At 36.5% G+C, this 72,089-nt stretch overlaps 2 protein-coding genes across 3 annotated transcripts; one reads left to right on the top strand and one right to left on the bottom strand.

Moving 5' to 3' along the window:
* Window positions 1–239: 239 nt before the first annotated feature.
* Window positions 240–20,978, top strand: LOC129259945 (methyltransferase-like protein 27). Its single transcript, XM_064114598.1, has 5 exons — window positions 240–338; window positions 12,882–13,010; window positions 15,002–15,140; window positions 18,186–18,281; window positions 19,241–20,978. The coding sequence occupies exons 1-5, from the start codon at window positions 240–242 to the stop codon at window positions 19,456–19,458; spliced, it is 681 nt and encodes a 226-aa protein (XP_063970668.1). The 3' UTR covers window positions 19,459–20,978.
* A 3,143-nt stretch (window positions 20,979–24,121) lies between these two features.
* Window positions 24,122–56,810, bottom strand: LOC129260586 (sodium- and chloride-dependent glycine transporter 1-like). 2 transcript variants are annotated; one of them, XM_064114541.1, is made up of 15 exons: window positions 55,618–56,810; window positions 50,196–50,274; window positions 49,527–49,722; window positions 46,885–47,016; window positions 39,252–39,471; window positions 36,308–36,443; window positions 35,682–35,816; window positions 35,065–35,168; window positions 34,603–34,727; window positions 34,138–34,250; window positions 33,872–34,003; window positions 32,773–32,872; window positions 32,014–32,141; window positions 31,019–31,192; window positions 24,122–30,421 (listed from the first exon to the last, which is right to left on the bottom strand). In XM_064114541.1, the coding sequence occupies exons 1-15, from the start codon at window positions 56,091–56,093 to the stop codon at window positions 30,284–30,286; spliced, it is 2,388 nt and encodes a 795-aa protein (XP_063970611.1). In that variant the 5' UTR covers window positions 56,094–56,810; the 3' UTR covers window positions 24,122–30,283. The 2 variants fall into 2 exon arrangements, with proteins under 2 accessions (XP_063970611.1, XP_063970612.1); XM_064114542.1 differs by lacking the exon at window positions 55,618–56,810 and adding an exon at window positions 52,248–53,341.
* Between the last annotated feature and the right edge of the window lie 15,279 nt (window positions 56,811–72,089).

The raw sequence follows: 72,089 nt of genomic DNA, 5'->3' as shown, positions 1-72,089 counted from the left end.
TTTTAACACCTATAGGTGTTATTGCAACACCATTGGTTGTTACATTTACACTATTTGGTGTTATGGTAAATCTCGAGGGTGTAATTTTAACACCTCAGGATGTGGTCCTCTATTAACACCAACTGGTGTCAGTTTTAACACCACAGTTTTTACAGTGTAGTAGTAGTAGTAGTAGACGGTTAACAGCATATAATTATTTATCATTAATAGAAATAAAAATAATTTCGAAGAGAAACATCATGACTACCTGGAGTGAGAGAGCTAAAGGTTTGCGAGACACCAAAGATGTGGATGAACTGGAAAAGAAGTACGACGAACTATGCGAGTATTACGATGAGGTAAAACAGAATTACGATTAGTTTTTTTTATTTGACGTTTTATTAGGGTAGCCTTTTCTGTTATAAAAATTACTTGACCAAAGCCCCGTTTTAACAGACAGTGCCCTGATAGAGGGCGGGTAGAAAAAGGGGGATGGAATTCCTCAATGAGGTGATAAAACCACAGGTGGTAGCCTCCTTGCTCCGTCTTAAAGGTAAATTGTGACATTGGTTTATTTCAAAACTTTCGTTTAGATTTCACTCTTCGCTTTTCAAAATACTCATAAACAAGTTCTGAGTCCATAAAATGTATTGCATTGGCCAAAAGAACTGTTTTTATTCTCAAAAAAATATATAAAGAAGAGAAATTTTGCCAAGTGAGCTTTCTTTTGATGCAGATTTTGAAATTGATATAAAAAATGAAGAGCGCCACCTTGAGACCAAATGACATCAATACCTGCTCATGAATATTCATATCCATCGCCTCTGCGCTTGTCTCACGTGCCGATCTGTATACCGGCTATACAGTACAGTATCGGATTGAACGGCGGAGTCTGTTTGCGACTTTTTCATTCATATCCTGTAGGAGCGTGTGCATTCGCGCAGTCCCTCGACGGCAAATTAAATAACTTGGAAACAACCAAGGAACTTTTTTAAATGACCATCATAATAATTGTGATGTTATGCACGTTGTTTTTCAAATCGCGGAGAATAGGTCCTACGTACATCTTGATATCTGGGCAGAGTACCAGGTACCGAGAGACGGCTTCCTTCCCTTTCCTTGCTTTTCATCTTTGCTTCGTTTCTCTAGCTGTATTTTTTTTTCTTTACTTGTCCAGGGTATGAAGGGAGGGAGAATTATGGTTGCTTGTGAAAGGGCTATTCTTATTTTTTTTCCCGTTTTTTATTTCTATTTTATAATTATATTTACATACGCATTTTTGTTTCGATTCCGATTCACTGAATCGTTATCAATTTCTTCAGGTTCTGTATTTTGATTTGTTCATTATTATAACGTGTTGTAACATTTTTTTTTAAAGGAAAAGGAAATCATTTTGTATTGAACTAGCTTTGCCGCCATTCTTCATTATTTTGCTTTGTGCGTTATATAGGCCTATAAGATGCTCTTTCTCTTCCAGTGATTATTTGTCAATATACTGCCTCAATGTATTTATCACAAAAAAATGACAAATACCGCGTGGCCTATGCCTTTTTTTTTTAAACAATATATTCTGGGGCGGATCCAGCTTTCACTAATAACGGGGCCGGGGTGAACAATATTTTCATCCACATTTTTCCCGATCGATCGGCAGCTCAAAGCTAGTTTTTGTTGGAATCTATAGTCGTAACAGTACTAAACCCTATAAAAAATGCGAGCGTGAGGTATTATTTTCGGACTGTGTATTGTGTCCTGAAAATTGATCTGAGCAATATGATCATTAAACAATTAAGATGCACACTGACGGATAAGGTGCTCAAAAATTTGAATAAGTAAAGGCCTATTTAGTTCCCTTGTTCGTTTTACTATAAGCCCTTCAACAATGTTTCCGTGTTTTGTATTACATTGATCAGTTAATATTTCTTTATGTCTCATACTATTTCGATATGAATTATACCTTGTCATTGTACTTGTTACTATGATTTTATATACTAATAACTCTGAACTTGTGAACCTGTTTAACCATGACTGAATGAATAAATCAATAAATGAATTGGTATAGGTGAATATATGTTCCATCGAACAGGCAATGCGAACACAAAGCGCGGGCTAAATTGTTTTTATACTTGTGTAGTGACATGATTGGCTCCCACCCCTCCCCAAGTCTGAATTCCCCTCACCTTTTTTTATTCATTCTTCCTCTTATATTCCCCCCCCCCCTCTGCTTTCGTTCATATTACTTTGCGCCGCCAATATCGGGGGGGGGGGGCGTAACGTCGGCCTCCTGGATCCGCCTATGATACCGGTGCGTAGGTCTGTATGTTATAACCATGTAACATCGATCCCCCTCCAAGTTTCTCTTTGCATTTTTCTTTTCAACTTGTTATGGTAGTATACTGAACAAGAACAAGTATGACGTCTCCTAGGTGCCTCTCCCTCCACCCACTCCTCCTCGGTCCGCTGCATGTGCTCGGATAATAAAATTACGTACTTATCATGGTGATATATATATAATAAAATTGCAAATTTTATTGCAAAAACTGCATTACTCGTGAATTTGTGTTTCGCATTTCTGATGTCTTATTAAATATATATATATATATTCGAGGACATACAGCTAGGCGGAACTTTTTGGGGGAAGGGGTCTTCCATCTCTGTGTGATTCCGAAGTTCCGATGATGGTTCAGAGAATGTACTTCATGCAAAATCACGTTTTGGCATGACCTCTCAGCGCTGGGCATATCGACGGACAAAAAAATGCAAAAATGTGATGGATCGAAATGGTAAAAAATATATATATTTTAAAGAAAACCATCGTTATAAAATGCAGTCATACCAACATATTTTTGTTAATACCAGTTTGAACTTAGATAAAAATTATAACCCGAGGCTATATTAGCAGCAGGGGCGGCGGAACCGGGGGGCGGCAGGGGCACTTAACCCCCTACATAAAAAAATCCCAGTAGGAAAAAATGCCTTTTTTAAATGGAGAGTGCACTTATTTCAAAATGATGTACATGAATGTCCCTTTTCAAAATAAAATACCCTTTTTGAAGTCAAACGATACATTTTAGGTTGGAAATCACAAAATTTTTGGCTCGCGCTTCGCGCCCACATCATTTATTTTTTAGGAAGGCACTCACTTTGTTTTGGTTACAACTTGTGCTTATAATGTTCAATTTTCAGGTTTAAATGTCACAAATCTTCAGCTCGCGCTTTCCGCTCGCATCAAAGGTACACATTATGTTCTTGGTTTCAAACTGCTTAGAATATCCAGTTTTCAGGTTGAAATATTACAAATTTTCGGCTCGCCGCGCTTCGCATCAATTATTATTTATTAAGACACACAATTAAGTACTTGGGTTAAAAAAGTGCTTAGAATGTCCAGTTTTCTGGTTGGAATATCGCGCTCGCGTCCATTTTTCAATTAGATGCACATCTTTTTCATAACAAAATTGCTCGGAATGTTTGATTTTCATGTCTTATTAGTCATGTTAGTACAAGCAATGTCTAGAATTTATAGCTCGCGATTTGCGCTCTTAACACCTCGCAAGAATGCTCTTTTAACAATAATTTGCGCGATTTGACCAAAAAGCGGCGAGTTTCACAACTTCAGATTTGAAAATGTTCAAACTGTTTGCTTGCTACGCTCGCTCCCGGAAAAATAAAGCCTAAATAGATATTTTATCAATCAGAAAAGACTTTAAAAAGGTTTTGCTCAATTTAATTACTACAAAACGCACAACTACTTAACACAGATGATAATCTCATGGTGAAAATATAAGTTTGCATAAAAAATGCAATCTTTTGCATATAAGTGCCTTTTTTCGCTTTGTCCCCCCCCCCCCCCCCCCCCAAAAAAAAAAAGAAAAAAAAAAAAAAAATTGAAAATACGTTCCGTCGCCTATGATTCCGTCACCTATGGCACTCGCTGGTATTTGAATATATCATCATTTACACCCTCTCAAAGAAAGCAGACTTACTTTTGCCCTTTATTTTGCCCACAATGGAACTTACAGGAAAGCATATCAAACAGGATGCAAATGGAGGTCTATTCAGCCGGACGTTATTATACGCTTTGGAGTTTGGATTCTTGTTTGCCTAGAAAACGTAAAGTATTTCAAGAGTTTTTATATTTTCATTACATCTTTGTCCTTATTTCTCTATATCCGTAGCTCTACCATGTGCGTATTCGGGGGCGCCAAAATAGGGAGAAAAGGGAAGGAAAGAAAAGGGGTTGACGAATTGCTGTTTGACATGGGGGGGGGGGGGGTGGATGCGCCGAATTGATGTTCAACCTAGAGTATGTATATAGCGGGTGCCGAATTTATGTTTTGCTTAGGGGCGCCGAATTGATGTTCGACCTAGGATGTGCCAAATTGATCTTCATCCTAGGGGGGGGGGCGAATTAATGTTTTACCTCGGGGCGCCGTATAGATGTTCGACATAGGGGCACCGAAGGGCACCGAAATGATGTTTAACCTTGGGGATGGGGCGCCGAATAATTTTTTTCTATATACGGTTGTCGAGTTGCTGTTTGACATATAGGGGCGCCGAATTGATGTTCAACCTAGGGGGTGCCGAATGGATATTCACCACACGCCAATTTGATATTTGTCTCGGTGCATCAAATTCAGGTTCAATTTACCTAGGGAGGGGAGGGGGTGCCAAACTCATGTTTGCTCCCATCAATTACCAATCATGTTCATGATTACCAAAAGTGCCTAGAAAGTCCTAATTTTAGATCAGAATATAAAAACAAATTCATCCTACTCTTCGCATTAATTGTTTAGTAAGGTGGCGATCCTGTTCATGGTAAGATAAGTGCTTAGAATGTCTGACTTTGTATCAAAATATATATATTTTTATTCAGCTCGCGCTTCGCGCTCGCATAAACTGTTTTGTTACTGATCATCCTTTTCATGATAACCGAAAATGCTTACTCAAATGTCCAAATTTTAGGTAAGAATATGAAAAAAATTTCATCTCGCTCTTTGCGGACGCATCAATGTTTAGTTAGATGACAATCCTGTTCATGATTACCAAAAGTGCTTAGAATGTCCACATTTTAGGTCAAAATATCAATCACTTTTTAAGCTCGCGCTTCGCACTCGCACAAATTTACGAGGTCAGAATATCAAAAAATTTGAACTCGCGCTTAGCGCTCGCATTAATTATTTAGCTATATACCCATCCTGTTCATGGTTATAAAAAGTGCTTATGATGTCCAGTGTTGGATTGGGAATTCAAAAATTGTCAGTTCGCACTTCGTGATCGCATAAAATGTTGATAGATACTCATCCTGTTCTTGATTGCCAAAAGTGCTCATAGATTTTTTTCCCCTCAAATTTTAGGTCAGAATATAAAAAAAATTCAGCTCACGTTTCGCGCTCGTATCAATAATAATTGTTTAAATAATTCATATACATATCATGTTCACGGTTGCAAAAAGCGTAGAATGTTTGATCGGAAAACAGATGAAAATATCCCCCTCCCCTATTGGCGAAAGCTGGATCTAGCCCCGGTTAAGAAATTACAGCTCCCGCACATAATTTTAGTATGGTCTACCACTCTGATGAAAAGTTGAACTAAATTGAAACCCCAAAACGCTTAAAAATTCTATGCTTTCTGGTCGCATTTATTCTTTTCAAGAAGTGGATACAACTTTGATCTTTTTTTACATGGACACACTATGGACACATTAAAAAAAATGGTCTTCGATTGCCTTTTTCACGTGGTTGTGGAATAAGACAATTCAAAATGCATTTAGGCACTTTGATTGCCTGAGTGGTCGGGTCGGGGTGCAATTTTCCGAAAAGTTCACAGGGGCGCAAAAATAGTGACCCCCTCGTGGTGCAAAATCCTGGATATGCGCATGTCCGTCGGGCATCGTTTCCACTTTTGTACCTCTTTATCTATACCGGTGTGATACTATATAAGTCCATGGATCAGTTTACTTCCATTTCGTCTGATGCCAAATCGTCAAATTGCCAACTCGCCTACTATCATTAAAGTCTACCATAATTATGTTCATCCACTATCGTCTAGTAACCAGTTGGTCCAATAGCCATTCAGTCCATATACCATTTGGTCTAATTGGACAACGTGCTATTGTGCAAAATGAATGAAAATGAATTGGATACTGGACCAAATAGTTGTTCGACGAAATATTGATGGACGGAATGGATATGGACTAAATTAAATCAGACCATGTGGTGAGTGCAAGTTGGCACTTGGCAGTCGACGACTTGGCAATTTACCAATGGACCTACTAGGCCACTAAATTGAACTTGTCCGAGTGTGCCATAACACCTAAACTGCAGGCTTTCTCATATCCGATACCCCCCCCCCCCATCCCCGCCGCCCCAAGAAAGGGAAGGGGGGCATGGAGGAGAGAGAAGAAATAAAGAAAGAAGTAGATTGTTGAAAGGGAATCAAAATAATATGAATCAAAGGGAATGTAAACGCAATATCATACTCTGTTTGAATCGCTTCTCTTTCATGGAATTTATATTTTGAATAGATCGTTTCATATCAGTCTTTCACATTATTTTACTTTCAACCCTGTATTTCATCAGCTTTACTATCAAAAGCCTGCGTAGCGAATTACAAAACGTCCCATCCTTGTTTCACCACCCATGACATTACGTAATTATCATTTTATTATTATCATGTAATGAAATTCATACTGTGTTTACACGCTGCATCTGCTGTCAGTTTGACTACCTTGTAAATATTTATTTACAAGGTAAAGCTTATTTCCAAGGTAATATTTATTTACAAGGTAAAGCCTATTTCCCCACTGGAAAATAGCTTTAGAGCTTTCGTGGGTCATCCTGTGTAAGCCTGTTGTTTTTAATGCTACTGTATATATATTATGGTGACTTGCGAAATAAAATCAATCAATCAATATTTTTTGACGATATCCAGTTGAAATCAGTGGCGTTCAAAATAATGGGGAAGGATTGGGGCTATATGGATTCCCAAATTTGTCACGGCCAATACAAAAAGAAAGCGAGAAGGGGAACTAATATCTGAATATTATGTCAAAATCTATCACCGATAAAAAATGATTTGTGCCCGACACATATATCTGGCCCCTTAATTCATATATTTTACGTTTATTATTTACGCCAATAGTTCAAGCAAGGTTCCTAACATCTTTCTGTATTTTTCGATGTTTACACAATTCCTAGCCTTGGGTTGGGGGTTGTGTGTATTCCTTATGTTCGCATTTTTTAATGTTATTTTTCTATTTATTTCAATATTATCCTCTCCAACTTTATTATGGTATGACTATTCAAGGAATTATAATTACTCGTTTGCTTGCATGCTCCATGACCGCTTTGCCTTCACTCCGGGGGGGGGGGGGGGCACTTACATTGACGAGTGGATACCATGCGCGACCCCAAAAACACAAAAATATTAAAAAAAGGGTATCTATGTTGCTATGAAAGCTACGTGTTTAGGGTAATATTTTCGGGGATGATGAAACAAAATTAAAATGTTTTATAAAGGATGTCCTTTTTGCCCCAACACTACGTGTTTAGAGTCCGACTTGCGCGAGTTGTGGAAGGTGCATGGGGCCGTACTAAACCAAAATAATGATGTGTAAAGGTAAAACCAACGACCGACGGACCCGACATAACAATAAAATATCGCTGTACTTGTTTAGGGGTTCATTTCGGGAATACTTGCCAAGAGTATCGTTTTGTTTCCAATACTTGTTAAGGGTCGGTTTGAGACGCCAATACTTGTTAAGGGGTGCAGTTTGAGAATATGGAAAATACGTGTTTGGGTGCTTTTCGAGACCCCATGGTCGCGCATGGTATCCACTCGTCAATGGAAGTGCCCCCCCCCCCCGGCCTTCACTTCTCTCAGTGCGTATTCAGAACTATTACTGTATTCTCATTGATCCCCCTGGAGTTGTAAAAAACCCATAAAGGCAAAATATTATATTTTCATCGGCAGCACATGTGCATTAATTACATCATCATAAATTAAGTACATCAGGGTCCATGATCAGAAAAAGCGTATACCCATTAAACCTCGCCAGATGGGGCTTGTCCCAAAATAAAAATTTTATTTTTGTCTCGTTTCGAAATTTCATTTTTATTTTGGCTGCTATATGCTTCAAGCACATATTTGCTTACTGTATATAGTTTGCCTATGCATTTTACTCATTATATATATATATTTTTATATATTGTATTTCTCCAGTCACTACATATACGATTGTCACTTGTATTATGATCATGTCTCAAGCATTGTAAATTTGTTTTGTATATTATTCCAATAAATGCAAAAAAATCCTGCAAAAAAAGCCACATCACCACATAGTTGAACCATTCCAACTATTTATACGATCAATACGATCGCCTCGACTGATCTGATACGATTAATTATTCCGCGATTATAATTAAGGCCCTTGGAACCGGGGGTGCAAAGCACCCCCAAGATTTTACAATGGGGTGCGGCGTGCATTATTTTCCATGTAGGCAGCTCCCCCTGGAATTCTGGTATAGGTGTCGAATTGGATAAATGTAGGAAAATTACCAACATTTTGTATTGGAACCTTTTTTAATGTTTTTCTTTTGCTTTGTCAAATTTTCCTCAGCACCGCCACCAAAAAAAAAAATCGTGACAGTGTGAACTTGGCACTTTTTTTTCAATCATAAAAAATGATTATATTATTTTCCCGCATGAGTTTTGAAATATTGACACGTACGCCAGAATCTCTTTGGTCCTAATATGAAGCATAAATTTCCACGTCTATAAAACAACAGTTATCATTCGTTTTTCCTATAGTTATAGCAGGGAAATGGGAGTTACAATTCCATTGATAAATAAGTCTAAAATGTTATGCCAATCAAGATGCAAGTCCCGGATGCGAGTAATGTCTTTGTCCTGCTCATGTCGCAGTCATTCACATTTTTTCAACGGTTGAACTGCTCGTGCACACTCTGTATGCGTATAGGCCTTTCCCGGAGGCCTTTCTTCCTCTCATTTGTTATAAAATTTCATCTTTTTATCAATTCTTTCTACTTGTTTACTGTCTATGAAGGGGTAGCAAGTTGATCTCCCATGGGGTGCCCCTATCTATTGCTGCATCATTTGTATCCATTTCTCTTTGACCATCCATTTCTTGGGAAAATACATCAATTGGATGATCCATTTATATATGCCTATCCATCCATTCTTTCAGTCATCCATCCACCGGTCGTGCTGATGGTTTGATTATAGCATGGACCTAATAGGTCCATGATTGTATATAAAGCGCCCTACTATATCATTATAGGCTACCCCCACCCCCTCCCCATACTACATAAAAACTCGGCGACCCATGTACACATTTCAAAGCAGACGTAATGTACATGCACAATTCCCTTGTACATGTTGCACCTTGCTGCTTCTCCAGGTTTGCTTAGTCTTCTTTCACATACGTTGTTGCACTTTGCCCCACGGCGTGCCTTGTAAAGTAAGACTCTACATGCTGGTCGGCCCTGGAAATCACAACTCTGAAGCACGTGCACCGCGCAATACTCAACTTCTCATTTTTCCATATCTCGATGCAAGCTTTCTTGTGTGGATGCAAAAATAAGAGTTTTCCCAGAAATCTTGTCCCTGACGTCATGTCTGCCCCCCCCTCATTTTTTGACTCATGACGCCTTTACTCTGCTTGTTCGACCTTGAGCCGTTGGTCCCCTGGTTGCTTGCTCACAGGCATTCGTGCTTTCTTAGCAGTCAGGTAAAAACCTCGGCACAGAAATACAGAAATTAGCAACTTGATGCGTACGTTGGTCACATTCATGCTATCACGGTCTACACAATGTAGACTACACGTACGTACTTCGCATCAACAGGTTTCTCAGCTCACCTTTTGACCTCGCGAGTTCAATCTAAACAAACGAAGAGTAGTCAAGTGTTGCATTGGGATTGTATCTTCGTTATGTTTTACTACAGGCCTATATTTAACCCCGCATTGGGGTTGCATCTTCGTTATGTTTTACTATAGGCCTATATTTAACCCCGCATTGGGGTTGCATATTCGTTATGTTTTACTATAGGCATATATGATTGCATCTTCGTTATGTTTTACTATAGGCCTATATTTAACCCCGTATTAAATATCGTAGAACCTGCTCTGAAAGTAATCGTTTTTCTCTTCGCCCTTTCCCTTCATGCTTGGCTGTAGACAGAATGGTGGTGGCCGTCTGTTTAGAGTTTTAAATATTTTTGGTCTAACTTTTTTTTCCAATTTCTCCTCTGTACTTTGCGAGTGGATCTAAATAATCTGAAACTGACTGAAACATTCAGGAAAGATAAAAAAACACCAAAATATCAAATTAGGGTATGTTGTATCCATATCCCTTTATGATGGCTCTCCTGATTCTCTTTCACCAATCCACTTCTTTCTTTCTTCTCTCTCCTCCCTCCCCCTTTCCTCTGGGGAGGGCCAAGGAGTCCAGTGAGCTGCGCTATATAGCGCCTCGCTGTAGTTCCCGTATATGTATCACGCCAAGCTATACATGAAGGGAAAGGTGCATAAAAGAGCTACAATCCACATGAATAAAGATCAAACTCGGAACTCGGCCCTTGCCCATCTCTGGGATTCTCGTATCTCTTTTAGTCTTGGAGTACTTTCAGATTCATGACATAAGAGTCCGAAAGTAAGCCGTATTGGGCAATCCTTTGCTTCGTCATTCACGTCAGATAATCAACGTGTCTGAATCCTTTTTCATGCGTACGATACATTTATGGATATAGCTCAATATAGTATTCTTATCCTGTGTGTGCTATCGCAAATAGTGGATTATATCTGAAACTAATGCAGAGCGCAAGCATGTCGCTAGCCGCCTAGCATCGGCTCATTGAGCTTGCACGCACCGTTCGATGTTTGCTTTCTACTCAGCTACACACACAGAGTACTGCACTTTGTTGATACGGGGATTTCTTGATACTGCGCATGCGCCATGACGTATTTCATCAATATGCATGAGTCGTAATGAATATGCATGATTCGAACGGTGTTCTAATATCAATTTATTTTTTAACCCGAGAGGGCGTCAATAAGAAAGTTCAAACTTTTATCGTTTAACCGACATTTGTTATAATATATGTTTCACCCCTCAATATCATGAGAATATAAAAGTTATGCAAGTTTCTTTTCCGTGATAAAATAGAGCAATAATATAGGTATTTAATGAATGTAATAATTTCAAAATTGATTCATTGCCCTTGTCTGAGATCAACCAATCATACACTATACCTTTAACAGACACTCACTTAAAATCCTACCCTGGTAAAGTTTCCATGGTAATGACTGCCCCCCCCCCTCAAAAAAAAAGAGGCAGACAGAACAGAGAACTAAAGGAAGGAAAATGGGAAAAGTAAATGAAAGTAGAAATGGGGAAAAGGAAATTGGAAAAACGAAAAAAGTGAAGGAAAAGAAAGCAAGGGGAGAGGGAAAATGAAAGGGGGATAGAGAAAAAGAGAAGGAAAAGGAAGGAATGGAAGATGGGAAAGATAAGAAAGGAAAAAGAGAAAATGGGAATAAAGACATGAAAGGGGGAGAGAAAAGAAAGGAAGATAAGAGCGAGAATAGAAGAAATGGCAAAGAAGAGGGAGAGAGAATTAAAGAAGAGAGGATGAAACAAAGGGAAAGAAAAGGAGAAAGGAATAGAAAAGGGGAGTGAAAAGGAAGGGAAGAAAAGAGAGAAAAGGAAAGGTGGGGGGAAAGGGAAGAAAAACGATAAGGAAGGGAAGAGGAAAAGAGAAAAAAGAATGAAGGGAAAGGGAGATATGAAATAAAAAAAGGGGAGAGAATTAAGGGAAAGGAAAAAGGAGAGAAAAGAGGGGTAAAAAGATAAAGAGGAATGAGAGAAGAGAGAAAAGGAAGAGGAAAGAGATAAAAGAAGAAACATGCTTAAGAGAGGAAAAGAAAAAGAGAAGGGAAATGGAGAAGGGGGGGGGAGTGGAATAGAAAAGGAGAAAGGAATGGGAGGGGAGAGAGTTTTTCAGACAGACTGCACCCCGTTCGCGTCTTAACAGAACATGCGTCCGGGCGTTAGCGGGGTAGAGTTGTTTTTCTACCTTGCTTCCACCCTGGTCTGAGCAGGCCGAAATTTGGAAAAAAATCCTTCCCTACACAGTCCTGCTTTTCTCCCAGCGGGGGCTGCTTTTATCGGGTAGGGCAGTCAGATAAGTGTCTGTTAAGACGGGGTACAAGGCGCCATGCATGATGAGTAAAAACACAAATTGGCTAAGCGGAAATAAACAATTCTTGGGCATTCCTTAGATATCGAGCACATATCATTTGTTTTTCTTTATTATTCTCCCTTATCATTCTAGGGTGGGCGACTCTTCCATTTTGCTGCACTGGGGTAACAGGGGGGGGGGGGACGTTCCATTTTAAATATCTATCAAATTAAACCAAATAGCAATTTTAGGTCTGCATGGATTTTCTGCATACGGTGTAAATTATTTTCTCTAGAATTCTCCAATTAGGGGCAAACCATATAATTTGAATCAAAGTGATAAAAAATATAGATAAAAAAATATAAATTGAAAATATCCCCAAATTCGGGGATATTTTTAATATATACTGCTTGCGTATTTCATGCCGGGGGTCCATTGTTATTATGGAGACCTTACCTTTAACCATTGCCGGAAATATGAATTCAATTTATTGGAACGTCATTGACATCTGTAATATTCTATTCAAAACAAAAATACAAAACAATATTATGATTAATCATACAAAACTTGAGGAACATTGATTGAGGAAAAGAATGAACCTTTGATTTCAAAGGCTACATGAGATTTACCACTTCAAGGACAATATTCTTGCATCTCCGCTTTCCCGGCTGTAATTACTTTTCTTTTGATTTTGTTTCTTTTTTCAGGGAAATCATGAGCCACAGTACTTAAGCAACGCTCCTTATGAAACAGCCAGGGCGGTCATCCAGCTCGAACCAAATCGAAATGTCAAGATACTCGATGTCGGGTGCGGTACAGGACTTGTTGGTGAAGAGGTTACTATTTTATATACAGACCTTGTCATAGTACATTAGCATTCAAAGAATCTGTCGGAGAAAGTTAGTTTCTTGGACCGCCTCTTAAAAGTTTGTTCTTCACCTCACAAGGCCAAAGCTGGCTAAATAAATGAAAAGTTTCAGTGGGAAAAGTGTTTTTGGCGGTTCTACTTGTTAATTCGGTGGAGCTCAGGGCACCGAGAATGATTTCTTAACATGCAGGGGGTGATGGTTTAAATTTTACACACAAAAAAGGTTTCGCTACAAAATGTAGGTGATTTTGGTTAGATTTCTGCTATTTAACATACCTACCAGATTTCCATGGGTACTCATGCCTATGGTAAATAATACACGCAGCACCCTTAGGTAAATTATTGGGGGTGCTGAAGCACTCTAAACATCCCCGCTTCCCAGGGCTATATTGTTGCTGTTTCTACATTGTTTTCACTATTAGGTGAATTTAAACGTCTTAGGCCCATGGTTGTTGATCTTGCCTTCTTTCGGACATGTTTACGGTAAAAGCTGACAAGAAAGGTTCTAAATAATAATAATAATGATAATAGGAATAGAGTATTTCTTAAGCGCCAAATCCACATTGATTATGTGCTCAAGGCGCTGCGAAAAGGAAATAAGAGAAAAATTGCACGGTACAGGAATTGACAAAGATAAAAGAATGACAGTCATGACAATGAAAAAAAACTACTGGAAGGCAATTTTAAACAAATGGGTTTTTAGAGTAATTTTGAAATTATCGATATTTGAAATACTACGAATGGAATATGGCAACTGATTCCACAAGGATGGTCCCGCATGTGCAAATGACCGATCCCCCATGATTTCTTGGATTTAGGAACTGTAAGCAATTTTGAATCGGAAGATCTTAAACGTCGAGGAGGATTGTATGGCATCAACAAATTAACATTATATTCTGGGGCAGATCCATGGATGCAGTGAAAAACTAACAATAATAACTTAAATTCAATACGGTACTCGATGGGTAACCAATGCAGTGAGGACAGAACTGGAGTCAAGAAATTGTAAAGCCTTGTTAAGACTAATAAAGATTTTGGGACTCAATCCCAAATTAATGAACTTATTTCTCTTTTGACGTGGGCATACATTATGTTTCAGGTAGGCCTACATCATGTATCTTTCGGTTACACTTCGTAATTCCGAAGATTCGTTATTCATGAAATATCCAAAAGAAATTGTGAGTGGGTGATGTCATCAGTCCCCTAATTTAATTTATTCGCATACCGATCAGGATGTGCATGTAACTGTTTTGTGAAATTAAGCGAAACTTAAAATGTCATAACTTTCTTATTTTAAAACTGATTTTGATGAAATTTTCAGTGTTATGCTTTTGGGGGTTTTTTCTCATTTTTTTGGAATAAAGATTCGTGGGGATTATGTGAGCGAATTTCTTTTCCACTGAATGAATACACTGCATTGGATTCATTCTTTCTTTTGTATTTTGCATGTCCGGAATCTATAATGTACAAACCGTATCTGTTTTGGTTCTTAGTTGATTTCATATAAATTTGCGAAAAAACCGGTCAATTCTTACAAACTGTTATTTTTCTTTCTTTCTCTCTCTCGTCTCTCTCCTTTTCTTTCTTTCTTTCTTTCTTTCTTTTCTTTCTTTCTTTTTTCTTTCTTACTTTTCTTTCTTTCTTTATTTATTTCTTTTTTTTTCTTTCTTTCTTTCTTTTTTTCTTTTTTTTCTTTTTTTCTTTCTTTCTTTCTTTCTTTTCTTTCTTTCTTTCTTTCTTTTTTTCTTTCTTTCTTTCTCTCTTTCTTTCTCTCTACATTCATTAAATGTATTTCAAATGTCATTGTCATTATTGATTTTTCATTTCTTTATCAGATTAATTGATCTTATTTTATTTACTTATCAATTTCATTGATTGATTGATTCATTCATTTTTTTTTCCTTTCCCTGTACAATGCCATTTATGATTTAGGATGATGTGCTTCCTTTTGTTCCATAGCTGTTCAGGGAAGGATACCAAAATATCCATGGAGTGGATATGTCTGCTGGTATGCTGAAAATGTGCAAGAAGAAGAATGTCTACTCGAAACTGGTTCGGGCCAGGTTTGGTCCAAGCGAACCTCTTGAGTACGTTAATGGTAAGCATGTTAATAATAATGTAGGTTTTCCCGCTCAATTTCATATAGTATAGTTTATCAATGTGCATTTAACTTCACGCGTTATCTTCTTCCGGGATATATTGGTAATTCACGATTTCATTTCGATTCCTTGCAACATTTTTATTCAGATTGCAACCATAATTATTTTTGTCTCGCCTGCTACTATAGGCTCCGCTTTTCCGACGGCGACGGCGGCGTCGTCAACATTTAAATCTTAACCAAGGTTAAGTTTTGGAAATGTCATCATAATTTAGAAAGTATATAGACCTAGTTAATGAAACTTGGACATAAGGATACTCAAGTATCACCGTATTTACCGAGCTTCCTGCCTGAGTTTCAGGTCACAGGACTAAAGTCAAAGGTCATTTAGGGTCAATGAACTTAGACCATGTTGGGGGAATCAATATCGAAATCTTAACCAAGGTTAAGTTTTTGAAATGTTGTCATAACTTCAAAAGTATATTGACATATAAAACTTCATAAAACTTAGACATAAGGGTAATAGTGTACCACTGAAGATACTGAGTTAGAGGTGATTAAGGTCAAAGGTCACTTAGGGTTAACGAACTTTGGCCATGTTGGGGTTATTTGAGGGATTATCATCATAACTTTTAAATTTTATGGATCTAGTTAATGAATCTTGGACATAAGAGCAGCAATGTATCCCTGAATACACTAGCGTACCTAAGAGGGGCAGGGGGGCAGACTGCCCCCCTGACGAGTTACAAGCAAAAAAAAGCGAAAAAATAGGGAAAGAAAAAGAAAAGAGGAAAAAGGAAAGAGAGAAAAAAGGGGGAAGGGGAAAATAAGAAAGAGTTTAAGAGAAAGGGGAAAACAAAAACTGGACTGCAGACTGTCGGAAAAAAAATATAAACTGTCGGGGCTGTTCCAACTGATTCGGTTTTTTAGTTCCACCATCTTTGTCGGTAAATGTCAATTAAACTGTACACTTTTATCGGTAAATTATGATTTTTACGCAATGCAACTTTTAGAGCTCTCTAGTACCGATAGTGAGGACGGACTGAATGGGCTGACCAGGGACAGGAAAAAGGTAGAGAACAACTTTTAGGTAATGTAATTATAACAATAAAAATTTCGCTCGCGCTACGCGCTCGCATCAATTTTTAGTTGGATACCTAAGATAAATGTCTAGTTTTCAGGTTGAAATATCAAACATTTTCAGCTCGCACTTAAAAACCAATTGTTGACGGTTACAAAAAGTGCTTATAATATCCAGTTCTTAGGCCGGAATATCAAAAATTTCAGCTCGCGCTTCGTGCTCACATATAACTGTTTAGGTATATCCATCCTGTTCATAGTTAAATGAAGTGTTTAGAATGTCCGGTTTTCAGGTCGGAATATAAAAATAAAAGATGTCCAAAATATATCATTAGAAACCAATTTGTTCACGGTTACAAAAATTGCTTAGAATATCAAGTTCTTAGGTCGGAATATCAAAAATTTCAGCTCGAACTTCGCACTCGCATAAAATTCCATCCTGTTCATAATTAAATAAAGTGCTCAGAATGTCAAGTTTTCAGGTCGAAATATCAAAAAATTTCAGCTCGCGCTCACACCAATTAATTGTTTTTGAACTACCATCTTGATCATAGTTGTGCTTAGTGGTGCTTAGAATGTCCACTTTTCAGAGGGGAATATCTCAAATTTTCAGCTCGCTCTTCGCGCTCGCATCAATTTATTATTCAGTTAGAAACCAATTTGTTCATGGTTACTAAAAGTGCTTAGGATATCAAGTTCTTAAGTCGGAATATCAAAAGTTTTAGCTCGCGCTTCGCACCCGCACGACTATTTAGATCCCATCCTGTAAAACTGCTTAGAATGTCTAGTGTCCAGATAGGAATATCAAAATTTTGAGCTCGCGCTTCGCGCTCGCATTTACTATATGTTTACATTATTATTTTAAACTGAATTCAATGTCAGAAACCTCTTTTATAACGTCTTCAAATGAGCAGAATTGGGAACATAATGTAAACACCTTTAAAGGTGAACAAAAGAAGTATTTTAATATAAACATTGCAATTACCACTTGATTAGAAATATATCGATCACGATCCATTACATTTCATTTCTGGAATGATATAAAAAAAGAATTAATTTCGACAATAAAGTGCAATCGCCCGAGAGCAAATATCAGTAGTAGCAAGATCCAACTGTTTTATTGGGTACCCCCTGGGTAACCTTTCCCACCTTCAGTGCCACTGCCAGACCTACACATCCAAACGTGTATGGGAGGGGGGGGGGGCTAGGCTGCAAAATGCAGGGCAACGAGGACTGCGAGGTGCCCAAATATCCTCGTGTATTGGTAATTTTATGACCGAATGTATAATTTTTGCACGTTTCACATCATGTAAAAAGGCTAGATAATAATTGAAAAAATGTTCGCTCGCTTCGCTCGCTCGAAAATTAAAAACTGTGAAGTTTATTTTTGGGCAATTATTATCAGCTCCCCCTTGAAAAAAATGTGCCTATATATACGTCCATGCCTACTACCCCCCACCTTGCTCATCTTTGTCGCTTCCCCCCCCCCCCCCTGACGAAATATGCCAGGTACGCCACTGCCTAAATACCCTGTGTGCGTTTCAGGAACATGGCCAAGATCAAAGGCTATTTAAAGGTCAATAAACTCTGGCCGTGTTGGGAGTATGTGTTGAATTGGCATCATAACTAAGGAAGTTTATGGATCTAGCTCATGACACATCGACATAAGGGTAATCAAGTATGAATGATTTTGCACATTGTCTTATAGGTCACATGATCATGGTCAAAGGTCATTTTGGGTCAATGGACATAATATTTTGTAATCATATTAGTGTTTTCTTCTGTGAATAATCATTCATCAGCTGTTTTCAAAGGAAGCACTGCTGCTATATCGAATAGCGTATAATGCAGGCGAGACTGCCAGAGGCGTTCCACTTGTTTGTATTATTCTCAGTCGTTGCGTTATCTTTCTCCTCCTGACCACACATGGATCCACAATGTTTAATTCATATATTTCTCCATCAGGTTATTTTGATGTAGTCATGTCATGTGGAACGTTCGTGCCCGGTGCTCATTTGAACCAGACATGTCTCCCAGAGTTATTTCGCCTCCTAAAACCCGGTAAGCAGGTTGATACATTCATGTATTGAGGGCCTGAACGAAATGCCATTCTTACAACACATATACCAAATAAAAAATAATAGTGCTTTCAACAGCTTTATATTATCAGTTAAAATTAAAAATGTATCATAAATTATATCAGATAGAAGTTAGAGGCGCTGGAGGGTGGGGCCTATTCTACGAATTCAACGTTTGCATTTCACCCATTCCCCTCCCCGCCACCATGAGCACCTGACAAGACTTTAGCTAGAATATTCGAAGATTTCCCAATGTCCAGTAAGTTTAAAATGATTGGCATGTCTATTAGTACAATTATTTTAAGTTGATAAATTATTATTATTTGGTTTCAATTATTTTATGCTATATTTTGCTGATATAAACTGGTTACCTAAAAGTAGGTGAAAAGTGTAAATGTGTATAGGTTTAAATAAATAGATCAGTAAGACTGAACTAGCTAACCACAAACCATTCCAACAAAATGAGATGAAACATCGCATCCTTGGCGCTGAAAGAGTTATGTGTCTGATTCTGACGATAAATATTAATTAAATCCTAGTATATGGGTCTTAGTAAAAACTTGTTTGGCAACACGGGATATGTAAATATTTCATTGTTTTGTCTATTATTCAAATAAAATCAAATGGATCTTCGAACGTGCTCGACGATCACGGAAGTGCTCAAGATGACCCAACTATAATCAAATCTTTTCTAGATGTTTTTTACTTACTCATCCAGGATAATGAATTCAGTGAGGTAATACGTATATTGCATACATTAAACACTGAAAAATAATTTTCAGGCTATATAATCCCGAGTGCCCCGGTAAATATGGAAATAGATCAATAGATATTCGGATGTATCATTGATTATCAGAAATAACGATAGATACAGTAAATGTTTTATTACACGAAGTTGTGTCTTTACTCTCCTCATATCCTTTGTGTATATAAATGTATTAGGTGGATACATGGTGATTGCGACTCGACAGAAAGCTTTTGAAGAAGAGCTTGGAGGCCTGGAACTTAAAAGTACCTTACCACATCTTGTCGAAGAGGGAGTTCTGGCGAAACTGTCGCATGATGTAATAAGATACACAACAGAAATTAACATTGATATTCCTGGCGTCATATTGTCATACATTTTACTACCAGCAGAGAAAGAGCAAAATACCAAATGAGAGGTGGTAAAGGGGAGGATTTATTGACTATTCTTTCTACAATAATGATAAATAGATAATACATGAATAGTTTATATGATTGATAGTAGTGCTGAATAATAATTTATATTATGAAAAACTTTAATTTGGTAAGCCTAACTACTACTATGCATGTATCCCTCAAACAATTCTACCACTACACATTTTAGATTCTCCTGTATCACATAATATTATTGACAGAATATCCTTTCATTATACAGAAACTTTCGGTAAAAAACAATGTTGTACGAATGTCAAAACAACTACAGAGAGAGTCAGAAAATTATGCACAGATGTTACTACTTCTTTCACAATTTGTTTAATTTTTCACACAGCCATGCCGCCACTTAATTGGCGCAACTTATATTTGACTTCCTTCCGTATATAGGTTGTCTCGCCGTCAGTCATACATGCAAAGATCCATATGAAAACAGCACCAGAAAATAATGAAAGAAATAATCTACCCGCATATACAAGTCAATACTAACTTCATACATTATGACTTCGAGCTGATTTGAAATTTTTATGGGATTCGTGTATAATTAGCAACTCGTAGTCTGTATCAGACCTTTAATTTTCTCTGTATGATGTGGCAATATGAGACTAACCAGAGAATTATTATGTTATCATCTTTTAATATTCAACGGACTTTATACGCAGTCATTGGAATTAACATTTTTGGGAAATAGTACGTAACTTTCTATTGTTATATTAATGTTAGTACGAATTTTTATTTTCTTTCAATTTTTCTGACAGTTTCAACAATATCTGACAAATAAAGAGAGAAACAAGTTGGAAGTTGTTCAAAGGGGGTCCAATGCACAATTAAAAACAATCCTTAAATATAGATATCAAGACTCCTAGATTCACATTTAATATTACATTTTTCATTCAATAAAAGTCACGTACTAATGTTTAAGGCAATAGGCCTATAATTTTAGTAAAAACATATATTATTTTCAAGTAAATGAAATTCAGTGTTCAAGTTCGACTTTCATTTTATTTGAATTTGCCTCTCTACATAATATGATAAATACTGTCTGTAATACTGTAGTAACATAAGAAGTGAAATGCAACTCAAACTATATTTGTCGATCAGCGGGGTTTTTCATGAAAAGAATTCGGTTCACCGACTCATTTGTTCTAAGCCAATCAGATGCAAGAACTTCAGTAGCTTATAACAGTTGTCCATGCTGTCAGTGAAAACCAATAGTTGCTTTATAAAATGTTTCCATGATATGCCGTGGACATATAACACAATCTGATTTAAAATGACACATGTCGATGGCTTAGTCAAAAGATGCATGCAATAAAACCCTATCATGTTAAAGACCCAAATCGGATCCAAAGTTGAATTTGACAAAATACCAACCGAAAGCTAATACAAACAACTAAACAAAGTACAGTGCAAGTTTTGTGCACTTATTTTGTTTAAGAAAAGCTTTCATTTTGGGGCTTCGAAAATAATATTTCTTGTGCTTTTTACCCACTTCAAATCCGTGAAAAGCGTTGTGATTCCATAAGTATGTACACAGAAGGACTTGGTGATTTTCTGTTTTTCAGATTACGCATTTTACTCTGTTCACGTATATAAGCATATATATAATTATAAACATAAATAAATTTATATTTGTCTGCAAGGCTTGGATTGATGATTCTACAGCTTCAGTTTAGTTTAGTTTGCTCCAACGATGTTGTAGGACTAAGCCTGTTCATCGATCAAAGTAGAATGTCTATTGCTGCTCTCATTCAGACAAAATAGACCAGTTCGTAGTTACTTCATGGACAATTTTGGTCAAATGACCTTTCATTTCTTTCATTATGATAGGCAGATTTCAAAGCAAAATATTACGTAAGCATGCCTTACATAGCAGGATGAAGAAATTGAATAGACCAGGTGACTAGAATAGCACTTCAATGAACACTTTATGAAGGTATTTGTTGCATTCCTACTTTGAATGCATATCATAGCATGTTGCACAATGTACTTGGCAAACTGTAAAATACCAGTCGTTCGTGGACGCATTGTTGTTGTTTTTGGATGTAAATGAAAAACACAATTCAAAAGAATATATGAATAATCAAGACATCAAAGTTGGTGCTTATCTCAGATTTTAAACCACCATGTCATTTTAGTACAAATGACCTTCCTCTGACCATGCGCAGAATCTTTTGATCATGCGCAGAAAGGAACTACGAACTGGCTTATTAGATGCACTACTTATGTTGGCAGGGAGGGGTGGCGCTAGGGGTATCGTAGACAGCAAAAAAATCAATGAAAAATTCACGAGAATCGAAAATCACTCAAAATCATAGGCAATCTTCTCCCAATGCTTATCCAGTCTATTCTTAAATGCAATCACTGAACAAGCAGTAACTACATCTTCTGGGAGACTGTTCCACACATCTATCGCTCGGTTAGCCAAGAAAAACTTACGCACATCAAGACATGAATGTCTTTTCTCTAGCTTTAAGGAATGCCGTTTTACACTGGTGTAAATCCGTGTTGATGGGTGGGGGGGATGACTGAAATATTTTGGCATTTTTTTTGCAATCATGTTTTTAGATATACAAGGAATTGTCATTGATATGTCCACAGTGGCGTACCGTGGGTCACGGCATTGGGGGGGGGGTGGAACCAGCAAAATTTTTGAATCACTGAGTGAGCGCGCTCAGTTGCCAGTTATTCTGACCTAATAGAGACATTTTAAGGACAATGTCATTAAACAGATATGTATCTCACTCATCAAATAATGCGAGCGCGAAGCGCGAGCTGAAATTTGTTTATATTCACACCTAAACACACATGAAACACTTTTTGTAGTCATTACAATCATGATTATCATACGCATCTAACTAATCAAATATTGCGAGCGCGAAGCGCGAGCTGAAAATTTAGATAATTCAGACCTGAAGTGGGGCATTCTAAGGTTTATTTGTAGGAATTAACTAGGACCATACGTATTTCATTAACCAAATGATGCGAGCGCGAAGCGCGAGCTGAAAATTTTTGATAATCAGATCAGAAGAAGGGACATTTTAAGGACTGATTTTAGGAATTCATGTTGAGCAGACATATCTCACCAATCCACTAATGCGAACGTAATCACGGACAGGAAATGTTTCATATATAGGAAGACCTTAACATGGGGCAATCACTTATTGAGTCATGAAAATGAAGCATATGTCATTACATAAAACAATGATAACTCAAGTGCTAGGAAATATATTTGGTTTATATTGACTTGAAAACGGGATGTTTTAGTACAACAGGATTATATATCTCGTTAAACAGACAATGCGAGCACCAGGAACAATGAAGACGTAGGCCCTGGGCAAATTATGTTTCATAAAGTTATGATAAAAATGTTTCTTAAGTAATGTAACATAACATAGTTATAATATATTCTAACATTATAATGAATAATATTACTTCTTTCCCACTACGTTTCTCTTCCTTTCTCCCCCCTTTCTCCTTTTCCCCGGTTTTTTTTTGTCAGCCGATTGGGGGGGGGGGGCACGTGCCCCCCATGCCCCCCCGTAGTTACGCCACTGTATGTCCATATGGCAAATACTCCTCCAATATTATTATCTTTTTTTACCCCATGATGGTTTAATGGTTTTATTAGAGATTACATTAAAAAAAATTTGACATTCCATCTTAATTCCTTTCCAAAGACCCCAACATTGATGAATTGGAAGAAACGGGGGTTTCTCTTCAATGTTATAATAAGGACATAAGTATTTCGTTTGGAAATGGTGAACTGGCTCTTTATTTGCATTTTATGATTCAATAATATTGTTTTATTTGGGTTAAGCGGTATTTCAGGAACAATTTTCACCAATAAAACAATTATCTCTTGTGATTTTTTTCTTCATTTCTTTCGTAAAAAGTGGGGGGGGGGGGGGGTGTTTGTACCGGCCATCCCCCCCTCCTCGAAAAGTGGGGGGGGATATATCCCCCCATCCCCCCCCCGGGATTTACGCCAGTGCCGTTTTACCACCATTTCTCAGACAGAAAAGCTCAAAACTTGTATCATAGTAACCATGCAGATATTTGTACACGTCAAGTCGTCAATCATGTCACCTCTTTTACGTCTGTGACTGAGTGATGGCAGTTTCAGGAGGCGAAGACGTTCAGAGTATGATACGAGGTTAGTATACATACTAACCTCGTACTAGTGTGAGTGGATAGGTGCTTAATACCTGGGATCAATTTAGTAGCTCTACGTTGGACACTCTCTAACCGCCTCTACTCACCAAGCTTATATGGTGACCACGCATATTTTTTCTATGTAAAAACCACCACCACCATCATCATCGTCGTCGTTTTCGTCATCATCTCTATCACTACCCTCATCACCATCATCGTCGTCATTGTCTTCATCATCATATCATTATCACCATCATCATTATCACCACAATCACCATCATCATCGTCATTATCATCGCCTTCATTATCATCCTCATCACCAACATTATTATCACCATCATTAACACCACCACCACCATCATCATCTTCATCATCATCATCACTACCATCACAACCACCACCACCATGGCCGCGTATCTTCAAAATACTTCAAAAAAATCATCAAAATACTTGATCCACCAAATGATATACAAATCTAGATTTACTACAACATTTTTGTCTGAAGGACTTTTTATTGTTCAAAGTGGCTTGACTTTCTTAACTACTACGCTCATAATATTAAAGACAATCAGAATTTAAAAAAAAAATCAACAAAATATTATAGAACATCAAAATATCAAAGCTATACATGTGCCTAAAGCACATGTATAAGTTGTCACTTGGAAAATAAAATGCGTTTGCCTCAACTGGGTAGAGAAACTCCCAAACATGTATTTCGAGGATGTCTATTACCTGGTGGAAAAAAAAAGAAAAAAAAAAGATTGATTTTGTTCACCACAAAAAAACGTCACAAAATACATACAAGATAATCAACTTGTATATGGACGGCAACGTCGCTTATAAAGCGTTTGAATATGAAAAGTCCGTCATGTATAAGTACTATTATATTCTACGATCACTACCCCTTACAGTTTTCATTGTGTTAATAAGAAATAATAAGTAATAAAGATGTTTTTGATACAAAAGGCCGCTCTCTATGGACTATTATAATTAAGGTAAAAAGGGTACAATTACGAGCAACACTTGTCAAAATTAACTTACAACTCTGCATCCGACTATACTTCTCCTGACAATCATATCATTTTGAATAAATCGATACTATCCATTCTATTTCAAATGATGGCGCTCTTAAATTTATACAATATTATTGAAATAGTACTTGTCACTATCCCTGGTTTTCAAGAAGTTTGATGCTCTTTTAGATAGTCATATAATTTTGATCAGATTGGGAAACAATTTTAAAGACTGTTCAATGTAAAAATGTGATGGTAAAAATGAAGGTGGATATAAATGTGAATTGATGTTTACAAGAGGCTTCGTCCTTCATATGCCTTTAATAGATTACAAATCATACATATTCATGACAAAAAAAATGAAACATGGAAACATAATATAAATCAGAACATGGGGGTGGGTTACATATGAAATTGGTAAGAGCAATAAACATAAAAGAGAAGATCGGAATTTGGAAGAACACACATCAAATATATCTTGCCAACCAGTTCAAACATGGAATCAATCTAAATAAAAATCAACCTTTGGTTTCCGTTTACATTAAATATATTACTGAAATAAGCGAAGTAAGTATTTGAAAATAGAATTGAGGGAATGACATTTTGTTTATGGCTCATGTGCATGATTCAGTGACAGTGATGAAGCCTAAGTGTGAACTTGGCTATATCGACACAGAATCTAGACAAGGATCTTGTTATCATTCACAAGATCTCAGCAGCATTGGCATTGATGTGACCATATTTTTATTTCTTATCATCTATGGTCAGCTCAATGAACGTAGAGGCCCTCTACTTTCGTTGGGTCAAATAAAATGTGAAATATTATTCAAGATTGATAGTCTGAAGCATGTCGAGTAAGCTGTGGTAAATAAATTCTATTATCAAATTTTTATCCAAACATTGTTAAAATTTAGTAAATTCGAGCCTAAGTACTACCATAGGTTAAAACAACAACGAAACTTGCTAAATTCATGGAAATTCTTAACAACTATATAATGGTGAAAAAAATAAAATAAAATAAAAAGAAAAGTATTATAGTTGATATTCTGCCTCCATTGCTCAAAACAAAATCTAATACACAGATCTAAAGATGATTTCTTATACAGCGTACGTCTTCTTGCTTATCCCCATCTGTAGCACAAACTTGTAGAAATATTTACAGAAAAACAAACAATATATGTAAAATATAATCATAATAATAATGGGCGTTTGCTCTACATCTTCCAGGAAGAATGTTTCAAAGGAATCTAAAATTAAGTAGTTGTTGATTATAAAGCAACAATTAAAAATTACTTCATGTGATCTTCAGGGAATTCGATTCTTTTCATGAATTTCTTCCATATACAATAGAGATCATCATCCATTGAATTATCATCAAAATATACACAAAATATTCTGTTATAAATATATTTAACAAAAAATCTGCATGTTCCCAAAGAAGGGTCATGAATTGTGATCAAGATGGGTCTCACCGTATACAATGGAATAGTTTAAACATAATATGAAAAATATAATGCACGTTGATGCATAACAATGATACCATACATTGTGAACAGCCAGGATGAGTAAATAATTCTATTAAATAAGCATAATGGGAATGGATGAACATATCAAAATACTTTGGATGCCCCGTTTTCATTATCAGGTTTGATATCTTTGAGTTACAATAACGATTTATACAAAGGATTACTTTTTTATGGGTGCATGAAGTTAACTAGACAAAATCAAATCATATCTGTGATCACATTTTCAGAGTATTAAGTTCTGATAACACCATTAAGACACTAGACACCTGCTTCCATTTACCGCTGGACAGGAGACTAACCAATTATAATGCCCTAATCAAAGCACTAATCTCTTTCTTTGGCATTCCATCTTATCATATCATCTTGAAAGACAGTGACATGAAGTACATCAAGTCCACTTCTAAATGGTCACATGTTGTCATGCCGTTATGTAGACATGTTGACTTTCAAAATTAATCAAGTCGACATGACACTGTTGTCAAGTCAACTTGAAATAACAAAGTATACCATCTAAGTCATATTAGGAGTCATCATTATGAAATAGCCATGCTTCTTACGGATTCTAAGTTATTTCAGATCATTCATTCTCTATTTGAATAACATAGTATAAATCCTATATCCTTGCACATCATTCAGCTTATCTAATTTCAAAGAATAAAAACTATTATAAAGTCTAGTCATTGCCATGCTTGGCCATTGCAACTAGGGATTTCCAGTAAATAATAAAAGAAGTCAAGAAAGCATACACGACTTTTTCACTACATAAATTCACATTGATGGCATCTCTTCATCTAAAAGCGCATATTCAATATCAAACAAAGAACACTACTACTATCTTTTGACAAGTGATCACGACAGGCACGATTATTAGATATATCACATAATTTAAAGACTTAAACAAGTACTCTTTCTTACTTTTCATTTGCATAGAAACAAATGGAAATTGTTCAGACTACTGTTATTGAGAAAGGAGGAAAAATAAGAATCACACTCACAATGACATGTTTTAGGGATGAAACAGAGTAAGGTGATAAAAGAAGTAATATCAGAACCTCTCCACGAATTTTCATGTATGTCATGGATTAACAAAGTGACATGTCGACTGTGAATATGCTTTTTATGATGCATTTTGCTTCTGCCATAAATAGCAAAGTACTGATTTGAAAACTCAGATAAGAATATGTGTGGGGTGTATGTTTGAGACAGGAAGCAGTCTACATTCACCCATTACATACTTTGAATAAAACTTGTTTAAAATCATCCTCCTTAATTCCCTTTTTTATTCTTGAAAATATGACATAAATGAAAATTTGACTTAAAAATTGATAGTACTACCCTGAATAAAAATTGAATTCATATTTAGCAGCCTAAATCACCCTGTTTATCATTAATATTCCATTTTATATAATAATAACCTTGTGATAATAAATCATAGTATATAATCTGTATACGATAGGGCTTACTGAATGACAATATATCATGACATGAGAAGTATAATAACATGATCACTAGTCATATCATCAATAGAAGTGATAGAAATATCAGTTGCCCAAAAATAAAAGATCTCATTTAAAAAAGAAATTGCTTCAGAGATTTGCGACTGTGTACGCAAAAAGATTTCTTCAAAATCACATAGTGATCATAATTTAAGAGTAATCTTTTCCCGTGAAATCTCCTCTTGGTTTTCTTCCCTTTGTTCTTCCTGTGAATGAATACAAGACCATAATCTTGAGATCCGGGAGTGAGAGATATTAATTGAGCAATATTTTTCACTATAAACTAGAAGTGATATAAGAATGTGATATTGTAATAAATCATCTCGAGGTAGAAGCGAAAGCTCTATTACTTTAGTAAGCCATGTATAATTTCATAATTATGAACAATTACTGGAAGTTCATATTTATAAAATGTTTTCATGATTACTCTTCTTTGGTGTATCAATCTCCAATTTTAAAGAAAACAAGTAATGTCATTTTTTAACTTATGTATCATTACTGTGGCACTTATCAATATATAACAATAAGTTCAGCAAAATCGGATTTCTAAAATAGAAGTTTCTGATTGCACAAGTTATTAGGTATCACAAAAGGCACCTACCAAAACAACTATTTACCTCATCATTACACACATTTTAAAATGCATTTCTTAGGACATTAAGGTTCAAAATCTCCTTTGCTCATTGTAGAGTAATGCCACCCATACATATGGTGGATATTTGTTGGCAAAAAGTTCCCCCACTCATTACTACTAAAATTACTACTGCTTTAGTAAAATTAATAACAGTAAAAAAAAGTTTGCATAGAAACCGATGTTTCCACCTAATATATTTTTTAAAGATAACCGAGTTGTAAATACGGTAGGCCTACATTGATTACAAAATGAGGAAGCCAGACAAAATCAAAATAACAACATAGTAAACTAATAAGTTTGTACATAACCTGATAAAATATACATATGGACAATAAATATAAAGCAATAATAACTTCTTGTTTACAATAGGGTACTAAATTTAAACCATGGTTTTACATAAGTGGTATAAAGTATGGAAAGCCATATGTGAAAACCTGTCTTGCTGTTATATTGGTTGTTATTTACTAGAATTTTAGTCTCCTGCTTCAATGACTTATATATATAGTTGAACCAAGGATTCAAACCATGGTTGAACTAGTCTCTGAATGTATAAGTAGTATGATAAGACATGAGTGGACTCAAATCAAACTTTAATGAGCCTTTGGTCAGAGTTTAGCACTTTATCTCTCTCCTTCTACCTCCATTCTCCATAGAAGATCTCAATCATGATTAATCCATTAATAAACATGTGTAGAATCAGTTTAAAATCCCTGGAAGAATTACTCTTTGTAATGGAAGAAGGGAAGAATAAAATAAAATATTTTTGTATCATGGCTCTATGATTATACTGTATAACTGTCATATCCAAACATGAATAATTCAAATGAAAAACAAATCAAAACACTATCCAAAAAATAGCCTGAACTCAAGTGTGGTAATATAGAATACATGTATAACACCATAAAATTCTATACTATTTCAAACGGAAGATGTCTATTAAAACTGTCACAAATTGCCATGTAAAGGTCGAAATAAATGTTGAGAGCTCTCTCTCTATTCAATTATAGGAATCGTTCATTGCATTTCAACTCCTTCGTGAGAATGTTACAGTAAAGTGGAGTGAGTAAAGACTAAAGAGCTTGTTTGACACAAGTCAGATATCTTCAATGTTGAAAGAACTCAAAAGCATGTATTTCCCCTTCTCATTTTTTTTTCATTCATCTCTTATTAAAAGTTAAAACCTTTGAACCCATGATTGTTACATCGTTTATTATTTGTACCCTCCCCAAACATCCTTGTCATCAAGAGTATAAATCATCGTATCATTGTACCTGAGAACGTTGATTCCTTACCACTTCTCCAAGAGTACTTCAATTATTCCCAGTTAGAAGTCTTTTCCCAAACGCAACACAATAACATTAATTTCACCTTTTTATCACATAGCCTTTGAGCTGATCTGCTGCAAAGCTAACTCCATCTTCTACTAATAAGAAACTATTCTTTGGCATGCAATATGGAGTAAATCATTCCGTGATATTTTGCAAATCAGGAATGCAAAGCTCCCATTCTATCCTTCAAAATTCCTCAAAAAGCAGATTCATACTCCGCATCTATATCTTAAAAATGAGAGATCAGTATGGTCCCTTTCTATTCTACTAACCGAGAGATTAGCATTCCCAGTTGATTATTTACAAATCGAGAGATAATAGCCTCCCTTGTATAATTACCAATCAAAGAGATTAAATACTCTTTTGTATAATTACATATGGCGAGATTAAAATCTGATATAGTTACAAATCAAGATATTAACATTCTCTTTCATGTACAAACAGGCAAGAAGAATTATTCCCATCTTGATATATCATGATTTAAATCGGGACAAGTCATATTCCCTCTTAAAATCACTGCCACAAAAGACAAAAAAAGAAAAAATCCAAAGAGCATAACTTCAGCTTCTAAATTCTAACACACAAACAACATTCCTGTCTTTTAATCTTCTTCTAGGTATCGGCAAGGAGAAAGATACTACTCCTTCCATTGTCTTCTTACGCATACATCCCGTTGGTTTTGAGGGAGTCTAGCTCAACATCTTTCTCATATGCCAGTGGTAGATGGGTCTTGGCTTGAAACCGTTTCTCTTTGTTTTCCCAATCACGTGTTGGCTTGAGAAGAAACAGGAAACGCTGCAAAAAGATGGGAAAATTGAAAAAAATACCAACCAAAATATATTAAACAACTACAACTAATAATATGATACATTTAGATATGCGTTATTTAGAGATCTATATCATAGTAATAAGAACTGATGTTACATTTTTAAGAAGTGACAAATGTAAATAAATCCAACTCATATTTAATTTCCTATACCATAGAAAATGATAAATTTATTTAAAGAGGTATATATAATTGATCATGCAAACTTTCCGACTTGGAAAATGCTAACAGAATTCTATTTTACTTTATGACTATTTTGTAATTTCTAAAGTGAACAAAAAGTGTCTTGTATATCATCTTTTATTATATGAAATAATAAACAATATGCATGCCCCATTCTTACTGATAATATTACAAGTTTAGCATTACTTCTGACTATGTTATCATTAATATCATCACTACTACAATAATTACATTATCATTTGTACAAAAAAAAATTACTGCATGAAAATCATGATGATTATTTTGTCACATCAATTAAGGATAAGTAGATTAACAGAATTATTACTCTACAATTTCATCCATTACTGTGTTTTTTTTTAATAATAAGAATGGCCATTTCTTACCTGAGCATAATTATCTCCTTCTGAAGCAAAGCATAGCTTGATGACCATCACAAGCGGGATGGTCAGTAGAGGTACTACGGCCATTAGCCAGCCAAGCACCTCACTCCACTTAGGGTAGACATAGTCCCCAAAGTAAACAGGAACGTAGTTGATCATTCCAAACACTGTTATGAACTATGGAAGGTAGAATGAGAAGGGATACTAAGTTATTATACAAGAAAGATAAAACAATATTTATCATTTCACCATCCAACAGTGGTTTTCAGGATGGTATCTGCACCATCATGTAATCTTTAACAAGACGTGACTAAGGTGAGCACATAATATGCCCGCCTGTTACGCGGAAAAATTGAGTTATTGGTCAAGCAAGAAAAGTGGAAGGTGGCGACTTGACCTTTGACCTCAAAATCAAAGGCATTCCTCGGATCCATGCTAGTATCATACAGATTATATAAGCTTAGCTTAAGTTAAACTGAAGTTTTCGCGTTTACAAGGACTTCAGAAGGGTAAGATGAAAGCATGTCACTGTGACCTTGACCCTTGACCTCAAAATCAATAAGCTTCCTGGGATTCATTGTAGTATCACACACACCAAATTATGAGCCTAGGTTAAGTTAAACTGAAGATATCACGTTTACAAGGAAAAGATAACGGACGGACGGACAGACAGATGGACACCGAGCGTGATACCATAATACGTCCCGTCTAGGACAGGCGTATAAAAAAAGTTTTTAGGGACTTTTTAGAAATTCCTTTTTTAATTGCCGACTTTATCAACAATATCATATGTGCACCAAAAGAGGATCTAATAAAAGTTTTGGGAGCAATTTCTGGCACTACATTAAAAGAATTAATCTTCTTTTGATGGTGATAACTTCTTCAAATATTACATCAATCATTTATGAAGCACACACATGTTTACAATCTGTCCATATTGCATAAAGTTGAATCTTTCATGTTTTCTTTTTTTCACTAGCTCTGAAAGGAATAATTACCAGTATAATGGCAGGAGTAATGACGAGCCAACAACTTGAATACCAGTAAAGGAGTGGTGTCAGAACAGGTTGCATCCACGTGTACTCGGCAACCATACGTCTGATATCACCCATGAAACGACGTACACCTGGAAAAACATCCAAACATTGCAGAGAAAATCATGTTTCTTACCAATAAAAAGGTTGACATGAAGATGATAAAGTAAAATTTGAAAACATTGGTTACAAGGTGAAATTGATCAGGAGTGATCATAAACAAAAGTAAACAAAAGTTAGGTGGTGAGTAGCCCGAAAAAAGGGACTTATAGAAGTTGTGTGTTAGCAAAACCTACATCATGAAGTAGGCAAAGGTTGTTTCCAATATTTTAAAAACATTTTATCACAATCGAAAACTGTGAATAAACAATAGTTTTAACAGTTCTTAATTTTTTATTGCTTCATTTGATGATATTTGGTAATGAGCAAGCTAAATGGGTTTTATTGGATTGCCGGGTCACTTATACACCAGCTCATTTTATATAAAAGAAGAATTTGACTAATGGGTGCTAATCAGTTAAAAGTGTCTCGCTTATTTGGATTACTTTTCAGAACAGTCTGCTCGCCGTTAAATTTTCACTAGCTTTTTAAGGTAATTTTAATTAATAATACCAGTTTGTCAACTGTGACTAGCTTGTTTTAATTAAGAGAACCACTATTTTTTTTAAAACACTTACACCTTAATTTATGCAATGATCAAGAATTTTTATAACAATAACCTACCATAGAAATAAACAACAGCCAAACACTCAAAGCAGCCCACCAACATGAGGGATATCCAACAGCTGTACCAGTTTATCAACTCAAACATATAAATTCCACCCTAGATACAAAGAGAGAGAGAGAGAGAGAGATTATATCGTAAGTATATGAAAATGTCATTGTAATCATGGCCATTTTATTTTATGTTGGAAATAAAAATAGACAAATTTGAATGAGAGAACAGTGTAGTTACATTTGTTAATGACAGTATCATTCAAGGAGTTGAATAAAATCATAATATCAAACATGGTATATGATTCATAATTCTATTGAAGAAATAAAGTATTTCCTCATGTTATGGTTTGCACAAATTTCAGGTTGACTAGACATTTTTAATTATGAAATCCTTTCAGAGGACAAACAGGGACATTTATGTTGGTATTGTCACATGCAAAATGGATTAAATGCATCCTCTTAAAATGAACAATTTTCACTTATTTTCAGCATGCTTCCTCTAATATGTTCAGACAAGGTGTTCTATATATCAAGTAACAACCCTGATGTGTTTTTGCCTGCCCCCCCCCCGGAAAAATCCAAGCAACTGACCACTGAGTTATGGCTGTTTCATAAAGACTTACCACCAAGATAATTGCCATGGTAACAGGGATTAGCAGCCAATCAAATTCAAGAATGTTTCCATGGTTTTTATAATAATAGTAAGTTATGAAGCCATATGATATTGGAGGGAAAATCTGAAATAGAAGCTGCTCAAGATTGAAAAATAATTTGTTGGCTTCCCTGGGTTTTGTTTTTCTGGATAATGAAAAGAGGCATGTGTCATGCTAATGACTGTTACTAATGACTTATTCTATTGACCAGCCATGGTTTGAGATAAGGATGATTTATCAAATAACAAAGATCCATATCAATATCTTATAAAACAAATAATACACATCCTTTTGCTAGGGCATTAGAATAACAACCCACAAATGTTACCTTTGAAACCATCCAAACTGCCCTTGACTATGCCTGAGGCATGTTGGAAGTGTTCCACAGGTACCTTGGGGTATATTTCTTACTAATGCCCCGGATGATGTGTAATATTTGTGTTATACCATACCTGAGAAGCCATGGGAAGTCCAAGGAGAAAGAAGAACACACAGACTGCAAGGGCAACTAAGGTGCCATGTTTTCTCAAATGATTCGGGAAGTAATCAACCAGTCCACTCACAACAGTCTCCACCATCCCGAACTGTTGACAAACAAAACAAAACAATATAAATAACACTCAGGTAAAACAAAAATTATTATCATGTGTTTTATAGTATATTACCTATGTTCCCATACATGACTTAAATACACAAAACTGTGGTATAGTATGATTACCTGTGTATCAAGTCCGACAAGGAAGAACATGAAGAAGAAGAGAATAGCCCAGAGAGGGGCAACGGGCATCTGGGAAATTGCTTCCGGATAAGTCTCAAAAACAAGACCTGGACCTGAAAAGCAAATGGTCACAATCAAAATCAAGTGATTAATATTCTCATTTATATTACTTTGTATCATGTTTCAATGAAAATGAAATAAAGAATTTACCTAAACTGTATTGCATTGTTTAATCAAGTTTCCCCTAAATTGGCATCTAAATAAATTTGCTATTCTATAGAGAGAAGTTTAAACAATCCATATTTAATAATCTGCATTTTTGTCATGTCTAATTGAATTTAGGTGTTACAAGCTGATGCAAAAAAAAAGTTGTGATAACTTGTAAACATGAAGATGGGGCACATCATTGAATCATACACAATATATTGATCAATGCACATAAGATGAAATCAGGAGAACACTAACCTCTGACTGCGACGTTATCAATTGAGATGCCAGTCTTATAGGACATGAATCCTAGCGTTGAGAAGACTACGAATCCCGCGTAGAAACTACTCAAACAGTTGATTAAGGGGATACATATCGCGTCACTGTAGCAGAAAGTTGGATGATATAAGCATTTATTTGAACCCAATAAATGTTAGTTTGTAAACCATGTCATATACTGTTGATACCAACTGACTGTAAGAACAGATCAAATGACAATGAAATCTTTCTGATTATACTTAAGATTACTTACATTTTGAAGTAGTTTTGTCAGTAACACATTTAAAATTAATATATTCAACAGTGCATATGAAAAGGCAATTAGATATTGACTATTTAATAGATTGTTTTCAGATTCAATTCATTTATTTCACATCCCTTAAAACAAAATAAAATATACATTAAGAATAAAATAGATGGGTGAGATTATAATAAACTTACACAAGACAATTGTTGTTGAACTTGTTGTAGCTGGAGAAAGTAAGAACTCCACCCCAAGCAGGTCCAAGAGAGTAGAAGATCTGTGTTGCTGCTGCACCCCACACCTTCAAAACACAAGAGAAGAGTGAGATGGAAATATAAAACACCTCTATAAACCATATAGTGCCCTACATTACTGTGTATATAGTTTCAATCTCTTTATTTCTCTCATCACTAATATTTTCTAAAAATTTTACATTTTCAAAAACACAACCGAACCCCTAAAACCACATCAATTCACCACCTCTCCCAAAGCATTTATGAGCCAAGATTGAAGTCATACTGTTATTGCAAAAACAAGATATTTCAATGCATATAGAAATCTTTGATCCCCCCTCAGTAACTGATCAGATCATTAGTCATTCCTATATTTATAGGACTTACTTATTGCTTTCATCTAGAAAGTATACAGAATGTAGTCAAGGTATCAAAAAATTGTGAAAAAATATTTTAATACCATAATCAATAGTTGATACGATATATTCACACAGAGAAAGGAAAGACATCAATAAAACCAACTGAGAACTTCTAAAACAAATATCTACATGTAAAGAATTGTGCAAAATGGATGGACTTACTTGAGTTTCCTTGAGTTTCTCCCAGCGAGGTGATAGGTAGTAGTTGATACCAATTTCTGCTCCTGGTAGAGTCACGCCTCGGATGAGAAGGATCGTAAGAATCACATAGGGAAAGGTTGCAGTAAAGTATACCACCTGTTATTAAAGCGGACATTGGAAAAAGGGGAAAAAATGAATGTATCATTCTATATCTATTCAGTAATTTCATATGCAATATATTTTTCAGTTTAAGTATGATTTTTTGTGTGAAATAGTTTCATACATAGCCCAGTCTCCAAAATAGAATTTTGTATTTCAGTTTTGAAATTTAAATCAAAGTCTGTTCATATATCTATTTATCTCTTCATGTATTTTCTAGAACTAGTAAATCTTGTACAGACAGAAAAAATACAAATATGAAGTGCGATAATACATTGAAAAGGTGAATATAAATATACCATACAACATAACTTTCATATCTAAACTGAAATCATGTCTCTTCTAACAGTATCACTTCTTGACATTACAACACTCATCCAAACTCTCTTATTATTTCTTTCTTTTTTCCTTGTGCACCTTGGAATAGAATATTTCTAGATAGATGCCACAAATGATATTATCGTTATTATTATGGGTTGAATCCGTACCTTGCCAGAGCTCTTCACACTTTTGCAGATGCAGCAGAAGATGACGATCCAGGAGAAGAGAAGGCATACAACAAGCTCCCATTTCATAGCACCCATGTCATCTAGATTGTGACCGTCAACACCTAATACATAGTTGCTGAAAGTAAAGCAAAGCAAAATATTTAATTATTATATACCCATATTTAGCATTTACTTTAACTGGATCAGCAGCTGGCCCAGGATAGGCCTAATGCTTTTATTTTCCTTCTATGTTTGAAAACTTTGAGTGCCTGGCTACAATTACTTACTTACTGCCCGTTATGCCTCCTGGCATGTAGGGCAGCGACAAAAGCTCTCCACTCCCGTCTGTCGGAGGTTAGACATTTCACCCACCATTGGTCCTCCGTCTGGCTACAATACAGACCCAAAACTAATCAGATCATATCACTCCTCTTTTTTATGATACTTTTAGGTTAAGAAACCAAGTAAGAATAAGCAATTTTCAGCAGGTATACATTATGACTGCAGTGACCTTTAGGTCCTGACTTTTTACCTCAATAAGTGTTGTTCTAAAACTAATCAGATCACTGATCCTCCTATATACAAGTTGGAGTTGATCCATTAGATACTTTTTAAGTTATCACAAGGATAACAAGAAAGAGCATCGCTATAGGGCAAGCACATAATACGCCCTCCTGTAATGCGGAAATTGGAGTTATTGGTCAAGCAAGAAAAGTGACAGGTGGCAACTTGACCTTTGACCTTTTGACCTAAAAATCAATAGGCTTCCTCCGATCCATGCTAGTATCATACAAACCAAATTATATGAGCCTAGGTTAAGTTATACTAAAGTATTCGCGTTTACAAGGACTTCAGAAAGGTAAGATGAAAACATGTCACCATGACCTTGACCTTTGACCTTTTGACCTCAAAATAAATAGGCTTCCTGGGATCCATGCTACATGTAGTATCATTCTCACCAAATTATATGAGCCTAGGTTAAGTTTTACTAAAGTATTCGCGTTTTAAGGACTGCAGAAAGATAAGATGAAAACACATCACTGTGACCTTGACCTTTGACTTCAAAATCAATAGGCTTCCTGGGATCCATGCTAGTATCATACACACCAAATTATATGAACCTAGGTTAAGTAAAACTGAAGTTATCGCGTTAACAAGGAAAAGTTAACGGACAAACAGACAGACGGACAGACACCGAGCGCGACACCATAAAAATGTGTATCATAAAAATGGGATGACCTCAAATCATAATGCTTCTTAGTCTAAACTAGTTTCCACTAAACTAGTTCCCAGTAAACTAGTTTTAGGAAGGTAGTGAGAACGGTGTCCTTATACAATCGGGAGCAAAGCATAGGCATGATAAATATGAACTAAAATTACATGTTTAAGGTACCGGTAATAAAATATCCCCACCCCAGAGTGAATCAATCCTCAACCTTGCGCCCCCAGGGTGAATCAAATGTCACGCTTGCACCATTGTTAACCAACCTGACAGCCGAGTTTGTACTCAATAAATCAGTTGCCTAAGCTTCATCAAGTCCATTTCATGTGAAAAATGGTGAAAAATTATTTTGATCTCTATCAGATTTTATCTTTCCTCATGTGGGAATTTCAGTTGATACATGTATATAGTTTACAACCATGCAAGAAATTCATGCATAGGATATAAAATACAGTGGCCGCTTTCAATCTTTCTATCTACAATACATGTCATTAAAATATTTGCATTTTAATTAAATTTACTGCACCAGCGGAATTCACATAAACATGCTGGATAAGAATCACCTAAAAATGAACAAATTATTTCTATCATCCTCTCTTTCTGCATATATTTTTTTGGTCTCCTTTTCTCTCCTCTCAAGCTCTCCCCATGTAATCTTTGTAATCTTCATCTTGTAAATCCTAGGCACCCCTGCATTGATTCATGTGCATCTTTTAGTCTGCAGGCACAGACCCTGATTGAAACTTTGATGAGCAAGTGTGTCTCCACACAAAGACTAGCACAAACAAAACTTGCTGTTTCAATAATCAGCAAGAGGGCCTTCAGTACACAAGGCATGAGTAGGATGCACATTCAGACACTTAACTCGAGTGAAGGGTTTGCACAGCAGACAAGGCATCTTGCCTTTACTGGTCTTCCTTGATCTCACTTTATCTGTTTTCCCATATCCCTTCCTCACATCTCACCTCACATCTCCTGTTTCTCCAATATCTCTACCTTCTTCTTCTGTGTCTCTTTGTCTCTACTATCTCTGCCTATGTCTCTCATCTTCTGTCCCTCTCATCTTTATCTGTCTCTCTCTATCTCATCTTATTCTATCTCTCTCATCTTTGCCTGTCTATCTGTATGTCTCCTCTCTCTTCTTCTTCTCTCTCTTATCTCTCTTCTTCTTTGTTTGTCTATCTCATCTCTGTTTATCTGCCTCTTTTCTCTCTGTCGATTCTCTTTCTATCTCTCTCATTTCTGCCTATATGTTGGTGTTTTTTTTTCAAAATCATAAAAAAACACAATATCATAAACAATAACTTACAAACCAATAATAGTATGATTGATATAGTTGGACAGCCCATTTCAGAGCTGTTTAGCATAACAGCTCTGTTCTTCCATGGGGTCCAATATAATGTCTCTCTCCTTTCTCTCGTCTTCTGTCTCTATCGTGTCACTCCAAACTCTTTCTCTCTCTCTTCTTGTTCTTAATCTCTTGTCTATGTTCGTCTTTCTCTTTCTCCTCTTCTTTTTTCCTCTCATTTGTCTGTCTATCAGTCTCTCCCATTTTCTTTTCTCTTCTAATTCTCTCTATCATATCTGCTTGTCTATCTGTCTCCCTCATCTCTCTCTCTTCTTCTTCTGAATCTCTCGTTTTTTTCGCCCTTCCCTTCCCTAAATGTATATCTAACTGAAAAAATAAGAAGATATATTACTGCTCCTCTTTCATTTACGTACTAGTAAAACTCCTGGGACGGGCGCTTGGTATCATTCAAACCCATATCCATGGCAACGGATGAGTTTTCCTGACATGCGTCCGTGTTCCACGTGTTGTTGCATGATTTCCATGGCACCTCAGATGTGAACGAACGCACGAAGAATAGTGCAGTCCACGCCATGATGATGTTGTAGTAGATGGCCACCATGCCTGAGATCATCACCATAGCCCATCCGATACCTGCAAAATTATGAGAAATTCAGAGTAATCATATCCTCCGATATCGCTTACGAAAAATGGTGTCTAACATAGGCGGATCCAGGGGGCGAGGGGCCCACCCCTCCCCTTGGCGGAGCAAAAATAAAAGAAAAAAGGGGGAAAGAAAAAGAAAAAGAAGGGGAAACAGAAAACGAGGGAGACGAGTGAATAAAATAAGATGAGGGGAAGACCTGGAAAATAAAAAAATCTTTCAAGTCATTATATAAACATTTAGCTCGCGCTTCGCGCTCGCATTGCCTTTTGGTGATTTACATATTTGAAAAAGGGAATTGCATTTTTTATCCGATGAACAAGAAGCACTGGCCAAAAACTGGAGAAGTAGTTTGATCTACAAACGTGTTTTCTACGATTTGGGCCATAATATGCGGCTACAATGGCAACATAATTTTTAACAAATGCGAGAAACATGTCTTGCCCATCTTTGCCTCAAGACCAATGTGTGTGCCAAATTTCATGAGAATTAGTTAAAAACTGAGGAAGTAGTTAAACCGCAAGATTTTTCTCTTATTTTTGTATTAATTAAAATACCGTTACCATCACAACACAATTTCCGAAACATGTCTTGCCAACTTTACCCCATTGAAGACCCATGTGAGTTCCAAATTACATGAGAATTGGTTGAAAACTGACGAAGTAGTTCGAACGGCAAAATTTGCAACGGACTATCCGCCCGACCGACCGCCTTATACCTTACGTTGATTCCTATACATACATAGGCTACCCCCTTCAAACTTAATTTGGCGGGGGTATAAATACGTAAAGAGAAGAACAAATTTTTGGGGCCATATTTTTATGTGTCACAGATTATGTTCTGTATATTTTGGATGAAAAAGGCGCATAATACTACCTTCTACAACTTCCCCTATACATAGAAATAACTACTTCAAATCTATCGTCACCGCAAAATGTCATATAAATATTTGATAAAATCAATTTTCCCAGACAAATGAGCCAATTTATACAAGGCGTTGCAAAGATTGTGAGAATATTCATTGAAATAGATAAATGAAAGTTTAATTTCCTTCTTGCTTCGAATCGCGAGGTGAAATTGATTTCATGAATTTTAATGGACAGGATTGATATCAGTGGGCATTACCGATAAGAGAAAAAGACGGCGTAACAAGGATCGACAGAAATTGAGAGTGACAGTCATATCGGGAGGGGGTATTAAAACAATGAAAGATAAAAGTTGTCAAATTTTGGGGAGTGTTTCATCAGCAATATTGTCATCCAACCAGTTGTCAGATGTGACAACTTTTCTTGGTTATGATTTACCGAGAAGCATTCGTAAGTGTCGGATATAAATAATACGTCCTTTCATCAAACGCTTCCCTGATCGTAATGTGTTTTATCTACTTGTATATTTACTTTTTTTTAACAAGTATTTTGTCAAAACTTAAAAATGAGTTCTTACGAAAAATTCATGACTGATAGACAGTCCTAGACCGATCTAACACCGGTCAATGCTTTGCGGCAACTTGTCTAACAAAATTACGGAAGATAAAAGATAAAAGAACACGAAGATTTGACTTAGGATTAGAACTGGGGTGATGTTATAGGTTTGTGGTAAGTTTTTTTTAATTTATGGTTAGCTTTTAGATTGGAGGGATATCGCCGGAGCAAATGTCATGGAACGCCAGATATAACCTTTTTTTGTGTGTAAAAACAATGAAGAACGGAGAGGCTGCTTAATACGTGATTTTATTTTGGCTCCGAACTTACAATAGGTTTTGAATTATTATTATTATCGAGATAAATCGCTATTTAGTCTCAATCTTTCAAATTTGCACGGGCTATTTATAAATGAATGATCTTTGAAGAAAATCAACCTTATTGTTGACGATTTGTTTAATATTTCTGTCACAATATTATTGGCATCAATACAGCAACACTTTCAGAAACATCAGTTATGAGGGAAAAGTTGGGGCATTCCGTTTGGCCCTTTAATACTCGAGTCGTTTGGTATGTCAAGTGTATGCCTAACATTAGGATCACCTTTACTCACAGCAGTGGCGTAACTACGGGGGGGCATGGGGGGCACGTGCCCCCCCAATCGGCTGGCAAAAAAAAAAAAAAAAAAAAAAAAAAAACGGGAGAAAAGGGAGAAAAAGAGGGAGAAGAAAGAAACGTTGTGGGAAAGAAGAATTTATTGTACATTATAATGTTATATTATATTATATGTTGTGTTATATTACATAAGAATTGTTTTTTTTTTCATAACTTTATGAAACATAATGTGCTCAGGGCCTATTTATTCATTATTCCTGGTACTAGCATTGTCTGTTTAACGAGATATACATGTACAATCATGTTGTACCAAAACGTCCTGTTTTCAAGTCAATATGCACCAAATATATATCATCGCACTTCGAGTTATTATTGTTTTATGTAGTGACATATGCTTCTTTTCATGACTACTTAAAGTGATAGCCCCATTTTAAGGTCTGTATATAAAAAAAATCCTTGTTCGTGTTCGTGCTTACGTTCGAATTAGTGGATTGATGAGATTTGTCTGCTCTTCATGAATTCCTGAAATCGGTCCTTAAAATGTCTCTTTTTCTAATGTAAATATCAAAAATGTTCAGCTCGCGCTTCTCGCTCGCATCATTTGTTTAGTGAAATACGTATGGTCATAGTAGATTCCTACAAACAAGCCTTAGAATGCCCCTCTTCAGATCTGAATTTCCTATATTTTCAGCTCGCACTTTGCGCTACTGAGATGCGTATGATAATCATGATTACTATGACTACAAAAAGCTCTTCATGTGTTTGAATGTGATTCTATCAAAATCAGCAATCGCTTGGCACTCGCATTGGATGACTATGGTGAGATATGTATACTCTTAATGGATTCAAAAAAAGAAATAGTCCTTAAAATGTCCCTGTTTGGGGTCAATATATACAAAATTTTCAGCTCGCGCTTCGCGCTCGCATCATTTTGTACGTGAAGTACGTATGGTCTTCGTAAATTCCTACAAACAAGTCTTAGAATGCTTCTCTTGAGGTCTGAATATCCTAAATTTTTAGCTCGCGCTTCGCGCTCGCAATATTTGATTAGTGAGATGCGTATTTTAATCATGATTACAATGACTACAAAAGGTGTTTCATGTTTTCTAACAAAATCAGCAAGCGCTTGGCACTCAAATTAGATGAGTATGGTGAGATATGTATTCTCTTATTTGATTTCTAAAAAATAGTCCTTAAACTGTCTCTGTTTGGGGTCAATAAATACAAAAATTTCAGCTCGCGCTTCGCGCTCGCATTGTTTGTTTAGCGAGACAGATACGTATTTTTTTTTTAAATTTAATAGCATATTTTGACCCTTTTTAGGTATGAATTTCAAAAATTTTCAGCTCGCGCTTCGCGCTCGCATCATTTGATCAGTGAGATACATTACATATCCGTTTAATGGCACAGTCCTTAAAATGTCTCTATATAAGGTCAATAGGCCTATACCTGGTAATTGAGCGCGCTTTGCGCGCTCACTGAGCGACTCAAAATTTTTGCTGGTGCCCCCCCAATGCCGTGACCCACGGTACGCCACTGACTCACAGTGTGAATGAACTTAGCATTGTCGTGTATTACGGTCCAAGTTATAGGATCAGCTTAGTGAAACAGACCCTGGGGTCATTTCATAAGGCTGTTCGTAAGTCACGAATAACTTAGTCTAGTTCTAGACTATTTCAATTGAATTCTATTCTCCCTCATATCGTACTATGACGGAGAATAGATCTAGAACTTAACTACGAATAACTTAACGAATGACTGGTGATTGTTTCCTGTGCTATGATGTACCAGTCGTACGTACAGTCGCTCCTAACTTACCAACAGCTTTATGAAACACCCGTTGAATAAAATTACTATTATGATAACTTTGTAATTCAAAGGTAACTACCATGGGAACGATGATCAACAACCAATCAAAATCAAGGATTCCATGCAAGTTACCATTGCATGGGAAAGTTACCGTAATGGTAACTTTTATGCAACGAGGCTAAGGTGTGATCGGTGTGAATTAATTGACAATCTCGTGTTAAACGGCCAACTTTAGGATCAGCGTTATGAAACAGACCTCCGAGTGATGTGACATGATAGCAATGTCAAAGGTTAGGGCTTAAAGGGATGGTCCGGGCTGAAAGTATTTATAGCTTAATAAATAGAGTAGAATTTACTGAGCAAAATGCCGAAAATTTCATCAAAATCGGATAACAAATAACAAAGTTATTGAATTTTAAAGTTTAGCAATATTTTGTGAAAACAGTCGTCATGAATATTCGATAGGTGAGCTGATGATGTCACATCTCCACTTTCCGTTTTCTTATGTTATTACATAAAATCATAATTTCTTCATTATTTCATACTTGTGTGAATAATAAATTATGTCTCCCTTATAATGAAATAAGTTGCAGCAATAAATATCTAATGCACTAAATCAGTTGTCAATCCAATTTTTCTAGTTCTTGGAGGAAAAAATGCGAAAAAAATTAATTTCATATAATAAAATACAAAAGAACTAGTGGGGATGTGACATCATCAGCCCACCTAATGAATATTCATGACGACTGTTTTCACAAAATATTGCTAAACTTTAAAATTCAAAAACTTTGTTATTTGTTATCCGATTTTGATGAAATTTTCGGCATTTTGCTCAGTGAATTCTACTATATTTATTAAGCTATAAATACTTTCAGCCCGGACCATCCCTTTAACTTTAGGATCGATGTTATGAAAAAGACCACTGAAGCGATAGCCTCGGCATTGTCGATTTTTGATCAATTTATGTACCACCGCGACCTGATTCAACATCGAGTATGTTCAGAGAGGAGGAAGTTATAAATTTATTCATAACATCTCACATTTCCGTTGGATTAATGTCCACGGACCTATTTCAATAATCAAAATATACGTCTCGTGTAAATGGGTGTCTCTGTAGCTCAGTAAGGGAGAGAATTATTTTCAGACGCAGACCGAAAGCAAAACTGAAAGGTCGATCAACCCTAAACTACATCCGAGGTTCTGTTGTATTGATGACATTTACCTTGTAATAGGTATGATGATTGGGCCTATATAGTGATGATTATGATGATAATATGATTTGCCTAGCTGACTGTGTATGAGTTCAATAAAGTCATTACCGTTATATAAGCATTATTATTATCATTATGCTCATCGTCATCTTCACCATAATCATCAAATCTATCTTATGAAAAAATTAGGACGGCAATAATAATTTGCAAAATAAAAAAGTATAAACACTAATTACAAAACACCGCACGGTGGCTTCAACATACACATTTTCAATCTAGTGTGATTGGGTGTGTGTGTGTGTGTGTGTATGTGTGACTGTGGGTGTGTGTGTGTGGGTGTATTGGTATGTCTTCTAGTGTGATTGGGTGTGTGTGTGACCGTGGGTGTGTGTGTGTGGGTGTATTGGTATGTCTAACTGAAAGGTCACTAGCTTATCAAATGCTTCAAAATTGCATGTCCACGCTTCATTAATAGGATCGATAATATAATAAGTACCGCATCACACCATCTCTACTCATGAGTAGATGCCAGCCTGGAGAACACTTGACTTATCGATCACTTTCTCTCTAAACATGGTCGATTAACGAGATCTAATGTTCCTATTGGAGTATGTACTTGATCTACAAGACCGAATCCATTTGGCCGACGGAACCATGGTTATTACCAGCTAATAACGTGTTAACCGAATATAACAAGAAAAGAATTTCGAGAAACTTCCGAGTTCTGATCCAATACAAAATATAATAAAAAATGAAATATATATGAGCTCACTTTCTTTTCAAACGAGTTCTCATGTTTTAGTGCTGAAGGAACAATGAATGAAACATACAAGATAATCAGTAAATTCACCTTAAGACACCCCACTATGACACATCGTTATATCGAAATAATTCACACTTGAGTAACAATAACAACTGATTGTAAAAATCGCAAATATTATTTGTTGAAGGTTGAAACGACAAAACAAACATGCACACAATCATCCCCGATTTATAATCATTGTAGATATAGAAAAGCATGCTCAGCAAATATAAGGTACAAAGAAAATAACAATTAATAAGTTTCATCCTCTTTAAAATTCACTTATATCTCTGCTTCAGACATGTTGATCACATATAACAAAGTACAATGTTTACCACACAATGTTTGCGGTCTGCGTTTACAAAAAACATGCACTATATATATCCCAATCTTGCCCCAATCAATGTCTGTAGGCGGAATTTGTTTCACAAGGAATATATAACTTGGTGTGTCAGAAACTGTTCTAATACAAATACTAAAGTTATTTGTCAAAAATGTTAGCATTAATTCCAGAAATAAATCAGTCTCACATGTCAAAACAATTATAGCTCATCATATCGAATTAGGATTTGTTATATCGAAGATTCTATGCTCCGAAGATTCATTGGTGACAATGTTTGAAAGTCCGAAATTTTGTTATTCTGAAAATGAAGGTTCGATATTCTGAAGGTTCATTAATAAAAAAACGAAATAACATTCGCTATTCAGAAGGGTTCGATAGTCCAAACAGTACTGTTAGGTTCGCATAGTTCTTTTGACACAAACGAATTTTGTGCCATTTTAGGACTATCGAACCTTTGGAATAAGACGCCTTATTTAATTTTCGCATTAACGAGTCTTCGAGACTCAAACATTGGAATGTAGTCATTCATATTCACATTAACGATCCCGTTTCCATTTTCATACTAACGAACATCTTGCTAAAGGGCTTTAGGCCTGCACGGTTTGCATTTTTCGGAATAAAAAATTTTCGGATTTGATGAACGTTCCGGAAACGAATCTTCTGAACAACAAACGTGTACGTCAAAAAACCCAAAGGAAATTTGGGGTATCTCATTCGGCATAAAAACAAACATACCTCATTAGTTTGACAAAAATAACTTTATACTTAATACTTATATAGCTTTTAGATGAAACATGCTCGCATTTGATAACCAATAATACATTTGCACAGACATTTTGCTATTGTTGATTTTAAGTTTCTTCAATAGTGGACCCTGGTTTAACTTTCTTAATCCCCTTAGGATGGCTAATTTATAGAATGTCCAGTACGAGATCCAGGGAACCGTTTCATAAAGCTGTTGCAAGTTAAGAGCGACTTTAAGAACGACTGGTGATCCTTTCTTGTGGTAAATGATAATTCACTATTAAATGTTCATTGGTGATTATTTAGCGCGTAAGAAAGAATCACCAGCCGTTCTTAAAGTCACTCTTAACTTACAAACAGCTTTTATCAAACATCCACCAGGATTGTATTTGGAACCTAGGTCACTTCTCGTATAGGGATGGTTACATGCCATGATATTTCACATTGCATGGACTCACCTGCGAAAAGGGGACATGCTTTCCAGATGGTGATTGGTCCTTCGCCTCCATATTGACCGAAGGCTAGCTCCAGGAACATAAGAGGCATACCAGCCAGAAACAGCATTAAAAAATAGGGGATCAGGAATACACCTAGACAGAATAAGAAAACATATCAAGATAAGGTACGGTGTGGAATATCACCAATTAATCATTTTTTTTTCAATCAAATCACCCATAAATCTAATAAAGGAAAGAAACCATGTATAACACAGGAAAACATAACAAATCTGAAAGTCTACTTGAGTGCTATAGGAAGTAGAATAAAAACATATTGCTTATGTTTAAAGGCAATAAATCCACGTTTGAAAGGTTCAAGGGATCTAGAGTAATATAAAAGGTTAGTTTTATTTCCTCTGTGATTTCCTCCCGATTTCCAATTGCATGCTTTGGCCAAGATGTTGATTTACAAGTTACCACTCTCCATACAGGGGCTGTTTCATAAAACTTGTTATAATAAGAAAAGTTTAAAGCTTCTTGTTCTCTTCATTCATGTTTTTCGCAACATATTTCGATACATGAGTTGCTAAAGCTGTTGAAAATGTATAATATTCAGTACTACTGTACCAAATAATGAAAAATTACACAAGCTCGTACAAGATTTTTCTGGAGTGGTTTACTCTGTATTTCTGTAAATAAAAACGGATCTCGTCGATAAAAGCAGCCGAACGTGGAGACAGAATAGGTCCAACATTAACGTCATTAAAAAATTAAAGGGAGTGGAGTGCGCACCACGCGAACCCGCTATACCATCGCCAAAACAAGTGATTTTATGACTTTGTCTATAACGAGAAGTCGAGTACTAGACACAGGTGGTTTTTTTTTTACTCGTGAAACAATTACATACAGTGACACATATCTGTTATTTTGTTTACCATTTTACTCTAGTGTTTCGAACATTTTTCTTTTACTGTTAAAACAAATTCGTCATTGCGCAAATTAACCTAATGCTAGAAAATTAATAAGACTCCATATTTGTTTTCTTTTGTAATTTCGTAACTGGAATTCACAGATAACCCGTATAACTTCGAAATATAAATAGCATCATTTCTCTCCCTGCGTATAACAAAATTGTGTTGATTCTACTTTTTATGAGGTCAAATGGGCAATTTATGGTCATTGAGCACTCTTAGGCTGCGTTTATGCGACCTCAAGCCAGAATCGTGATTTGAATCATGATTCGAATCATGATTCAAAACACAAACATGAATCACGATATCACAGAATCAGCGTTTAGACGACCTTCATTCCAATGCTGTTTCTCCTCAGATTCGGGCCAATCCAGTGCGCATCACTAGTGCGCAGTTTGACAGAGGAATTTTTTCGCACGTGTTTCGGCTCTCGAAAAATCTTTTGCTTCCAGAATTCAGTCTATACCTAATTTTATTTACTTCTATCATATAGGGTCCATGTGCTTCTATTCATCTTGTTAATTTATCAAAAAATGGTGTTCGGAAGTGAATTTCAGCGTAGATCCAATTTAATATTGACACTCTATACTCAACAACAACTGAGATCATTGTCTGTCCAGTTTATAATTCATTTACTAGAACTTGAAGTTGAAGACATGACCAAAAAATGAAAAGTAGTGGACGATGCGATGACCAACACAGAACTTGGACATGACAAGAAATGCATGCAGAGTACATACAATGAGCTGAGCTTGGCAAGAGTCAAACCGAAAGTAGCCCGACACAGTGAGGTCATATAATCATGATTCAAATCACGATATCGTTTATTCGAACATTTTCGTACGTGATTCTGCAGAAACGTCTTTCCAAACGCCCCTTTTTTCGTGTTTCATGTTTGTGATTCTAATCATGATTATATTCAATTTCGACTAAACGCAATCGTGATTCTGCAGAATCATGATTTGAATCATGATTCAGATCATGATTCTAGGGTGAAAAAGTGGCGGATAAACGCACCCTAAATACCACCAGTGTAGTATTAAACGACTCTAATAACAAACTAAAACGGGACCAAAACTGGAAATTCGAAGTACCTGAAAACGGTTGTGTGAATCTAAAGCTGGGATAAACTATGAATCTAAAAATATTTCTGCAACACTTAATTATTCATAAGTAATGGAATGCTCATTAATGAGTACATTCACTTTCTGATAGCACACATGCTTACATAAGCTGGGTAAGAAAAGGGATGAGAAGTAACACCGATGATTATGGCACAGCTATTCGTATTCAATCACTTGATGACCCAGTCGGAGCACTGTAGTTGATACTTTGATCCTAAACTGGACATCGTTTTTTAATGAGGAAATGCTCCAAGTTAAAGAACTGGGCATATATTTATTCAGTATCTATAAATGTTTCCTATATCTACATGTAGTACTAGCAATATATCTTAATGTAAAAATATGAAGTTGAACATGCCTGAAACTGCTCGAATTCATCGTAATGTTCCATTAAACAAAATTATATGCCTCAAACTGTTCGAAAAGATTCATAAGCCCGACAAACATTTTACAAAAAATAAACATGACTTAAAATTGTCCGCAGGAAGAATGTAATCAAGCAAATATACTCACAGAATAAGCTTATATTTTTTTATTTTGTTTGATTTATATTATAACTGAAACTTACCTCCCCCATGGGTATAGCAGAGGTAAGGAAATCGCCAGATATTTCCCAACCCAACGGCATAGCCGATACAGACCAGGAGGAAATCCAGCTTCTTTCCCCATCCTTCTCGGTCGGGAGCGGCCGCCTTCGGGTCTTTAACTCCGAGGTCTTTCCCGACATCGTTTGCTCCGCCTCCTGGCACTACTTTGTAGTCGCCCTGGAATAGGAAAATAAAACCAACGTGATCACGCATGATCTCGACAAGGAAACAGATTAACATATAATGGTGAGGGTAATTCTGGAAGATGTCAAGGTTTTGAATTCACGTTCGGCTAAACATCGTGAAATATCGCATCTTTTAACAAACTTGACTTTATGTGGACCGTCATAAATAGTTGAAATGTCGGGTGATATATTAAACTTGACAATATTATGTGGGTGGTATAAGGACTCTAATATGTTTCGTATTATAACACTGATTTGACATCATCATTCATTTTGACCACATTATATAACAAAATTGTCTCGACACAATATTTTGTATATTTTGGTATAAGCAGCTCACAATAAAACAATTGTTTCGAAGGGATGTATTGATATTTTAAATGCCTTTCCACTACCACTGTTTTTTCAATAAAATGGTGTAATTCAACCGGAGATAACTGAGAAGTGGTTGAATCTATATCTTACCTTTTCACTCATGGCGGAGATCGCTTCGCTAGAAGTTAAAACTTTGGGTGTTAAGACTTGATCTTCAAGCTTCCTCGTTCTAAAATGATAAGAAAACAAAGGTTCAGATAACACAATCCTGATAATACCAATACCATTATGGTTATGGGTCAGCGGATAAGTCCTTCCCGAGACTGCAAACCAGGTCCAGGGTTCAAATCTCTCATTGAGAGCTGAATGTTTTTGAACGTAGTGAATTTGAAATTTCGCCAGGGATCGGAAAACGTTGTAAGAAAATGGGAACAGTTTCACTTTTCAATGTTACTTTTGATACTTAACGAACTATCTTGCAACCGTTATACGAACATTTAAAACCCTTTCACGAACTCGGGCGACGAAATCAGGGGCTCGTCAAATAATTGTGTTTGCGACTGCTTTTCAGCCAAAGTCGTCATCATAAAGCCAATAATTGGTAGTTATTGGAAATTATTCACATCTCTCTGACTAAATGCACTTCCATTGTCACAGTCTAAGGACGATGGAAGGAACTAAAATATGTTTAGATTTTATGGCCCTATGAAGCTGGTGGTGGGGGGGGGGGGGTGCTGAAGCACCCCCAAGATTTTTCTGAGGGTGCCGCAAACCGCAATCCTTACGACTGGTCCATTATCCGATTTTGGAACAAATCGCATTTTGCTAATTTTCTGAAAACATAACGTCATTACTAGATATTAATTTTGCCTTTATTCCAATAAGAATGATAACATTGCCAAAGTTTTGAACATATGTATTCGTACGATGCTTTGAAACATTACACAGTAAGATATTCCATGTCTCAATATTAGCATCAAATTCTACGTTTTATTCCAAAATCGGGTGGCAGACCAATAATACGGTGCGCGCCTCTCGGACAAAAATACTAAATTCGCCAGGATTAATGGAAACAATGGCCCACTATTTCACACGACCTACATCTATTACTAATTTCAGCTCGTTTTACTTATTACATAAGCTCGTGATCAAGGCAACAGAACTTCGAAGCTGATCAAACCAAGGATTCCATTGAAATTGTCATAAATGAAAACTTTGTCAGTGATGACAATTGACAAATCAAACGAGAACCACTCTTGTATAGACCAGTCCGTCGTTACTTCATGGACAATTTCGGTCAAATTACCTTGCATTTCTTTCGTTGTGATAGACAGATTTCAAAGACATTACGTAAGCGTGCCTTACATAGCAGGATGAAGAATTTGAATAGACCAGGTGACTAGAATAGCACATCAATGAACACCTATTATGAAGGTATTTGTTGCATTTCTACTTTGAATGCATACTATAGCATGTTGTACAATGTACTTGGCAAACTGTGAAATACCAGTCGTTCGTGGACGCATTGTTGTTTTTGTGGAAGTAAATGACAAACACCATTCAAAAGAATATATGAATAATCAAGACATCAAAGTTGATGCTTATCTCATTAAATGTTAAACTACTTTTAAACCATTTTAAACCACAGGTCACTTTAGTACCAATTACCTTCTACTGATCATGCGCAGAATCTTCTGATCATGCACTGAGCAGAACTAAGAACTGGCCGACTCGCTTTATAATACAAAGCGACCAACAGCATCCTAGTCACACTTATTGGATGGACTAAAACCGTCCTACTCATATTGTTTTTAAAGTGGCAGAAAGGCTTAACAATTGACGTAAATAATGTGTCTGATTGATGTACATGACGTATAAAAGATGCGCTTGCTCCGGCGCCGGAGAACGTAATTATGTGAAGTGATTTTTACATTGTCGATGGTATTTTATTGGGGCGATTCTGAAATAAATAGTCGCCCTAAAGCATTGGGTTTTGAGAATTATTAGGGGCGATTTGGGCTGTCATGGGGGCAAAATCGCCCGTCGCCCCCGTGTAATTCCGACCCTGGTACATGTATAACACGTTACATGGACTGTTCAACCCTAATTGCGTAAACATATATACCGTACAATCAAAGAAATATCAAGATATCACAGTTCATTTTGTCCCTGCCAAAGAAACAACCTATAGGACAAACTTACTCTATCTGAGTCAGACCCTTGCCAGGACCGTGTCCTTTATCTTCCTGAGCAATAGCATATACAATAAGTCCAGCATGGCCTCTGGGTAGGCCTATCTCCACTAAATCTTCCTTAGATGCCAATCTCAAACTCCTCATCGAATCGTACCCATGTCTCGACAACCGATTACGACAATTCTCAAGGTCAACGCCGATTAAAAGGTCTTCGACCGACTTCGAGATATGTGATGTCATCAACTGTGAATCCTTAGGTCTCTCTTCATCGTCGATGTCAACAGGGATTTGGTTAACCTCTCCCATGTCGTCTTCAGGGATAACCTTATTTTTCTTATCGGTGGATACGACTATCGCCAGATTGGAAAAAGTGTTAAAAAGTCCTTGTCTCCTTGAGAATATTGTCCTTCGAAAAAATGATGTAACCGACCATTAATGATCTGAGTTCTCATAAAGCAATAGATTTTCGAATGTCAGATCTCGAGGCTCGAATAGTCAATAGTAAAAAGGTTCCAATATCATCAATGATAAATCGTGTTTGACACAAACATTAATCGTAAATGCTATGACCTTCTGTATTCAATTCAGTAACACAATGCTAGAGAAATTGTCATCAAGTATGGAACAGCATTGCAGCGCGAGGATAAGAGGGGAAAATTGTAAAACTGGTAAAAGTCTTGGTCTCAGATCCCTCAATGTTTAACGATATACGAGAAGATTCCTTACAGGTCCAAACAGCAACTGGTAAGGGCAGAGTGACGAAAGTGGCGAAACGATCATCAGAGATTCTTAGATTCTCAGGAAAGCATACGGAGTTTAGCCTTAGACCATCATAATTGATCATCCAGTATAGTTACTTTGATACAATGGGACCTCCTCGTTCATGGCAGATTAAGCAGAGAGCTAGCGTGAGAATATTTACCCTCCATACCTTCATTGTCTATTCTGTGCATCAGAACTCATTGGCCTGCATCAATTCATATTCCAAAGATTAATAAAATCGGCATAAACATATTCTTCAAAGAATTCAAAGGTTTTCTTTCATCTTTGTGATTCCCCAAACAGGGCTACGGTAAGTTGGGTTTTCGGATATTTCAATACAAACAGAAGCAATTGGGTTGACCTAAATTTTTGTGCAAGTTTTCCATCCAAGCGGAAAGGAAATAATACCGCTTTCTTCCCAAAGTCATCACAACCCTACATTGAATAGGAGTTAAGAGTCAATACTCCGTCCACTGGTAGATGTCAAATATAATTCATATTATGCACTTGTCATTTGTAACTTAGAATCGTCTTTGTATCAGGATTTATTGATCTGTATGATCAAGGAGGAATATCTTTTAAATATACATTCTTCCGAGGTTTCAAAGGGTTTATTTTCATCTCTTCAATTCCCCGAACAGATATCCTTCATACCAAACCCACGGTAAATTGGGTTTTGACCAAATCAATGGAAATAATATATAGAAGCAGGGCGCATCAAAGCTTTCGCAAATGGGGGGGGGGGCGATTTTTTTTTCACCCACACTTTCCCCGATCGGCCGCTCAAAGTTGATTTTCGTTTGTTTCTCTGAAGGGGTAGTCATGAGAGTCACTTTTTTTGTTATAAAACAACGTATATACGTATGTTTATTTTTCCAAGTCTTCCCCTCACCTTATTTTATTCACTTGTCTTTCTCCTCTCATTTTTTATTTTTTCATCCGCCCTTTCCCCTTCTTTTTCTTTTTCTTCCCCCCTTTTTTTTCTTCTTGTTTTACTCCACCCAAGGGGGGGGGGGCTTGATCCGTGTATGTAGAAGTAACATGTTTTGGATGGATGACGCCAGTGGTTTGACTGAGCAGGGCTCCAACCATGCAGAACGGAACATACCATCGCTCTCTTCTTGAATACTCCCGTTAAATGATTGAAAAACACTTTGTTCCTATTGAGTGTGGTTTTCATGGGGCTCATGAATGCCAAAATAAATGGCTTTTAGAAAATGGCCAAAAGTACGCATTTCGTTGGAGTTTGTCGAGTTTTCAAACAATTCTTGATCAATTCGCAAGAATATCTCACGAGTTTTTTTGTTTTGCGTGTGTGTGTAAATTTCGTGTTTAGGCCCACTGTTGATTAATTACAGCAGTCAACATCCACGAACAATACGCAAACACAATGCGAATAACCAGGGCCCTGGGAAGGATTTTCTGAGTGGTGGTGCTGAAGTTGAATTGATATGCCAAAAAAAAAGGGGGGGGGGTCACTCAATATTTGAAGGTCGTTTTGGTACCAAGAAATTTAAACAAGAAGGTTTTCTACACAAAAAAATTTTTGCTCATACATTTCTCAAAATTTGCACACCTACCCGAATTCTAGAGGGTGCTGCCTATGGAAAATAATACACACAGCACCCCCTGGAAAAATATTGCGGGTGCTTCAGCACCCCCACTACTCAGTTCCAAGGGACATGCGAATAACCTGAATACGCTCAGAATCACAAGCGAATTCGTACGCAATTCGCTGCTTGCGCTTAAAATATTTGCGAAGATCGCGCACGATTGCGGTCTTATTTTGACGAAGCGTTTGCGTAATGTTTGCCACACATCTCGAAAAAAAAAAGTTATTTTTTTTACATAAAATTTGCGCCGAATACAAAATCTCGTGAACGATTGAGGAAGCTTTCGAACCTAAGCGGACATTCGGCGCACTTTTGCCGCATAAATTTAGATGGGTAATAGACTTTTTCTTCGTTTTTTCATAAATGCGCAATAAATTTCCCGGTTGTTATTTATGTTAAATGATACGGCCTCGCCTGGACTCGAACTTCCGAAAGATGCGATGTGCGGCAAAACTCAAAGGCCCGTATTCTGAAGTCGGGTTTAACTTAAACTCAGGTTTAAAGTTGTGGTTTAAGTATGGGAAGCCAAAAGTATCAACATTTTTTATAAAGTTGTATGTTTCTTATGTTTACTGTGCTCTTTCCTGATTCATCGATGGTGAAGACATCATCTATTTATACTTCCTACACAATTATGAATGATTTGAGATCCGATTGAGCTGAAATTTGATATCTCTACTGTTAGTGATTATGTTACAATTGGCTGTCCATACTTAAACCACAACTTTAAACCTGAGTTTAAGTTAAACCCGACTTCAGAATACGGGCCTCTAGGTGCAAAGTTGTACCCTTTCAAATTTGGCGCTTTTACCTCAAAGGATTCAAAATTGCAGCTTTCAGAGTATTTCTGCAGATTGCAACTTTTCGCTAAGGATTGCACGGTTTTGCCTTTTGCGCCACTTGTGCACCTTTGTTTTTAAGTGTGTACAATCAGAATTAACAATTTCACATAGTTCATATTGTCTTTGACAAAATGACTTAAAGATCTAGGGCTAAACTTACTCTATCTGAGTCAGACCCTTGCCGGGACCGTGTCCTTTATCTTCCTGAGCAATAGCATATACAAGAAGTCCAGCATGGCCCCTGGGTAGGCCTATCTCCACTAAATCTTCCTTAGATGCCAATCTCAAACTCCTCATCGAATCGTACCCATGTCTCGACAACCGATTACGACAATTCTCTAGGTCGGCACTGATCAGGAGATCTTCGACCGACTTAGAGATATGTGGTTTCATTGAGCTGGTGATCGACGGTGCGATCGAGACGTCGGGATCCTGGGGTAAGACAGAGTCTGGTAAGGATGACACGCTGATGAGGTCAGATGCAGAGAGTCGGGACTTCCTCGACGGCGACACCCTTAGCCTCTCCTCGTCTTCGATGTCAATAGGGATTGGGTTGACCTCTCCCATAGCATCTTCAGAAAGATCAACATCATCCGTATCGGTTGATACGACTACCTCCATGCTGGAATTAATCATTGTGTTCAACAGCTCTTGAGGATACTATCCTTGAAAATGCACTAGTTAGCACAGTGCAATAGAGTTCCGAGTTGCAGACCTCAAATCATTTATAGTTATGTTCCAGAAAGCGAACCGGCAAAAATCGTACGTAATTTCAAATGTATACACTATATCAATTCACTATCAAAAAGTAAACCTCTCATATTTCTGGAACAGAACTACAGGGTGGAGAAATGGCAAGAAATTAGGCAAAGGGCTTGTTGATAGGTATCAAATAGTCGACATTCCAAGTTAAGATTCCTTTTAGGTACAAACATCAACCAGATATCGCAAATTTGAAGTGGCAAAACTTCAAACTCTTTGTCAAGAGTTAAATCTCGGTGAAGAAGAGTAGCCCCAGACGATCACATCGTCCAGTGGTTACTTTGATGTTCTTTGATATCCTTACAGACAGATAAATAAGCAGTCGTACGAATTATAGGTATTCCTCGATACCTTCAATGCACCTCAAATCATGAAGATTTCAATCCAAATGTCCTTTATTCTTGATGAAAAATCTTCCAAGCATTTCAAAAGTGTCATTTCGTCCATACAATTCCCCTAAATAGTTTGTTGAATTGGGTTTGAGCCGTTTAATACAAACAGAAGTTAGTAACCGGGTTGGAGTAGACAAATCAAATTCTTTGTCCGAGTGCTCCACCTCCAACCTAGTAGAATGGAAATAATATTCTCATCTGTTCTCAAAATCGTCATCACAACTTTAGATTGTATAGGAGTTAATAATAGTCAATACTCCATCATCTCTTTCTGCTGATGATACATAATCCTAGACGTTTTACCAGTCGCAATTTTCAATCTAACATCCTACTTTCTCGAGAGTCAATATAAGTTAATGCTCCACGGTACTTTGCGTCTACTTTTAATTAAGAAACTTTACAGTACACGCCTTACAGTGTATCTTTTGACGATTTAATTCTTCAGGAGATGATTCATAAATTGGTGAACAGATAACCACAAAGGGTTTATTTTTAAGCGGGAAGCAATAAGTTAAAACGACTGTTTAGTTTATCATCAAGAGTCTAAAGCCACGTTATACCATTACCGTGTCAGTCGTGCTTCACGCAGAATAATGATAATCAATATCATAGAGTACCCTTTAACATACTCCGAAATATTGGCATTGTTACGTAACACGCAGGCGGTAATTAAAATGCTAAATAATGCATCATGATACATATTATACTGAAAGCATCTAATATGTAAGTAAGGAATATTTTGCAATTATTCAGAGTGACACACTTACCTATCATATCTTGTTTATCTTGTCCTGTCTGTGCCCCCCCCCTTTCACTTTTCGAGATGAAAATGATAATCTTGATATGTTACGATATTGTTTTCATCCAAGCCGTGTTAATGGTAAATTTTATGAGTTCAAACAACTGACATAACAGCTTTGTTGCCATTTGCTCATTCCAATTACCTGTCACCATACAAACTTCCATACAGTCAAGGGCCAGGTATAAACGCGTAAGAAAAGAGAACAATAATCATGCATTTTTTTGAATATTTGAATAAGGCCTATAAGGGTAAAGGCAAATTGTTACATTCATCAACAAAAGTGATGTTTCGGATTGTGCGCATTATTGTCGAGCAAAATTAAAGCTCGCAATAAAGGCATAAGCCAAATTTAATGCAGGCTTTTAAAAATCGATACATCACATCTGTGCAATAATTGAACAAAACTTTGATGGATACAGCACCAATAACGGTTTTTGGAGTTTAAATTCAATGAGTAATGGCGTGATTACGGGGAGGGGATAGGGCATGGCTAACACTTCGGATTTTGGACGTCTCTGCTATTCATAGTAGGTCTACTAGGTGAAATAAATACACGTATTGTTTATCATATTTGCCTAGCTAATCTTTATAAATCTGTTAACAAGAACGAAATGATAGCGTAATCAATCAATATTTGATATCCAAATCATCCAACCCAAGCCAAATTCGAGAATTTACGATGACGAAGCAGAAATATAATTATGTTACACCTTTGCCAGCTTCCACTTATCTTCACCCCTTCACCTTTTCTTCTTTCTCTTATATTTTTTTCGGGTATGTTTTTTTCTCAATTTCATAAATCTATAGCCACTGCACTTTTCACAACGATGTGGTGTACGCTTGTTATCAAAGTATGGCCCAAGTTAGGAATTAAAGGGATACTCCGGACTGAAGATATTTATATCTAAATAAATAGAGTAAAATTCACAGAGCAAAATGCTGAAAATTTGATCAAAATCGGATAAACACATAACAAAGTTATTAAATTTTAAAGATTTGCATTATTCCGGCGAACAGTTCTAGGCATGTCTTCATGAATATTCATTAGGTGTGCCGATGATGTAATATCCCCACTTTTTCTTTTGTATTTTACTGTTTGAAATTGGGTTTATAATTTTTTTTTCTACCAAGAACTAAAATACGGTAATTGAATTGACAACTGATTAGGCACATTAGTTATTTCTTGCTGCAACTTATTTCATCATAATGGAGACACATCATTTTACACATTCATGAAAAAAGGAAACAATTATGATTCCATGTAATAACATAAAAAAAGGAAAGTGGGGATGTGACATCATCAGCCCACCTTAAAGACATGCCTAGAACTGTTTCACCAGAACAATGCAAATCTTGAAAATTCACTAACTTTGTTATTTGTTATCCGATTTTGATGAAATTTTCAGCATTTTGCTCTGTGAATTTTACTCTATTTATATCTTCAGCCCAAATACTCCCTTTAATCATGTTAATGAAGAAGTTCGAGCCCCGTTCACGTCTTCGGTGAACGTTGGCCTCAGACGTTAAAGGGCATACTAGTCAGCAAAGCCCACCTCAAGACCTGATTTATTCATATCTGGCCATGTTCATTACCCATAATGCATCTTTCTCAACCGTGTAGTCTTGTAATATAGGCTCATTTGAATGATAACACACGAAGTCACTAAATTCCCATTCATATCGCAATAATTATGGTACCACGTAGCAACACAGATAGGCTACACTCAGTTTCTACATGTATACACAAATGAAACTACTGGCTTATCTATCCTATGTATTACTAATAGGTATCTCAAAGGGTATATTCTAAAACTAGCCGTTCATAGCACACAGTCAAAGGGAGAAAACACATAGTGTTGGCTAGTTTACTTCCCTTTAATAATCATTTCTGATTGATACACGTCCGTAAATCACACACATGACATACTCATCACACACTACAGGTTTCTATTTGAACTTTCTTTTCATTTCCCTTTCTTTCCCATTCCTGTAGTCGATAGTTATAATTTATCACCATTATCGTTAGATTCGTTATCATCCCAATTAATTTCGAATAGCATCAATCGTAACACTATTAATCATCTGTTCAGTTATTTCAGCATTAATTTATATTTCTTTCATTTTCCTTTCTACATTTTTAAGAGGACCGGGCACACACACCCTCACAAATGGATCAATCACCGACTGCTGCGTGGGATATAGGACTGTACAAAATCATGACGTGTACAAAAAGATGCATGTCATAGAAAAATCAATAATAAAGTCAACCATGTAGGTATTTTAACAAACATTGCACTGTGACCTGTGTCATTAACTGACATTTATCTTTGTTAAGGTTTTATGATTGGGCCCTCAACCAGTTGTGCTTAGTGCCTTTTTCGGGTATGTTTTTTTCTCAATTTCATCAATCTATAGCCACTGCACTCTTCACAACGATGTGGTGTACGCTTGTTATCATAGTATGGCCCAAGTTAGGAATTAAAGGGATACTCCGGACTGAAGATATTTATATCTAAATAAATAGAATAAAATTCACAGAGCAAAATGCTGAAAATTTGATTAAAATCGGATAAACACATAACAAAGTTATTAAATTTTAAAGATTTGCATTATTCCGGCGAACAGTTCTAGGCATGTCTTCATGAATATTCATTAGGTGTGCTGATGATGTAATATCCCCACTTTTTCTTTTGTATTTCATTGTTTGAAATTGGGGTTTTTTTTCTACCAAGAACTAAAATACGGTAATTGAATTGACAACTGATTAGGCACATTAGTTATTTCTTGCTGCAACTTATTTCATCATAATGGAGACACATAATTTTACACATTCATGAAAAAATGAAACAATTATGATTCCATGTAATAACATAAAAAAAGGAAAGTGGGGATGTGACATCATCAGCCCACCTTAAAGACATGCCTAGAACTGTTTCACCAGAACAATGCAATCTTGAAAATTCAATAACTTTGTTATCCGATTTTGATGAAATTTTCAGCATTTTGCTCTGTGAATTTTACTCTATTTATATCTTCAGCCCAAATAATCCCTTTAATGAAGAAGTTCGAGCCCTGTTCACGTCTTCGTTGAACGTTGGCCTCAGACGTTAAAGGGCATACTAGTCAGCAAAACCCACCTCAAGAACTGATTTATTCATATCTGGCCATGTTCATTACCCATAATGCATCTTTAGTCTTGTAATATAGGCTCACTTGAATGATAACACACGAAGTCACTAAATTCCCATTCATATCGCAATAATTATGGTACCACGTAGCAACACAGATAGGCTACACTCAGTTTCTACATGTATACACAAATGAAACTACTGGCTGATCTATCCTATGTATTACTAATAGGTATCTCAAAGGGCATATTCTAAAACTAGCCGTTCATAGCACACAGTCAAAGGGAGAAAACACAGTGTTGGCTAGTTTACTTCCCTTTAATAATCATTTCTGATTGATACACGTCCGTAAATCACACACATACTCATCACACACTACAGGTTTCTATTTGAACTTTCTTTTCATTTCCCTTTCTTTCCCATTCCTGTAGTCGATAGTTTTAATTTATCACCATTATCGTTAGATTCGTTATCATCCCAATTAATTTCGAATAGCATCAATCGTAACACTATTAATCATCTGTTCAGTTATTTCAGCATTAATTTATATTTCTTTCATTTTCCTTTCTACATTTTTAAGAGGACCGGGCACACACACCCTCACAAATGGATCAATCACCGACTGCTGCGTGGGATATAGGACTGTACAAAATCATGACGTGTACAAAAAGATGCATGTCATAGAAAAATCAATAATAAAGTCAACCATGTAGGTATTTTAACAAACATTGCACTGTGACCTGTGTCATTAACTGACATTTATCTTTGTTAAGGTTTTATGATTGGGCCCTCAACCAGTTGTGCTTAGTGCCTGGACATCGGAATAAGAGCTCGGGGGAATGAGAGAGTATACAAGTCCGAGGTGAGAAGTGGACTAACTATTAATATCAAAAGAGCGCCACCACGAGTTTGATTACAGGAAATAAACAAAGAGTAGCAAGGGTCAGTGATATGTAAACTGGTATACATATCAATGGCCTGGACAGATCAAAGATCGGGAACGGAATTCATCCTTATTCAATTGCACTTCCTAAACCAAGTTTGTTATGATTCGATGGCCTTGATGAGAGTTAATTTTAACTTTTAAACTTAGGAAACTTGGATTGTTTCTCACAATGTAAATGGTCTTGGAACATTGTGCCATATGAATTGATGTTGCTCGAGTCATCGAATACGGGCCATTATGTTTGATGAGTAATTTAATTCAATAACCCGAGTAATTTCTGTCTAAAAGGCTTATTGCAGGCCAATATGGCGTACCTATAACCATGATAACCGGATTTGAATTATTATTTTAAAATCTTTCAATGGTATTTCAATTATTAATTGTATTACGCATGGATGTTTGGAGGCTTAGGCCAACACCTCACTGAAAAAACAAAAGCCTTTTTTTCCAGGGGGAAAAAACGCCAAGGGAAACGTTCCTTTTATTTTAATTCTTCTTCAACAAAACAGCTTGGGGATCAGGGTTATAGTGGATAATCGTTTATTGGTTAATGCGAGATTTTAAGGTTACGTTCTTCTTTGAGAAATAGCATTTTGTAAATACATGTAGATATTCCAAATGGGTACTTATCTTGAGACTGTTTACATGCTCCTCCGCACATTCTTAAAGATTGGCCTCTCACCTTCCTCGGCTATAATGATCGGAGTCTTGTCGAAGGGCAGTGAAACGAGGATATATCACTTTGCGTTCATATTGAAAGAGCATGAATGATTAACCTATCCATATGGTGCGAGTGTTTACATCATTTAAATAATTTATGAGGAATTATGCACACTTGAACAGCAAACGAATATTTCTTGACATATATGCAATGCTTCACATTAAGAATGGGATGCTTGGTATCAAGAAGAGATTTAAGGAGAAAACGACTTGCTATACGTAAATACGCTGGCTAAAACGTTGTCTGTGACAGCCCCTTATACTTTCACATGATTCAAGAGGGCGCTGCGGACGGCACATGGTGACACCAACCGACACCAACGATATTCTGAAAGCCCGAACTTTGACGATTTTAATTTCGCGCACTGGCGGATCCGGGGGAGGGGGGCAGCCGGCCCGTGCCCCCCCCCCTTTGAGAGGCAAAATTAACATTAGTAATGTACAAATGCCGTTAAAAGAAAAATGTGCCCCCCCCCCCCCCCCTTGAAAGTGAAGACCTTTTTTTTTCCAAAAAATCCTGCATCTGCCCCTGTTTCGGCTGTTGTATTTCACTCCATCTCTCTTTCGCAGTGAGGATACCAAAAAGAGATCATCGCTCTCTCGGTCTATAGGCCCTAATAGTTTCTTATTTCCTTGTTGCGTGTTACCAAACTCATGCGTGAACTTCAACCGATCAGAATTATTATGTAAAAGGTCAGTGTCAAGCGGTTAGGAAAATCCGAAGAGGGAAGGCGGTACATGACCTACAAAACAAAGATTTAATGTGTACTTTTACAGACAGCTGGGAAAATAGACACAGTTTATAATTGTTTAGAGAAGGAAATGAGAATAACACTACCCACATGTCATCTCTAAATACTCTCCATGCAAACACCTACATAAATTAAATGCGAGTAGAAAACCATGTTACGAAAAAGGCTTTAAACTAAGTTTAAGTTGGCAACAATTCCCGATTTTTCTTTTTTTTAAATACAAATATTATTCACCAACATGTATCTCATGACATTGCGAAGATCATCAAAGACTCGTCGAACTTAGAATCGAATATAGCCGGGGCAGCGGAACTGTTTTAAAAGTAGGGGGACTGGCCCGAAGGGGGGGGGGTGACCACTTGACCATGCAAGAAATCACAGTCCGATAGTCATTTTTACGGTTTTTACTTTTTGTACACGTTTTTTTTTAAATAGTGATGGCTAAATTACCCCCCCCCCCCGTCCCCGGTTCCGCGACCCCTGTAAAATATTGTACTGGGTCCAGTGAGAAGTGCATGGGAGATGTTCTGTGCATTATTGCAACAACAGAAATAATAGAACAAAATGAAATATTAAAGAGCTATAGTTTAATCTGAGGTGGTGACAGGTGTATTATGGGATGGTGGTAATCACTCATTCCTTGATCCATATTGATGTAAGCTGTGTACGTAATAGATAATGAAGATTCACATCTAAAATGTGACCCTGGAAATTGACTGTAATCATGGAGCCTTCTGTAATCATCGTTGCGTTACTGCCTCCAGGAGTGAGGATAGCAAGCATGGGCATAATATCCTTCACCAAGATATAGCCCCGTATACACATAAGGTTATTTTTAATTGACCTTTAATCGCTAATTTTAAAGAACTATTCCAATTGGCTCCTTTAGTCTACTGAGTAAAATACCTTGATAGGCCATTTCATTTAGCAATTAATCGCTAAATCGTTATTTGTGAAACGGGGCCTGTTGCTGGTTAAATCCCTTCTCATCTCTTCGAAAAGACAGGTATTTGCCTATTTTCAAACAATGTTGCTCATTCTTTGAATTTCAATATCAGAGTATTGCATTATATTATTTTTTACAAATTAATCGTATCATTAATCAAATCATCATCTTCATCAGCATCATCTTCATCAGCATAATCTTCATCATCATCGTCATCATCATGATCTCTGTGTTCATGGTAATAATAATAAAATTTATAGTAATAACAAGTGGAACGCCTCTGGCCGTCTCGCCTGCATTATGCGATTCGATATAGCAGCAGTGCTGACTTTGAAAACTATTAAATAATTATTCACAAAAGAAAACACTCATAATAAAATACTATGTCCATTGACCCAACATGACCTTTTACCATGATCATGTGACCTAAGACATGTACAAAATAATCTTCATACTTGATTACCCTTATGTCTATGTTTCATGAACTACATGTGTAGATCCATAGATCCATGATGTCAATTCAACAAATACCCCCAACACGGCCAAAGTTCATTGACCCTAAATGAGTTTTATTTTGGTCATGTAACTTGACACAAGCACAAGATATTCAGGGATACATGGTTATTCTTATGTTCCAAATTTCATGAACTAGATCTATAAACTTTTAAAGTTATGATGACAGTTCCACAAATACGGGCCCCTAACATTATCAAAGTTCGTTGACCCTAAATGACCTTTGACCTTGGTCATGTGACCTGAAACTCGCACATGATGTTCAGGGATACTTAATTGCACTTATGTCTAAGTTTCATGAACTAGATCCATTAAATTTCAAAGTTATGATGACAATTCCACAAATACCCCCAACATGGTCAAAGTTCGTAGACCATAAGTGACCTTTGACCTTGGTCATGTGACCTGAAACTCAGCCAAGATTTTCAGTTATACACTATCACCCTTAATTCCTTATGTCTAAGTTTCATGAACTAGGTCCATATACTTTCGAAGTTATGATAACATTTCAAAAACGTAACCTTGGTTAAGATTTCGATATTGATTCCCCCAACATGGTCTAAGTTCATTGACCGATTTGACCCTAAATAACCTTTGACCTTGTTCATGTTTTTCTCTGTGTGCAAAATAACCCCCTAAACAAGTTTTTTCGCGGGCTTCAAGTTCATTTACACATTTTGGCCCCTAAACAAGTTGTCGCCAGAATATGACCCCTAAATAAGTTTTGTCTTGGGTGCGAACACTTTTCAGAAACGAGGAGGAAAAAGCCCCGGGGAAAAAGCTTGGGGGAAAAACATACCCTAAACACGTTTGGCTAGTCTTTAAAAAAAGCTTTGGAAAAAAAACATATCCTGAATACATTTAAACGCGTTTTTGTGGTCACGCATGTGTCCAGCAATATCTTTGACTGCCCCCCCCCCCCCGGCGTACGACCGGGACACTTAGCTGATTGCTTAGGCAATACCGTAATCTTTATTTGTTTGTCAATAATAAAGTTATAATGGGTAGTAATGACAAAAAAAACTGATTACCAAAAAAAAATGTTTGATTATGGGTGAAATAAAGGTAAAAATGTTGTGTGTCGTACGGGACTCAGAAATGTCCCGTACGACACGTAATATTTTTACCTCTTGTTGGTTGTCATTTTTTACATGACTACCCAGTAGTACTTTACTATATACCACAAAACAAATTGAAGTTCCTCGTTTGTTTGGACAGTAGGTTGAAAAGTGTTGCGAAAATGGAATCACCCTACATAATACACATGGAGAGGAGTGTAAATGCTAATTACTTTATTATTCCTGATACATGAGTGTATAATACAACATTTTCCATTTGGTTGGTTAAAAAAGTAAAATGGGCAGGATGAGGATAGGAGTGCCATCTCCGGAAACAATTGACATCCATGCGTAGACAGAACGTACATTCTGTATTTTCATAAAATCTAATTGATTAATTTGGTTTCAACCATACAGAATACAGGGACGGAAACAGACCTTGACCATCACAAAGTTTTGGAAAGGAAGAGATTGTAACAACAGAAGAAAAACAATCATTCGGAAGGAATGGCGACAGTAGAAAGTACGGTACATTGCACCACCTGGAATTAACATCAATTTGAGATACTATGCATTTGAGTTTTAGAAACTAGGTTCGTTGTCATTTTTTTCGTACTTGAGACAGGTTTATCATCGTCTGATGCGAATCATGAACTTTCAGTGTTTAGATTATTCATTCTCTTCATAATTAATCAATTAATTAATCAGTTTTTATCTAATTAATAATCTAATCATCTACTTACCATCTATGTAATTATGTTTCTTTTATGGGGGCGGGCTCATATTGTTGGATCCAAATATCGTACACTAACTTGATAGTGAAACGTGCACTTTTTTGTCAATCGAATATGCGCTATCACAGAGTTGAGAAAAACAAAGATCACCTGCAGTCACCCACTCCTGATAATCAAATGCCAGATTTGAATCAAATTTGAGTATTTCTTTTAATAATAATATTAATAATGCAGTTCTTCTATAGCGCATTTCAGACCTGACAGGACTCTCAATGCACTGCACAGAAATAAAAATAATACAACATAAGGAATTACTTAGAATAACACTTAAACAACATCATCAGTTACATATGGCATATAAGTATTGGAAAAGGTCTATTTGAATGCTTCATTAAAGAGAAATGTTTTAAGTTGGGATTTGAAAAGTCCAGGATTATTTTGTGATCGGAGAGTACTGGGGAGGGAATTCCAAAGGGTTGGGGCACTGTAGGAGAAGGACCTTTCACCATGCGTCTTAGTTCTTAGTCTGGGTACTTGAAGGAGTTGTTGAGTTGATGATCTAAGTGTCCTAGAGGGGGTGTATGGAGAAACAAGTTCAGACATATATTGAGGGGCAAGACCATGGACAGCATTAAATGTTATTAGAAGGACTTTGAAGCGAATTTGTGATTTGATGGGTAGCTAGTGAAGTTATTTGAGGATTGGGGTGATGTGGTTGTGTTTCTTGGATCTGGAGACAAGTCTTGTGGCTGAATTTTGGATTCTTTGGAGCTTTGCTATATCTTTGTCCGGGGTTCCGTACAAGAGACTGTTACAGTTATCATGAAGAGAAGATACAAAAGCGTGAATAAGGATCTCAGTCACATTCTTACTCAGGTACGACCGAATCATTTCAATACGTCTCAGAGCAAACGAGGCCTTGCGACAAACCATGTTTACGTGTCGGCGCATGTTGACATTCTTATAAAAAATTACACCCAGATCACATACTGAAGGGGATGGCAGAACCTGGCCTATCATTGATGTCAAAGGCAGAGCCTCCTGAACTCGTCTGAAAGGAGATGAGACATGAAGCAACTCCATTTTGCTGTCATTAAGTTTCAGGTGATTGCTCACCATCCAGTTCCGTACTTCCTGGAGGCAGATTTCCAGTCTCCTTACAACATTCTCCCTTTCCGAAGACTTTAAGGAGACGATAAGTTGTGTGTCGTCAGCGTAAATCATTGTAGAGAAACCATGTGCCTGAATGAGGCAACCTTTATAAGGCAATTCATAATATTATGCACAGTTCAAGCTTCCATATAGCTTCATCAATCTAAAAGGCCAAAGTAGAAGGCCTTTTTTGCAAAGGAAAATATTGCTCATGTTAATGAGTACCAGAAAGGGTCATGGCTAAATTTTCGATAATCACAAAATTGTCTCCAAGTCACTTCCTTTTGTGTTGTCCTGCATCAATAAAATCCGCTTAACATTTAAGGTTAATTGCCGAACTAAATTAAGTTTAAAAGAATTATTTCTTATAATGTTGCGATATCTGCCGACTATATGGAGTTTTATGCCAACGATACCACCAAAAGCTAGTACTCCTACTGCACTCTCTAACTTCCTTTTTTTTAAATCAGAATGCTATCAAGAAAAAGACAGTGTAGGCCTACTTTAAAATATAGATCACTATTTAAGGAGAAAGAGCGAAGATTGTTGACGTTTTAATTTTGAATATGAAATTCAATTTTTGTGACAGTAGTCCTCAGAATACTGATCTTGGGATGATATTCAGAAAATGACAATCCTATCCTTAATTATCTTAATTCATTTCCTTCTCTTTTTTTCTGATTCGTAAAACTTTTGGGGTTCAATAACCAAAGCCAAAATCAATACACCAGTGTAAAAGTGACAATAAACGAAAGAAAAGAGATGTTAATATCACGTACAATGTTACAAAATGAGAAGTTGCCGATGGAATAAAGATAAGATAGAAAAGCGAAAAAAATAACGAATTGTCAAGATTCCCATAGAAAACATAAAGTTAACTTTATTGTGATCACTAATTTTAGTTATTGCTTGTCCGCCATGCATGTGTCTGTTGTCGTAGGAAGTTAGGAGTTGAAGGTCCACCGGTCATATGTGCTTCGACACATGAACCACAGGATGCCCTTCAAATACCAACCCTGAGATCTTTGCCAATATGTCTCCGCCAACGTAGATTTCGATCTTGCTTTCAAAAAACAAGTTTCTTGTATTGTAGATCAGCATATAAAAGCTTTATGCTGTTCAATATACACGTAGGCCTAATCCATCATATGATAAATACATCGTTGATGTATATCTATCATGGGCGTTAGATTTATTTTCTTATTAGTGAACTATAACACGTAATCCATCAAACCTTTATAATTTGAATATGTCGGTCGGACTACAGTCACTCAAGATTGAGTTCAATACTAGGTAGAAATTTAATTTAATTTAAAGTAATACTTCGGTTGTAGTGTTACCATATAGGCTACACCTGGTACATGTCCTCGTTATGTTCAATGGGCGTATATGAGTTCTAATGTAAATTCAAACTGAAAAATAAGTTAAGATGATCTTATTTTTGCAAGGTGCAGATCCGTGTGTAAACGTGTCACGTGTTATCGCACCATCTCTTTTCTCATCAAATTTACATTCTCTCTCTCTCTCTCTCTCTCTTTCTAGACTTCAACCATGGAGTAAGATTTGATTTACAGGGACTCTGTAACTCCGTGATTTAAGCCCGAATTGTTTTAAAATAAATAATCGAATGTAAATAGGACTGATTGAAGAGTTGCAGACATAATTTAAGGATTTAGTTAATTTGTCGTGTCTGTGGGATTTGTGGTGCCTGTGTGGCTGCTTTAGCATATATATTTAAGACACAAGACACACATTAAAGTATGTAATATCAATCATCACCATCAGTATGGCTTGCAATACATTCTCAGCATTGCATTCGAGAGACCAATTGTGGCCTTTAATTCGTAGACTTACGTTTTCTGAAGCACAAGGTGATAATTTCAGTGGATTTTCATAGCTTCGTCTAAACAAAATTAACACATGTGTGATCATCACTTCTCGGGCGAAATAGATCTTTAAAATAAAAATTTACTATTTTCTCTCACGAATATGGAGCGAAGCGTAACTGAGGAAAGTGCAATGTGCAGTGCGTTATTACATGTATTTTGTTTTAATCCATATTACCATCAAGGCATGTACTGCTCGTGTGTGATGTTCAGACAACAGGAACACCATGAATCAATCATCGATATTTGATATGACAGAATATAGCTCTACCGTCCTTCATCATGACTGTATAGTTAATGACAGATACATTTTGCTTAGAGGTATTGTGATGATGTTAAAACGTGCTTTTTTCAGATCATTTTGTTGATGTTGACACATCATTATTATTATCATACACCTCAATCGTGTGTGGGACGATATCATACACTTACACAAAGTCCCAAACGTCCATTAATAATAAATGTTGTTAAATTGCAATTCACCAAGTCTTAAAATTGATATCGACACAATAAGCAGGTAGGCCTACATTGACATATAGACTGTATTAATGTACATAACTGCACACCGAAACTAGTACAATCTCAACGCATATCATAAAACTGATAGCATGGCTGAGAGATGAGACTATAATTAGCCCTGTTCAAGAAGACATCCTTGAACGGTTTTATCTGCAATGCAGTTCTCGTTTGAAAGGAAGGGGGAGGGATGTGTCGCATCGCCACCCCCCCCCACCCCTCCCCATTTTGTAGATGCCGTTTATGATGGTTCCATCATGGAGTAGCTCCATGGTTCTATTGATGAAATAGGGTTCAAAATTACCTTAAACGATAAGTTCTCCCAAACAAAAACTTGATTTGAATAAAAAGAGAAAATTCCAACAAGCATTAGACTGAAAATTTCATCAAAATCGGATGTAAAATAGGAAAGTTAAGACATGTTTAATTTTCGTTTATTTCACAAAACAGTTATATGCACATCCTGGTGTGTATGCAAATGAGGGGACTGAGGACGTCACTCACTATATTTTTTGTATTTTGTTATCCGAAATATGGAATATATTCTATTTTTTTTCCTCATTGTCCTGTGAAACAAATTTAACCCTCCCTAAACATGTGGAATAACCAATTGTTTTAACACTTAATGAATCAATCAAGTTGTTCCTTATTGTCGAATCTGCAAAAATTTCAAACATTTCAATATAGTGAGTGGGGGACATCATCGACCCTCTAAGTTGCATATCAATATTGTGCATAACTGTTTTTGAAAATAAGCGAAACTTTGAAATGTTCAAACTTGTTTTTTAGTTACATCCGATTTTTCTCTATTGATTCCGATCAACATTCTGGCTCGCTTGCGACTATTACATTTTCGTTTACTTATTACGTCAGTCACTACCCCCCCCCCCCCCCCCATACGTATAGAGTAGGCTTCATATAGGCATGACATCTTGCCCACCAAAGATGGTAAATTTTATTATCATAACATCTGTCACGGTCATGGAGACATTTTCCAGTATGATTTGGATTTTGGAAACATCATCGTATGAGGTTAGGGCTCAGTATGAGATATCAAGCAACGCCCATCGTTTAAACATAATTTGGGAAGATACCCCCCCCCCCCTTCCATTCCATCATGGACAATGTCACGATAATTCCCTCGCTTTTTTGTTGCTAACTTAACTTAATTACTTATCCGGGCTTGACATGAACTCTGGATATGTCGTAATTCGATAACTCCGGTCGACGCACTTTTTAAATTTATTTCATCTACATGTATTCACGTTTCATTTACAGTCGATAAAAAACGTTGGAGGGTTAAAGAAAACTACTTCACAAAAACTACTTCATAACATTTCTGAGCTCCATTTTTTTCGAAATGATACCACTGCCCTGTTTTATACTTATCAAATTCGAACGTGAGCTTTTAATAGACAGGTCTTTTTTCTGAAGAAATAAACAACTTTTTAAAATTATTGTTTTCTAATGTAACGTCTTCCTGCATTTTTTCTTCATTTCTTTTCATACCTTTTTTTTTGTCGCATTTGTTCATCGACGCCGACTAAACGGTTTTCCAACAATCTTTTCGACAAATTTGATCAAAAGTCACGCTACCTCCTCGGCGCACTAAATTGGTAAAGCAGCAATCTCATATTTGGCATTATGTAGAGCAAATACTATGACGTCAGTCTGAGTCAAGCTACAAGTACAGTACCTACGCAATGGTGCGGCTATCTCAACACTGACGATCGCATCGACATAACACTGAACTTTCCTGCCCCAATCCCTTGCTTCAATTATTCCACGGTGAACCTCATGCACAGGCCACGTGAAACCGGGACGTGGGAACCTGCTGTGAATATGACGTCATCACTTCAGTGTCCAGTACATTAATTATAATCAATTCTGAAGATAAAATGTGAATGGATGGCGTTCTGTTCATGCGCTAATTATAGAAACTCCCATCTCATTGGACCTCGGTACTATACGCTGCTACGTTTATCTCTACATTCTTGTTAAAGCTTTTAAGAATTGATGCACAACGTTTTATTATGAAGAGTCGAAACTCATTGCTTACAATATACCCCCAAACACGTGCGACCCAAATTACCGTTCCCCTCTATTATTACGTAAATCAAAATCAATTTATTCGATTGAGCATAGATTAAAGACCGATGAGTATTACGGACCCAAGTGTGTTAGGACCTTTTGTCCCTCTTCCACTTCTTCAATGCGCTCCTTCTATCACCAAGAACCGCTAAATTCCTTCTGCCGTGGACCCTGCATAGTTACTGATAAAAAATTATTTTAATAAAAATAACCAGTTGACCAATTATTGTCTCA

The sequence above is a fragment of the Lytechinus pictus genome, unplaced genomic scaffold, assembly GCF_037042905.1.
Source record: "Lytechinus pictus isolate F3 Inbred unplaced genomic scaffold, Lp3.0 scaffold_19, whole genome shotgun sequence".
Classification (NCBI taxonomy): domain Eukaryota; kingdom Metazoa; phylum Echinodermata; class Echinoidea; order Temnopleuroida; family Toxopneustidae; genus Lytechinus; species Lytechinus pictus.
The sequence above is the reverse complement of the archived record's forward strand: the minus strand, read 5'-3'. Positions and strand labels throughout refer to the sequence as shown.

Excerpts from the sequence above, each read along its gene's own strand:
- LOC129259945 (XM_064114598.1), top strand. The coding sequence starts at position 240 with ATGACTACCTGGAGTGAGAGAGCTAAAGGTTTGCGAGACACCAAAGAT. Across the intron at positions 13,011-15,001 it reads CAGGACTTGTTGGTGAAGAG|CTGTTCAGGGAAGGATACCA; the intron begins GTTACTATTTTA and ends TTTGTTCCATAG. Across the intron at positions 18,282-19,240 it reads ATTTCGCCTCCTAAAACCCG|GTGGATACATGGTGATTGCG; the intron begins GTAAGCAGGTTG and ends TAAATGTATTAG.
- LOC129260586 (XM_064114541.1), bottom strand. The coding sequence starts at position 56,093 with ATGATTAATTCCAGCATGGAGGTAGTCGTATCAACCGATACGGATGAT. Across the intron at positions 47,017-49,526 it reads CTGCTATACCCATGGGGGAG|GTGTATTCCTGATCCCCTAT; the intron begins GTAAGTTTCAGT and ends TATTCTGTCTAG. Across the intron at positions 34,728-35,064 it reads TTCAACAACAATTGTCTTGT|TGACGCGATATGTATCCCCT; the intron begins GTAAGTTTATTA and ends TTTCTGCTACAG.